The sequence below is a fragment of the Bombina bombina genome, chromosome 7 (assembly GCF_027579735.1).
Source record: "Bombina bombina isolate aBomBom1 chromosome 7, aBomBom1.pri, whole genome shotgun sequence".
Taxonomy (NCBI): Eukaryota; Metazoa; Chordata; class Amphibia; order Anura; family Bombinatoridae; genus Bombina; species Bombina bombina.
The window spans coordinates 350,675,001-350,747,089 of record NC_069505.1 but is presented as its reverse complement, the minus strand read 5'-3'; the positions used below and the strand labels follow the sequence as shown (position 1 = coordinate 350,747,089).

General features: G+C 39.1%; 1 protein-coding gene across 2 annotated transcripts; it reads left to right on the top strand.

Moving 5' to 3' along the window:
• The first annotated feature begins 30,729 nt into the window (after window positions 1-30,729).
• On the top strand, window positions 30,730-56,955 carry LOC128635893 (small integral membrane protein 4-like). 2 transcript variants are annotated; one of them, XM_053688993.1, is made up of 3 exons: window positions 30,730-30,782; window positions 44,014-44,212; window positions 56,826-56,955. In XM_053688993.1, the coding sequence occupies exons 2-3, from the start codon at window positions 44,062-44,064 to the stop codon at window positions 56,915-56,917; spliced, it is 243 nt and encodes an 80-aa protein (XP_053544968.1). In that variant the 5' UTR covers window positions 30,730-30,782; window positions 44,014-44,061; the 3' UTR covers window positions 56,918-56,955. The 2 variants fall into 2 exon arrangements, with proteins under 2 accessions (XP_053544968.1, XP_053544967.1); XM_053688992.1 differs by lacking the exon at window positions 30,730-30,782 and adding an exon at window positions 31,364-31,395.
• The last annotated feature ends 15,134 nt before the right edge of the window (window positions 56,956-72,089 follow it).

Here is a 72,089-nt window from a genome sequence, read left to right as displayed (position 1 = left end):
GTGAGAAGGGAAGTGTATCTAAATCTGGTTTGTTTGGATTGTAGGGCTTTCTGTTTGATTAGTTCACCCCTAAGGACGCACTTGTGTGCCTCCCACACAACAGGATCCAGTACCTCCCCATTGTCATTATTTTGGAAGTATTCTGAGAGTGTTTTCTCTATTTGAGTTTTAATTACTTGGTTATTAATCATAAAGTCATCAAATCTCCAAATGAAAGGATGATCTGGTATGCTAGACCATTTCATTTTACAGATGACTGGGGCGTGATCAGACCACGTCATAGGAAGTATCTGAGTACTCGTAATCCCTGCCAGAGTGGACTGGTCCATAAAGATGTAGTCGATTCTTGAGAATGTCATGTGGTTGTGAGAAAAATGTGTAATGCCGTCTGGTGGGGTACAATATACGCCATGTGTCATGAATGGCTAATTCTTCAAGTCTAGTGTTGCATTGTCTGATAACTTTTTTGGGGATGGAGGCTGTTGCTCTAGACGTGTCTAGTACAGGATTAAGGGGGAGGTAAAAGTCCCCTCCTAGAATCAGTGCTCCCTTGCGTAATTCCAAAATGTTGTTGGTGAGGATGGACATACATTTATTCTGTTGTTTATTTGGGAAGTAAGCGTTCACCAAAGTGACCATTCTGTTGTATAGAGTGCCCACAATGATTAAATACCATCCGTCAGGGTCCCTTTCTATGTGCATGAGAGAGAAAGGAGAAGAATTTTTAATCATGATACCCACTCCATTTTTCTTTGTGGACCCTGATGCAAAGTAAGAGGTCAGAAATTTGGGGTTAGGCCAGACAGGTTCTCTACCCCTTTGGAAATGGGTCTCTTGCATGAATATTATGTCGCAATGTGTTCTAACGGCGCCCCTAATCAGGTGTGTTCTTTTTTCAGGAATATTAAGGCCTTTCGTATTTATAGTCATCAGTGACAGATTGTGTACCCCGTGTATGGACATGATAGTATGTTAAGGGGAAAAAAAGGGGGGGAAGGGGGAGGGGAAGAAAAGGGGGAGGTTTAAGAAGAGAAAAGGAGAAAAGATGAGTAAGAAATTAAATAAAATCTAAACACCAAGTCCAGAGGACAGTAGTCCCCTATTGAAGTATGATGCGTGCTATATCTCCTAGATGTAACTACAGTGTCTAGTTTATGTGTAAGTTAGTGAAGTCACAACAAAGTGCAACCCACCAAGTTACCGTCAGAGAAAAAGAAGTAGGAAAGATATAAAAGTGTGGGATCAGTATCCTCACACCTGATGCAGTTAGTATAAAGAAAAATATTATTAGGAAGGGGCAATTTATGCCCAAGCAAGACAGGTATTTTGAGGGAACCTTGGGTACCTCATAATTGAGAAAATCATAGTTAGTCAGTATCGTCTTATTCCTATGTAATAACATACTTAACATCTATACAGTAATCTTAACAAAGATAAAAGCAGTAATATATGATCTAGGATAAAGGAAATGCAAATATGTTCTGGGTTATCATTAAGTCTAAGTATGGACCCAACTATTTCTTATATCAATCATTTCTTAATTAATGGTAAGTGCTATGGATACATATTGAGTGTTATAATTTGACACTGTAAGCAAAGTCAATTATTCACACATGATATCAATGTATAAACCTATTCCAAATTTTTAGTGTTAGCAGGAGCCATAAAGTTTGAACTTAACTAATAGGAAATACAAGTTTGTAATGATGTCTTGACAAGTCTAGTTGTATGCTCTCGTGTGTCTATATCACTAAACTTCTTAACTAGGAGCGGGCGCCAGGTATGTGGTCAGATTAGAAACATAGAATTTGACGGTAGATAAGAACCAAAAAGGCCTATCAAGTCTACCCATATTACATGTTACTTTTTCCTTAGGATAGCCTTATGCATGTCCCAGGCATTTTTAAATGCCTTTACAGTCTTTGTGTTTACCACCTCAAATGGAAGTTTATTCCATGAATCCACCACCCTTTCTGTAAAAAAAATGCTTCTTCAAATTTCTCCTGAATCTACTACCCTCTAACTTTAGATTGTGACCCCTTGTTTTGGCATTTATTTTTTTTGTGAAAAATGCTTTCAGCTTCTATTTTATTAAGTCCCTTAATATATTTGAAGGTTTCTATCATGTCACCTCTTTCCCTTCTATCCTCTAAACTATACATATTTAGATCATAGAGTCTTTCTTTGTACGTTTTATATTTTAGACCATGTACCATTTTAGTAGCCCTCCTTTGGACAGCTTCTAGTTTATTTATATCTTTCTGAAGATATGGTCTCCAGAACTGTACACAGTATTCCATATTTGGTCTAACTAATGATCTGTAAAGTGGCATAAGAACCTTGCTATTTCTGCTATTAAAACCTCTTCCAATGCAGCCAAGCATTTGACTGGCCTTGCTGGCTGCACTGCGGCATTGTGTACCGAATTTTAAATCATCTGAAATAATAATTCCCAAATCCCTTTCTTCTTTAATTACAGTCAGTAATGTACCATTGATACTATAATTGGCCTTTGGGTTTTTGGATCCTATATGCATAATTTTGCTCTTGGTAATATTAAATTTCAGATCCCATTTATTTGACCAGTCCTCTAGTTTATTAATATCCCAGTTCATTTGATCAACTCCTCCTGGAACATCTACCCTGTTACAAATTTTTGTATCATCAGCAAACAAGCAAACCTTCCCCTTAAGCCCACTTCCAATATCACTTATGAACATGTTAAACAGAACAGGCCCAAGAACTGACCCTTGGGGAACACCACTAGTACCTGATGCCTCATTTGAATGTACTCCATTAATTGAAACCCTCTGTCGTCTATCTTTAAGCCAGCATTCTACCCACTTAACAATCTTAGCATCTATTCCAAGGCAATACATATTGTGAATAAGTTTGTTGTGTGGGACGGTGTCAAATGCTTTGCTAAAGTCTAGATATGCAACATCTACGGCTCCTCCCTGGTCTATTATTTTAGTTACATGGTCAAATAAATCAATTAGATTAGTCAGGCATGATCTTCCAGCAGTGAAACCATGCTGTCCTTTGTCTTCTAAGTTCTTTGTCTGAATGAAAGATACAAGTCTTTCCTTTAAAAGAGTTTCCATTAATTTCCCTGCAATTGAGGTCAAACTGACTGGCCTATAGTTAGCAGAATCTTCCCTACTACACTTTTTATGAAGAGGGACTACATTGGCAATTTTCCAGTCTTTTGGAACAACTCCATTTAGAAGTGACTGATTAAATAAATCAGCTAATGGAGTAGCTATTACGGATCGAAGTTCTCTTAGAACTCTTGGATGAATATTATCTGGACCCACAGACTTATTAACTTTTATTTTTGATAAAGCCCTTGAAACTTCTTCCTCTGTAAAAAGAAAAGTACTACTCACATTATTATTTACAGTAACATCCCTTAATAGAATCTCACTATCTTTACCATCTGTTGTAAAGACTGAAAAAAAGGAATCATTTAAACAGTTTGCTATTTATTTATCTTCTTCCAATACTCTATCCTCATTCTTGAGTCTAACTATCCCTCTGTTAGTTTTTCTCTTTTCACTGATATATCTAAAGAAGGTTTTGTCACCATTTTTTACAGATTGTGCTATTTTCTCTTCTGCATCAGCTTTAGCCTTTCTGATTAACTGCTTTGTCATCTTTTGATGGGTTCTCCATTTTTCTTTATCCTCTTCTGAGCCAGTGAGTTTGAATTTTTTATAGACTGTCTTTTTTGTCCTAACTGCATGTGCTTCTTCTCTTGAAAACCATATTGGTTTTCTTTTTCTTTTACTTTTACAAACAAGCCTAATACAGTGTTTAGTTGCATCTAGAATAGCATTTTTAAAATATTCCCACTGTTCTTGTACTCCTGTAATCTGTGCCATCCCTTTTAGGGATTCATCTAGGTATCTGCCCATGTAAGAAAAATCAGTTGATCTAAAGTCTAAGGCCTAGATTTAGAGTTTGGCGTTAGCCGTGAAAACCAGCGTTAGAGGCTCCTAACGCTGGTTTTAGGCTACCGCCGGTATTTGGAGTCACTCAAAATAGGGTCTAACGCTCACTTTTCAGCCGCGACTTTTCCATACCGCAGATCCCCTTACGTCAATTGCGTATCCTATCTTTTCAATGGGATCTTTCTAACTCCGGTATTTAGAGTCATGTCTGAAGTGAGTGTTAGACATCTAACGACAAAACTCCAGCCGCAGGAAAAAAGTCAGTAGTTAAGAGCTTTCTGGGCTAACGCCGGTTTATAAAGCTCTTAACTACTGTACTCTAAAGTACACTAACACCCATAAACTACCTATGTACCCCTAAACCGAGGTCCCCCCACATCGCCGACACTCGAATAATTTTTTTTAACCCCTAATCTGCCGACCGCCACCTACGTTATCCTTATGTACCCCTAATCTGCTGCCCCTAACACCGCCGACCCCTATATTATATTTATTAACCCCTAATCTGCCCCCCACAACGTCGCCTCCACCTAACTACACTTATTAACCCCTAATCTGCCGACCGCAAAGCGCCGCCACCTACGTTATCCTTATGTACCCCTAATCTGCTGCCCCTAACACCGCCGACCCCTATATTATATTTATTAACCCCTAATCTGCCCCCCACAACGTCGCCTCCACCTGCCTACACTTATTAACCCCTAATCTGCCGAGCGGACCTGAGCGCTACTATAATAAAGTTATTAACCCCTAATCAGCCTCACTAACCCTATAATAAATAGTATTAACCCCTAATCTGCCCTCCCTAACATCGCCGACACCTAACTTCAATTATTAACCCCTAATCTGCCGACCGGAGCTCACCGCTATTCTAATAAATGGATTAGCCCCTAAAGCTAAGTCTAGCCCTAACACTAACACCCCCCTAAATTAAATATAATTTAAATCTAACGAAATAAATTAACTCTTATTAAATAAATTATTCCTATTTAAAGCTAAATACTTACCTGTAAAATAAATCCTAATATAGCTACAATATAAATTATAATTATATTGTAGCTATTTTAGGATTAATATTTATTTTACAGGTAACTTTGTATTTATTTTAACCAGGTACAATAGCTATTAAATAGTTAAGAACTATTTAATAGCTAAAATAGTTAAAATAATTACAAATTTACCTGTAAAAGAAATCCTAACCTAAGTTACAATTAAAACTAACACTATACTATCAATAAATTAATTAAATAAAATACCTACAATTACCTACAATTAACCTAACACTACACTATCAATAAATTAATTAAATAAACTACCTACAATTAACCTAACACTACACTATCAATAAATTAATTAAATACAATTCCTACAAATAAATACAAATAAATAAACTTGCTAAAGTACAAAAAATAAAAAAGAACTAAGTTACAAAAAATAAAAAAATATCTACAAACATAAGAAAAATATTACAACAATTTTAAACTAATTACACCTACTCTAAGCCCCCTAATAAAACAACAAAGCACCCCAAAATAAAAAATGCCCTACCCTATTCTAAATTACTAAAGTTAAAAGCTCTTTTACCTTACCAGCCCTGAACAGGGCCCTTTGCGGGGCATGCCCTAAGAAGTTCAGCTCTTTTGCCTGTAAAAAAAAACATACAATACCCCCCCCAACATTACAACCCACCACCCACATACCCCTAATCTAACCCAAACCCCCCTTAAATAAACCTAACACTAAGCCCCTGAAGATCATCCTACCTTGTCTTCACCTCACCAGGTATCACCGATCCGTCCTGGCTCCAAAATCTTCATCCAACCCAAGCGGGGGTTGGCGATCCATCATCCGGTGCCTGAAGAGGTCCAGAAGAGGCTCCAAAGTCTTCATCCTATCCGGGAAGAAGAGGCGATCCGGACCGGCAACCATCTTGATCCAAGCGGCATCTTCTATCTTCATCCGATGACGACCGGCTCCATCCTGAAGACCTCCACCGCGGACCCATCTTCTTCCGGCGACGTCCAACTGCAGAATGACGGTTCCTTTAAGGGACGTCATCCAAGATGGCGTCCCTCGACTTCCGATTGGCTGATAGGATTCTATCAGCCAATCGGAATTAAGGTAGGAATATTCTGATTGGCTGATGGAATCAGCCAATCAGAATCAAGTTCAATCCTATCAGCCAATAGAATGCAAGCTCAATCCTATCAGCCAATCGGAATTCGAGAGACGCCATCTTGGATGACGTCCCTTAAAGGAACCGTCATTCTGCAGTTGGACGTCGCCGGAAGAAGATGGGTCCACGGTGGAGGTCTTCAGGATGGAGCCGGTCGTCATCGGATGAAGATAGAAGATGCTGCTTGGATCAAGATGGTTGCCGGTCCGGATCGCCTCTTCTTCCCGGATAGGATGAAGACTTTGGAGCCTCTTCTGGACCTCTTCAGGCACCGGATGATGGATCGCCAACCCCCGCTTGGATTGGATGAAGATTTTGGAGCCAGGACGGATCGGTGATACCTGGTGAGGTGAAGACAAGGTAGGATGATCTTCAGGGGCTTAGTGTTAGGTTTATTTAAGGGGGGTTTGGGTTAGATTAGGGGTATGTGGGTGGTGGGTTGTAATGTTGGGGGGGGTATTGTATGTTTTCATTTTACAGGCAAAAGAGCTGAACTTCTTGGGGCATGCCCCGCAAGGGGCCCTGTTCAGGGCTGGTAAGGTAAAAGAGCTTTTAACTTTAGTAATTTAGAATAGGGTAGGGCATTTTTTTATTTTGGGGGGCTTTGTTGTTTTATTAGGGGGCTTAGAGTAGGTGTAATTAGTTTAAAATTGTTGTAATATTTTTCTTATGTTTGTAGATATTTTTTTATTTTTTGTAACTTAGTTCTTTTTTATTTTTTGTACTTTAGCAAGTTTATTTATTTGTATTTATTTGTAGGAATTGTATTTAATTAATTTATTGATAGTGTAGTGTTAGGTTAATTGTAGGTAGTTTATTTAATTAATTTATTGATAGTGTAGTGTTAGGTTAATTGTAGGTAATTGTAGGTATTTTATTTAATTAATTTATTGATAGTATAGTGTTAGTTTTAATTGTAACTTAGGTTAGGATTTCTTTTACAGGTAAATTTGTAATTATTTTAACTATTTTAGCTATTAAATAGTTCTTAACTATTTAATAGCTATTGTACCTGGTTAAAATAAATACAAAGTTACCTGTAAAATAAATATTAATCCTAAAATAGCTACAATATAATTATAATTTATATTGTAGCTATATTAGGATTTATTTTACAGGTAAGTATTTAGCTTTAAATAGGAATAATTTATTTAATAAGAGTTAATTTATTTCGTTAGATTTAAATTATATTTAACTTAGGGGGGTGTTAGTGTTAGGGTTAGATTTAGCTTTAGGGGTTAATCCATTTATTAGAATAGCGGTGAGCTCCGGTCGGCAGATTAGGGGTTAATAATTGAAGTTAGGTGTCGGTGATGTTAGGGAGGGCAGATTAGGGGTTAATACTATTTAATATAGGGTTAGTGAGGCGGATTAGGGGTTAATAACTTTATTATAGTAGCGCTCAGGTCCGGTCGGCAGATTAGGGGTTAATTATTGTAGGTAGCTGGCTGCGACATTGTGGGGGGCATATTAGGGGTTAATAAATATAATATAGGGGTCGGCGGTGTTAGGGGCAGCAGATTAGGGGTACATAGGGATAATGTAAGTAGCGGCGGTTTACGGAGCGGCAGATTAGGGGTTAAAAATAATATGCAGGGGTCAGCGATAGCGGGGGCGGCAGATTAGGGGTTAATAAGTGTAAGGTTAGCGGTGTTTAGACTCGGGGTACATGTTAGAGTGTTAAGTGCAGATGTAGGAAGGGTTACCGCATAGCAAACAATGGGGCTGCGTTAGGAGCTGAACGCGGCTTTTTTGCAGGTGTTAGGTTTTTTTTCAGCTCAAACAGCCCCATTGTTTCCTATGGGAGAATCGTGCACGAGCACGTTTTTGAGGCTGGCCGCATCCGTAAGCAACTCTGGTATCGAGAGTTGAAGCCGAGTTAAAAATGCTCTACGCTCCTTTTTTGGAGCCTAACGCAGCCTTTATGTGGACTCTCGATACCAGAGTTATTTTTATGGTGCGGCCAGAAAAAAGCCGGCGTTAGTTTTTCGGGTCGTTACCGACAAAACTCCAAATCTAGGCCTAAGACTTTTGTTTTACTATGGTTGCTTAGTACCTTTGCCTGAATATTAAACCATACAGACTGATGATCACTAGAGCCTAAGTTCTCACCCACAGACACCTCAGATACTATATAATTGTTTGTAAGTACTAAATCTAATATAGTTCCTTTTCGTGTTGGTTCTTTTACCAGTTGCTCAAGAGATTCCCCTTGTAAAGATTCCAGGATATATTTGCTTCTAGTTGATTTGGCAACAGGTACTTCCCAGTCTACATCAGGCATATTAAAGTCCCCCACTACAATAACATTGCCCTTCATTGTAATTTTGGCTATTTCATCAATTAATAAATTGTCTGATGCTTCATCCTGTAATGGTGGTCTATATACTACTCCTATTCTAAACACCTGTTTCCCTTCAGTTTCTATAGTTACCCAAACACTTTCTACATTGTCATTTTTTTCTACAATTTCAGTTACTTTAATATTGTCTTTCACGTACAGAGCAACTCCGCCCCCTTTTTTACCTACTCTATTTTTTTTTAAACAAGATGAAACCAGGTATGACTGTTTTCCAGTCGTGAGAGTCATTGTACCATGTCTCTGTTATAGCTACTATATCTAATTTATCTTGAATCATTATTGCAGTAAGTGTAGGTAATTTACTTACTAAACTGTGAGCATTTGTGCACATTGCAAGTAGAATATTTCTAGAATTCTCAAATCCTTTTGCATGGTCAATACAACCCCTGCCTACATTATTCAAAGTCTTATTCCTTAAAGTAAAGTAATGTTTTTTTTCTTAAATAAGCAAGAATCTAAAATTTGGTTGACTGTCTTGGCATGTTCTGGGGGACAGATGGGTACAGTGGCGTAGCGTGGGGGGGGCCACAGGGGCGGTTGCCCCGGGCTCATAATTCTGAGGGGCGCTTCCAGCCTCAACTTAGCAAAGGGAAGAAGGGAGGCTAAAAATTCTGACAGGCGCCGCCGCCCAGATTCTGACAGGCGCCCAGCTCTGTTCTGCGACCCGTCAGGAATGTGGTGATGTCACGGTCGTACATTCCGTCGGGTCGCAGATTTTGATGTCTCGAGAGACTGAGGAACTTGAAGTGACTGTGAAGTGTGAACTGAAGTGTTATCTGGACCGTTACCTGCTACGTAACTTCGTCCATCCCATTCCCAGTGCACAGGTCAGGAGGGAAGAAGATGAAGAAGAGCAGCAGAGTCAGATTGTCTAGCGTGCCGCGACTAAGGTAAGGTGTCAGGACCAGACTTACTTATAGCCCTGTTTTTGCCTGATACTAGCAACGCGCAAAATGCAGCTTAATTATGGTTCTATTATTACCCAACAAGTAAGTTCCCTTCCAACAAAGGACCCAGAGCCAGAATTCCATGCATTGCCTGGGGCACTTTTTAAGGTTCTCTAAGCAGAGGTGGGGGGGGGGGGGAATCCTTAAAAAGTGCAATAAATCTCTTTCAAACCCGTGGCACTGGTGGCAGCATGGCTGGGCTCTGCCTTTCTGTTAACCCCAGTTACCTAGTTAGTGGGATGGTGCGGTGATCAGAGACCATACTTTCAGGTTTGACCGGATTCTGATTACAACTTACGCCATCTTGTCCTTGCACAAAAAAAGTATATTTGTGACAGTTGACAAAAATGAGACCTTGTTTCCTGTATTTGATTTTTCCCCTCCATGATCTTCCTAGGGCAGAAGTAGATTTAGGGATTTGTGTGCTGTCTGGCACCAGGATTGTGCTTCTTACCAGGCATTTCACTGTGTTTGTCTCCTATCATAGAAGTCCTATGAATTCACCATCTTGAATCTATTTCTTGCTGGACTTCTGAGGTGTGGACTTTTACCAATTTTTAGGGTGTGGGTGCTCATTGCCTTTTTTATATACATTAAACCCAACCTTACTGCATTTAAAGTAAAAAAATAACTATAATTTGTGTTAACAGCACCCCCCTAAATACCATACACCCTCCCCCCATATATGTATGTAATGCTGGATTGTCTGTCCCATGCCCCTTTTATATTGATTACTTACAATTGTTATATTTATTAAGGTAGAATATATACCCCACTTTTATATGTCACTGGCACCCAAAAGACAGTCTGCCCAGCAGGGACAACCTTATGTAACAGCTGCCAACCTGTGTGTCCCCTTTTCCTCTTTTTATCGACTTACCAAAAACCTATTGCACCCTGTGGTCTGCAGTATTTGTACCATGAAGTTTTACAGATCAGGACATGTCACCACCAGATGGGGGTTAAGGGGGGCTTTCCCCCATGTGTAAAACTAGAATAAATCTTAAAATGTAATATTGTATTTATTTGCCTAGCTCTGAAGAGCTGCAGACAGGGTTTGATCACAGGGGGATAGCACATAATGCTTGCAGGCTTCACCCACTCCCTCTTGTATTGCCAATATATTATTTTCTTGGCTTTGTTTGTAAGGTGCTACTGATTAGCAGCTGCTTATGACTAGGGACATATTTTGGGGATATGGGTAGCATCAGCAATAACTGTTAGTTATCCAGTAAAGATGGTTAAGGGAGCATTTTGTGGGAGAGGAGACAGTGTCCCTTGCTTTATGTGATCTACCAGGCTTGGGTCTTTGCTTGGTTTGTCCCAAATGTAAGAAGAAGCAGCATATCTAAAATGGGGTTGAGAGGGCGCAATACTTGCCTTGCCCTGGGCGCTGACAACCCACGCTACGCCACTGGATGGGTATATTAACTCTGTCCCCCTTCATTAGTTTAAATTGCTACTAATAAAGTTTTTAAATTCTTTACTCAATACTCCTGTCCCTTTAATATCCAGATGCAAACCATCCTTCTTATACAAGCTGCTATCAAGCCAAACAGGGCTTTGATGGCTAACAAAACCATATCTTCTCTCCCTACACCACCTCTCTAACCAAGAGTTAAATTCTATAATACCCTGCATTCTTCCTTCTTCCTGTCCATACACAGGTAAAACAGCAGAAAAGGACACAGATGCAGCCACATGATCTAAACAACTTCCTAGTTTAAAAAACTCATTTTGCACAGCAACAACATCATTTCTAGGCAGATCATTTGTACCTAGGTAAACAATAACATCTAACTCACTGTCTTTTCTAGCTGCTTTAACAATTCTTGAAATACGATCTAAATCTCTGTTGTCGGCTAGATTTAGAGTTTTGTCTATGGGGAAACACTTCCTACGTCTGCACCTAACACCCTAACATGTACCCCGAGTCTAAACACCCCTAACCTTACACTTATTAACCCCTATTCTGCCGCCCCCGCTATCGCTGACACCTGCATATTATTTTTAACCCCTAATCTGCCGCTCCGTAAACCGCCGCTACTTACATTATCCCTATGTAATATTTATTAACCCCTAATCTGCCCCCCACAACGTCGCCTCCACCTGCCTACACTTATTAACCCCTAATCTGCCGAGCGGACCGCACCGCTATTATAATAAAGTTATTAACCCCTAATCCGCCTCACTAACCCTATAATAAATAGTATTAACCCCTAATCTGCCCTCCCTAACATCGCCGACACCTAACTTCAAACATTAACCCCTAATCTGCCAACTGGAGCTCACCGCTATTCTAATAAATGTATTAACCCCTAAAGCTAAGTCTAACCCTAACACTAACACCCCCCTAAGTTAAATATAATTTAAATCTAACTAAATAAATTAACTCTTATTAAATAAATTATTCCTATTTAAAGCTAAATACTTACCTGTAAAATAAATCCTAATATAGCTACAATATAAATTATATTTATATTATAGCTATTTTAGGATTTATATTTATTTTACATGTAACTTTGTATTTATTTTAACCAGGTACAATAGCTAAAATAGTTAAAAAATTACAAAATTACCTGTAAAATAAATCCTAACCTAAGTTACAATTAAACCTAACACTACACTATCAATAAATTAATTAAATAAAATACCTACAATTATCTACAATTAAACCTAACACTACACTATCAATAAATTAATTAAATACAATATCTACAAATAAATACAATGAAATAAACTAACTAAAGTAGAAAAAATAAAAAAGAACTAAGTTACAAAAAATAAAAAAATATTTACAAACATCAGAAAAATATTACAATTTTAAACTAATTACATCTACTCTAAGCCCCCTAATAAAATAACAAAGACCCCCAAAATAAAAAAATGCCCTACCCTATTCTAAATTACTAAAGTTCAAAGCTCTTTTACCTTACCATACCCCCCCCAACATTACAACCCACCACACACATACCCCTAATCTAACCCAAACCCCCCTTAAATAAACCTAACACTAAGCCCCTGAAGATCTTCCTACCTTATCTTCACCATACCAGGTTCACCGATCGATCCAGAAGAGCTCCTCCGATGTCCGATCCAAGCCCAAGCGGGGGGCTGAAGATGTCCATGATCCGGCTGAAGTCATCATCCAAGCGGGAGCTGAAGAGGTCCATAATCCGGCTGAAGTCATCATCCAAGCGGGAGCTGAAGAGGTCCATGATCCGGCTGAAGTCTTCTATCAAAGGCATCTTCAATCTTCTTTCTTCCGGATCCATCTTGCAGACCTCCGATGCGGAACATCCTGCTGGCCCGACGGACTACCGACGAACGAAGGCTCCTTTAAAGGACGTCATCCAAGATGGAGTCCCTCGAATTCCGATTGGCTTATAGGATTCTATCAGCCAATTGGAATTAAGGTAGGAAAATTCTGATTGGCTGATGGAATCAGCCAATCAGAATCAAGTTCAATCCGATTGGCTGATCCGATCAGCCAATCAGATTGAGCTCGCATTCTATTGGCTGTTCCGATCAGCCAATAGAATGCGAGCTCAATCTGATTGGCTGATCGGATCGGCCAATCGAATTGAACTTGATTCTGATTGGCTGATTACATCAGCCAATCAGAATTTTCCTACCTTAATTCCGATTGGCTGATAGAATCCTATCAGCCAATCGGAATTCGAGGGACGCCATCTTGGATGACGTCCCTTAAAGGAGCCTTCATTCGTCGGTAGTCGGTCGGGCCAGCAGGATGTTCCATATTGGAGGTCTGCAAGCTAGATCCGGAAGAAAGAAGATTGATGATGCCGTTGATAGAAGACTTCAGCCGGATCATGGACCTCTTCAGCTCCCACTTGGATGATGACTTCAGCCGGATCATGGACATCTTCAGCCCCCCGCTTGGGCTTGGATCAGGACATCAGAGGAGCTCTTCTGGATCGATCGGTGAACCTGGTATGGTGAAGATAAGGTAGGAAGATCTTCAGGGGCTTAGTGTTAGGTTTATTTAAGGGGGGTTTGGGTTAGATTAGGGGTATGTGGGTGGTGGGTTGTAATGTTGGAGGGGGGGGTATTGTATGTGTTTTTTTTACAGGCAAAAGAGCTGAATTCTTTGGGGCATGCCCCGCAAAGGGCCCTGTTCAGGGCTGGTAAGGTAAAAGAGCTTTGAACTTTAGTAATTTAGAATAGGGTAGGGCATTTTTTTATTTTGGGGGTCTTTGTTATTTTATTAGGGGGCTTAGAGTAGGTGTTATTAGTTTAAAATTGTTGTAATATTTTTCTGATGTTTGTAAATATTTTTTTATTTTTTGTAACTTAGTTCTTTTTTATTTTTTATACTTTAGTTAGTTTATTTCATTGTATTTATTTGTAGATATTGTATTTAATTAATTTATTGATAGTGTAGTGTTAGGTTTAATTGTAGGTAATTGTAGGTATTTTATTTAATTAATTTATTGATAGTGTAGTGTTAGGTTTAATTGTAACTTAGGTTAGGATTTATTTTACAGGTAATTTTGTAATTATTTTAACTATTTTAGCTATTGTACCTGGTTAAAATAAATACAAAGTTACCTGTAAAATAAATATAAATCCTAAAATAGCTATAATATAAATATAATTTATATTGTAGCTATATTAGGATTTATTTTACAGGTAAGTATTTAGCTTTAAATAGGAATAATTTATTTAATAAGAGATAATTTATTTAGTTAGATTTAAATTATATTTAACTTAGGTGGGTGTTAGTGTTAGGGTTAGACTTAGCTTTAGGGGTTAATACATTTATTAGAATAGCGGTGAGCTCCAGTCGGCAGATTAGGGGTTAATGTTTGAAGTTAGGTGTCGGCGATGTTAGGGAGGGCAGATTAGGGGTTAATACTATTTATTATAGGGTTAGTGAGGCGGATTAGGGGTTAATAACTTTATTATAAAAGCGGTGCGGTCCGCTCGGCATATTAGGGGTTAATAAGTGTAGGCAGGTGGAGGCGACGTTGTGGGGGGCAGATTTGGGGTTAATAAATATAATATAGGGGTCGGCGGTGTTAGGGGCAGCAGATTAGGGGTACATAAGGGTAACGTAAGTAGCGGCGCTTTGCGGTCGGCAGATTAGGGGTTAATTATTGTAGGTAGCTGGCGGCGGCGACATTGTGGGGGGTGCATGTTAGGGGTTAATAAATATAATACAGGGGTCGGCGGTGTTAGGGGCAGCAGATTAGGGGTACATAAGGATAACGTAGGTGGCGGTCGGCAGATTAGGGGTTAAAAAAATTTAATCGAGTGGCGGCGATGTGGGGGGACCTCGGTTTAGGGGTACATAGGTAGTTTATGGGTGTTAGTGTACTTTAGAGCACAGTAGTTAAGAGCTTTATGAACCGGCGTTAGCCCAAAAAGCTCTTACCTACTGACTTTTTTCTGCGGCTGGAGTTTGGTCGTTAGATTTCTAACGCTCACTTCAGCCACGACTCTAAATACCTGAGTTAGAAAGATCCCATTGAAAAGATAGGATACGCAATTGACGTAAGGGGATCTGCGGTATGGAAAAGTTGCGGCTGAAAAGTGAGCGTTAGACCCTTTCCTGACTGACTCCAAATACCGGCGGTAGCCTAAACCAGCGTTAGGAGCCTCTAACGCTGGTTTTCACGGCTATCGCCAAACTCTAAATCTAGGCCTGTGAGCGGTAGAACCTGGAAGACATCTAACCTCTCTCAAATCACCATTATCATTATCTATCTGTACATTTCTTAAAATGGAGTCACCTATTAACAAAGTCTTACAGAAATTTACCTTTGCAGATCTTACCTTGGATTTCTTGTTTGCAGATTCAGACACCAGAAACTCAGACCTCCCTGTTACACTGTCAGAAGTACTAGCAGTTGTGCTCTCTTCTTCACAGATGCCAGCAGTAATAGCAGCATAAGAGTTTTTCAAAGGCAGAGGATGAGGAGTATGCCTTTGTTCTACTGTTCTTACCCTTCCTGTGCCAACAGTTGTCCATCTCTTTTTTCTTAGTCTCTGGGGTAGAGGTGCAGCTTCCTTGGGAGGCTGTTTTGAGCAAACAGACATGTTATTTATTGTATCTTTAAGATAAGCTATTTCTTTCAATAAGAAAGAAATCTGCTTACACACTGGGCAGCCTCTGAATCTCCAGAATACTGCACAATCAAACAGGGCAAGGCATCCATTGCACTGAATCTGAGACATGTTTAAATAAATATGTAGATACTCTATCAAATTACTACAATATTTAACCTCCTCACTGACTAACTCTGAATAACTCCTAAAATAACTCTTGCACTTAATGCAATCCTTATATAAATGAGATCCTTATTTCAGTAAGATCCACAGAGCTACATTAGCAGAGCTAATAGAGAACCCTTTAAATAGATCCTAGAAACTGAGGCCTAGATTTGGAGTTCGGCGGTAAAAGGGCTGTTAACGCTCCGCGGGCTTTTTTCTGGCCGCACCATAAAATTAACTCTGGTATCGAGAGTTCAAACAAATGCTGCGTTAGGCTCCAAAAAAGGAGCGTAGAGCATTTTTACCGCAAATGCAACTCTCGATACCAGAGTTGCTTACGGACGCGGCCGGCCTCAAAAACGTGCTCGTGCACGATTCTCCCATAGGAAACAATGGGGCTGTTTGAGCTGAAAAAAAACCTAACACCTGCAAAAAAGCAGCGTTCAGCTCCTAACGCAGCCCCATTGTTTCCTATGGGGAAACACTTCCTACGTCTGCACCTGTACCCCGAGTCTAAACACCCCTACCCTTACACTTATTAACCCCTAATCTGCCGCCCCCGCTATCGCTGACCCCTGCATATTTTGTTTAACCCCTAATCTGCCGCTCCGTAAACCGCCGCAACCTACGTTCTCCCTATGTACCCCTAATCTGCTACCCCTAACACCGCCGACCCCTATATTATATTTATTAACCCCTAATCTGCCCCCCACAACGTCGCCGACACCTGCCTACACTTATTAACCCCTAATCTGCCGAGCGGACCTAAGCGCTACTATAATAAATGTATTAACCCCTAATCCGCCTCACTAACCCTATCATAAATAGTATTAACCCCTAATCTGCCCTCCCTAACATCGCCGACACCTACCTTCAATTATTAACCCCTAATCTGCCGACCGGAGCTCACCGCTATTCTAATAAATGTATTAACCCCTAAAGCTAAGTCTAACCCTAACACTAACACCCCCCTAAGTTAAATATAATTTACATCTAACGAAATAAATTAACTCTTATTAAATAACTTATTCCTATTTAAAGCTAAATACTTACCTGTAAAATAAATCCTAATATAGCTACAATATAAATTATAATTATATTATAGCTATTTTAGGATTAATATTTATTTTACAGGCAACTTTGTAATTATTTTAACCAGGTACAATAGCTATTAAATAGTTAAGAACTATTTAATAGTTACCTAGTTAAAATAATAACAAATTTACCTGTAAAATAAATCCTAACCTAAGATATAATTAAACATAACACTACCCTATCAATAAAATAATTAAATAAACTACCTACAATTACCTACAATTAACCTAACACTACACTATCAATAAATTAATTAAACACAATTCCTACAAATAACTACAATTAAATAAACTAGCTAAAGTACAAAAAATAAAAAAGAACTAAGTTACAGAAAATAAAAAAATATTTACAAACATAAGAAAAATATTACAACAATTTTAAACTAATTACACCTACTCTAAGCCCCCTAATAAAATAACAAAGCCCCCCAAAATAAAAAATTCCCTACCCTATTCTAAATTAAAAAAGTTACAAGCTCTTTTACCTTACCAGCCCTGAACAGGGCCCTTTGCGGGGCATGCCCCAAGAATTTCAGCTCTTTTGCCTGTAAAAAAAAAACATACAATACCCCCCCCCCAACATTACAACCCACCACCCACATACCCCTAATCTAACCCAAACCCCCCTTAAATAAACCTAACACTAAGCCCCTGAAGATCTTCCTACCTTGTCTTCACCATCCAGGTATCACCGATCCGTCCTGGCTCCAAGATCTTCATCCAACCCAAGCGGGGGTTGGCGATCCATAATCCGGTCCAGAAGAGGCTCCAAAGTCTTCCTCCTATCCGGCAAGAAGAGGACATCCGGACCGGCAAACATCTTCTCCAAGCGGCATCTTCGATCTTCTTCCATCCGGAGCGAAGCGGCAGGATCCTGAAGACATCCAGCGCGGAACATCCATCCGGACCGACGACTGAACGACGAATGACTGTTCCTTTAAGGGACGTCATCCAAGATGGCGTCCCTCGAATTCCGATTGGCTGATAGGATTCTATCAGCCAATCGGAATTAAGGTAGGAATTTTCTGATTGGCTGATGGAATCAGCCAATCAGAATCAAGTTCAATCCGATTGGCTGATCCAATCAGCCAATCAGATTGAGCTCGCATTCTATTGGCTGTTCCGATCAGCCAATAGAATGCGAGCTCAATCTGATTGGCTGATTGGATCGGCCAATCGGATTGAACTAGATTCTGATTGGCTGATTCCATCATCCAATCAGAAAATTCCTACCTTAATTCCGATTGGCTGATAGAATCCTATCAGCCAATCGGAATTCGAGGGACGCCATCTTGGATGACGTCCCTTAAAGGAACAGTCATTCGTCATTCAGTCGTCGGTCCGGATGGATGTTCCGCGCTGGATGTCTTCAGGATCCTGCCGCTTCGCTCCGGATGGAAGAAGATCGAAGATGCCGCTTGGAGAAGATGTTTGCCGGTCCGGATGTCCTCTTCTTGCCGGATAGGAGGAAGACTTTGGAGCCTCTTCTGGACCGGATTATGGATCGCCAACCCCCGCTTGGGTTGGATGAAGATCTTGGAGCCAGGACGGATCGGTGATACCTGGATGGTGAAGACAAGGTAGGAAGATCTTCAGGGGCTTAGTGTTAGGTTTATTTAAGGGGGGTTTGGGTTAGATTAGGGGTATGTGGGTGGTGGGTTGTAATGTTGGGGGGGGGTATTGTATGTTTTTTTTTTACAGGCAAAAGAGCTGAAATTCTTGGGGCATGCCCCGCAAAGGGCCCTGTTCAGGGCTGGTAAGGTAAAAGAGCTTGTAACTTTTTTAATTTAGAATAGGGTAGGGAATTTTTTATTTTGGGGGGCTTTGTTATTTTATTAGGGGGCTTAGAGTAGGTGTAATTAGTTTAAAATTGTTGTAATATTTTTCTTATGTTTGTAAATATTTTTTTATTTTCTGTAACTTAGTTCTTTTTTATTTTTTGTACTTTAGCTAGTTTATTTAATTGTAGTTATTTGTAGGAATTGTGTTTAATTAATTTATTGATAGTGTAGTGTTAGGTTAATTGTAGGTAATTGTAGGTAGTTTATTTAATTATTTTATTGATAGGGTAGTGTTATGTTTAATTATATCTTAGGTTAGGATTTATTTTACAGGTAAATTTGTTATTATTTTAACTAGGTAACTATTAAATAGTTCTTAACTATTTAATAGCTATTGTACCTGGTTAAAATAATTACAAAGTTGCCTGTAAAATAAATATTAATCCTAAAATAGCTATAATATAATTATAATTTATATTGTAGCTATATTAGGATTTATTTTACAGGTAAGTATTTAGCTTTAAATAGGAATAAGTTATTTAATAAGAGTTAATTTATTTCGTTAGATGTAAATTATATTTAACTTAGGGGGGTGTTAGTGTTAGGGTTAGACTTAGCTTTAGGGGTTAATACATTTATTAGAATAGCGGTGAGCTCCGGTCGGCAGATTAGGGGTTAATAATTGAAGTTAGGTGTCGGCGATGTTAGGGAGGGCAGATTAGGGGTTAATACTATTTATGATAGGGTTAGTGAGGCGGATTAGGGGTTAATACATTTATTATAGTAGCGCTCAGGTCCGCTCGGCAGATTAGGGGTTAATTATTTTAAGTAGCTGGCGGCGACGTTGTGGGGGGCAGGTTAGGGGTTAATAAATATAATAGAGGGGTCGGCGGTGTTAGGGGCAGCAGATTAGGGGTACATAAGTATAACGTAGGTGGCGGTCGGCAGATTAGGGGTTAAAAATTTTAATTGAGTGGCGGCGATGTGGGGGGAGCTCGGTTTAGGGGTACATAGGTAGTTTATGGGTGTTAGTGTACTTTAGGGTACAGTAGTTAAGAGCTTTATGAACCGGCGTTAGCCAGAAAGCTCTTAACTCCTGCTATTTTCAGGCGGCTGGAATTTTGTCGTTAGAGCTCTAACGCTCACTTCAGAAACGACTCTAAATACCAGCGTTAGAAAGATCCCATTGAAAAGATAGGCTACGCAAATGGCGTAGGGGGATCTGCGGTATGGAAAAGTCGCGGCTGAAAAGTGAGCGTTAGACCCTTTAATCACTGACTCCAAATACCAGCGTGCGGCCAAAACCAGCGTTAGGGGCCTCTAACGCTGGTTTTGACGGCTACCGCCGAACTCCAAATCTAGGCCTAAGGGTGAGGTTCTCTCCTAATTGCCTACCAATTGAAAACACACAATGTTGTCCAAATACAAAAGCCTCTATTGTAGAAAATGCTACGTGACTTTACCTTATAACTATACAGTTGCAGAATTCAAATCTAATTCACAAGATGAATGCTTGTGAATATTCTGCTCCCTAATGAAATAACTCTTGCACTTAATGCAATCCTTATATAAATGAGATCCTTATTTCAGTAAGATCCACAGAGCTACATTAGCAGAGCTAATAGAGCACCCTTTAAATAGATCCTAGAAACTAAGGGTGGGGTTTTCTCCTAATTGCCTAACAATTGAAAACACACAATTGTTGTCCAAATACAAAAGCCTCTATTGTAGAAAATGCTAAGTGACTTTACCTTATAACTATACAGTTGCAGAATTCAAATCTAATTCACAAGATGAATGATTGTTAATATTCTGCTCCCTAATGAAATAACTCTTGCACTTAATGCAATCCTTATATAAATGAGATCCTTATTTCAGTAAGATCCACAGAGCTACATTAGCAGAGCTAATAGAGAACTCTTTAAATAGATCCTAGAAACTAAGGGTGGGGTTCTCTCCTAATTGCCTACCAATTGAAAACACACAATTGTTGTCCAAATACAAAAGCCTCTATTGTAGAAAATGCTAAGTGACTTTACCTTATAACTATACAGTTGCAGAATTCAAATCTAATTCACAAGATGAATGCTTGAGAATATTCTGCTCCCTTATAACTATACAGTTGCAGAATTCAAATCTAATTCACAAGATGAATGCTTGTGAATATTCTGCTCCCTAATGAAATAACTCTTGCACTTAATGCTTTCCTTATATAAATGAGATCCTTATTTCAGTAAGATCCACAGAGCTACATTAGCAGAGCTAATAGAGAACCCTTTAAATAGATCCTAGAAACTAAGGGTGGGGTTCTCTCCTAATTGCCTACCAATTGAAAACACACAATTGTTGTCCAAATACAAAAGCCTCTATTGTAGAAAATGCTACGTGACTTTACCTTATAACTATACAGTTGCAGAATTCAAATCTAATTCACAAGATGAATGCTTGTGAATATTCTGCTCCCTAATGAAATAACTATTGCACTTAATGCAATCCTTATATAAATGAGATCCTTATTTCAGTAAGATCCACAGAGCTACATTAGCAGAGCTAATAGAGAACCCTTTAAATAGATCCTAGAAACTAAGGGTGGGGTTCTCTCCTAATTGCCTACCAATTGAAAACACACAATTGTTGTCCAAATACAAAACCCTCTATTGTAGAAAATGCTAAGTGACTTTTCCTTATAACTATACAGTTGCAGAATTCAAATCTAATTCACAAGATGAATGCTTGTGAATATTCTGCTTCCTTATAACTATACAGTTGCAGAATTCAAATCTAATTCACAAGATGAATGCTTGTGAATATTCTGCTCCCTAATGAAATAACTCTTGCACTTAATGCAATCCTTATATAAATGAGATCCTTATTTCAGTGAGATCCACAGTGTTGTTTGGTGTACTACTTAATATCTTTTTCAGTGTACCCATCCATTGTATTAGTGTGTGTCAGTGATATTTTTTTACTGTTGTCCCGACATTGTCTACGATAGAAAAGAACTCAGCCTCCACCTGGGTAGGAGGCCATGTGTCCCTAGTTGTATGTCCTGGAAAAGTTCTATGTTTTCCCTATAGTTGGACCACCAACGGGTAGTGTCCCCTAAAGACTAACCTAGTCTAATGTGGTGTTCCTCGGTCTACCAGCTTGCGTCCAAGTTGGACCCTATCTAAGCCTACAAACATTAAGTTTTAAACGTAACATTAAAAAAAGTACAACATCAAATATTCAATACTTATCTGGTTCCTCCATAGGGACCGGTGGTATTGCACAATAGTCACCAGAAGTATATTCAGCAATCATCAGTTATTTGGCAAGAGCATCGTCCTGTATATTTTGATCCCGCAGGGGGGTAACCCCTTCAGCAGGTGATGGGATATCTATCTCCAATATCTTACAAAAATTCTGTAGGTCCGGCTGTGTTCTGTATATTGCTTGTTTTCCATTTCGGGTGGCTATTATACACACCGGGAAACCCCACTTATATTGAATCTTGTGTTGGAGTTCGCTGGTGATAAACCGGAGATCTCTCCTCTTCTGCAAGGTAAGTTGACTCAGGTCCGAAAAAACCTGTATTGGTATTCCCGCATGTGTGAGGTCCTTGATGGCGCGTGCCTTCTATGATATTGTGTCCTTATCCTTATAGCTTAAGAATTTTATTATAATGTCCCTCAGGGGTGCCTTAGGGGAGGGCTTTGGTTGGAGTGCGCAGTGGGCTCTTTCCATCGGAACATCAGATGAATTTGGTGTGCCCTTTATTGCACGGAACATATCTTGTAGGTAGCCCTCCATAGCAGTATTGCTGACTGTGACGAACCAAGGTTATCCAACCCTGCGCCAGTCACTTATTTGGTACAGAAAGGGTTATCAGCCCCCTTTTTCTGTCACCAATAGGTCTCAATCTAGCCACACCAGGCAAGCTTGTGATTCAGTTTAGTGGGTGCAAGGGTTAACCACACTCCCTAGTCTGTACTAGATGTAAGAGAAATGCCCTAAACTCCCTTTTAATGCCACCCACACTAAACCAACAATCCTATAGCTCCAATACTGCCACCACTTAAAATTTATTAAAGGGAAAATCCTAAGAAAAAACCCAGACTTTACACATTAACCCTCTAAAAACAATTTAGCAGAAAATAACCTAAATTATACAGTTCTAATATTCCAGTCTCTTTCAGTAACGTGGTTCAATTATTAGACAAAGGCCAAACTTAATAAAAGAAATATTTATTATGCCAAAAATATTATGCACAATGCATTATTAATAAAAGTTGGTACAAATAAGATGACACATTAGTAAACAGTGTTTTAAAATAAAATAGGAGAAAAATAACAGACCTAATACTTCACTAGCGTATGAGTCTGCCCCCAGGGAGATGGGCAAGAAGAAAAGTGTTCACTCACGCTGTAGCAAGCAGCCTCCCATGTAGAATGAACACCTTATTGTTAAAAACATAAGATTCTTATACCATTTTCCAGAGATTAGGTTGCCTGACCACACCCTCCTGGGCAGGCTAAGAAACCCTCCTGTCTTTAAACACATATAGGCATTAGACCAATGTCCTTTTATTGGCCTCATCAGGATGTGGGGGAGAAGCACTGTGGTATCTCTGGAGCTGACAGATTGACTCAATGCATACACAATAACATTTGGAGGAAGGGTTTTTTAGAAACTATTTATGATGGGTTCTGGCACTTCAAAGAAAACACAAACAAACCCAGTGCACAGCTATTTCTAAAAAACAAACAACGGTTCTTAGTTCAAGCTACACAGAATTAACCCCTTCTTAGCTAAATCCTGAGGTTTTCGTGACACTGACCGTTTCTGGAACTCCCCTAATCCTCAAATTGTTCCATCTTCCTCTGTTGTCCAGGTCCTCTACTCTGGACAACAGAAACTGTATATCTCCCTCTTGTTCATAAGCACGTTGTGAGTTAGATGTTACTTGGGTGTGTAAAGTTTCCTGTTTTTTTTCAAGTGTATGTACTTGTTGGCTAATCTGGTGAAAGTCTTTTTTCAAGTCTCCAAATAAAGATCTCATCTCAGTTAATACAGCGTTAATATCAGCTTTTGAGGAGATGACATTAAGGTCCTCTCTAGTGAGAGGTTCTTGTGGCTGTAGATCAGATAGCGAGCTTGTTATGGCTGGCAAAGGGATATGGGGTGTAACTTCGTTGCTCATTGAGTCAGACCCTGAATTAACTATTTTAAAGTAGTTGGTAAGATTAGCACCTTTAGGGCCTCTTTCTCCCTCAGTATTCTTCCTGTTAGACATATTCAAAATGAGGGTATATCTATTGTTGATTGCTCAATGCAGGTTTCCATGTGCCTGTATCTGGTGCCAGGTAACGTCTCTGCCCTAATTGAGGCCACAATGCTAGCTGTCGCACCGCCTTTTAGTATGCACTGAGAATATTAAAGTCCCAGACTTGTTATCTGATGTCACCAGTGTGTTTGTTGCTTATAATGGTGCTGAGTATAAATCAGTGAGTCCCAGCTGAGCTAATCCCTTTACAGTTGCAAACACAGTATGTCTTATGGTGCAGCCTCAGGGCCCCTTTTTTACGGTATAATTTGTTGGTAAGAGTATTAATAAGGGTGAAAAATGTTTGTGACCCCCCCCCCCCCCCCACGAGGCAGAGACCTCAGCTATGTTCTAGTTACCTGTTGTGGTCCACAAGGGTATATCGATTACGTGGTTATACCACCTCTCGGTTCTCTTGTTTACACATAATTGCACTGTCTCTTGCAGGTCGTGTTCCAGGGACGCTACTTTTGTTAAGGGCTAATGGCGGCGGAGAGCCGCAGGATCAGTATATTTGCGGTAAGTAGCAGTTGTCAGGGTCTCTGCTAGCCGTTCTCAGCTGAAGTGCAATCCGCTAGATGGTAGTCCTCTGTTATGTCCGGGAGGTCTGGGTAAGGATCCCGAAAGCTGCAGCTGCAATAGTTGTAAGTCAGGGGAGCTTGGTGTTGCGAGGCGTCAGCTAGGCTGTGGGGGCGTATAGGCCGCAATCTCAAACAGCGCTATAGCTTCTCCAAAGTTTCCTTTCGGCTCCCAAATAATGAGCAGGGTATGTCTCCAAGGTAGTACCCAAGGTTTTAGACAATATTTAAAGGTAGCTTCCCTATTATTAAATTAGCATCAGGTGTAGGGCTTAGGAGCCAGGATTTAAGCAGCCATGTCCCTGCGTGGCCAGGCTTCGCCTCCAATATTTGTTAGTTTTTATCCGATTATGTTTCGTATCATATAGGGATTGTAGGCATAATAAATATAACCAATAGTAGTTAACAGTAAGCTATCAGTAGCATCAATAATTTAAATATATGCGCGATCACCACTCCAAAGGTGGATTATATGCTGCACAATGTTTCGCTTATTTATAGAGCACCAACAGATTCCGCAGCGCTATAAACAAAGGCGGATTACAACAAAACAATTAAAGGAATCAAATGGGTAGAGGGCCCTGCCAAGAGTTGCACTGTTGTAGTCAGCTCTTAAGAAGGTGATCTACAAACAGCTGGACTCTTAGGCTTATATGCTAAGGGGGTTCAGGGGATAGCAATGGAGGAGAGTAACTGGTATAAAGTAAGGTTAGCGTAGGTTGTATGCATCCCTGAACAGTAGAGTCTTTAGGGAGCGCTTGAAGCTTTCAAAACTAGGGGAGAGTCTTGTGGAGCGAGGCAGAGAGTTCCACAAGATGGGAGCCAGTCTGGAGAAGTCCTGTAAACGGGAGTGTGATGAGGTAACAAGAGAGGAGGAAAATAAGTGGTCATGAGCAGAGCGAAGGGCACGGGAGGGGGAGTATCTGGAGACATGGTTTGAGATATAGGGGGGAGCAGTGCAGTTGAGGGCTTTGTATGTCAGAGTGAGAATTTTGTGTCTAGAGGCAAGAGGAAGCCAGTGAAGGGATTAGCAGGTGCCAGGAAGATGAGTCTGGCAGGGGCATTCATTATGGATTGTAAAGGAGCTAGGCGGCAGGTGAGGAGACCAGAGAGGACAGAGTTGCAGTAATTGAAGTGGGAAAGAATGAGAGAGTGGATTAAAATCTTAGTTGTGTCTTGTGTAAGAAAGTGTCTAATTTTAGAGATGTTTTTAAGGTGGAAGCGGCAGGCTTTAGCCAAGGACTGAATGTGAGGAGTGAAAGAAAGATCTGAGTCAAATGTGACCCAGAAACATCTGGCATGCAGGGTAGGGGTAATGATGGAGTTGTCGACAGTTATAGAGAGATTGGGGGTGGAGATTTTGGAAGAAGGGGGGAAAATGAGGAGCTCAATTTTGGAGAGATTTAGCTTGAGGTAGTGAGAGGACATCCAGGAAGAGATGTGAGAAAGACAGTTAGTGACATGGGTTAGCAAGGAAGGAGATAGGTCTGGTGCAGAGAAGTTAGCTATAATAATAGTGGGTAGTAGTTTAGAGCAAAATAACAAAAGCCAGTGTCTGGCGAGTTAAAAATTTAGAGCGCCCAAACGCTCACTGTAGGCCCCTGACACATTTCCCCCTCCGGGCTTTATCAAAATCTTTCTTACCGGAAGTCCCGTATAATGTTTCTGATTTAGTCCTCCAGTAAATCATGCTTATAGAACTGATTTACTGATCAAGTAGATCAGACCTTATATGACACGATATATATGGAACTATAGATACCCAGCAAACAACCAGTCAGACTAAACCCAGAAGATATTAATATATGTAGGCTACTATAGAAATCTAGCAAACAGCTAGACTCCCACATCTTGTACGTGAAATGAAAAAATGTTTTATTAAATTCCACAAAATACTAGATTGCAACCAGACTAAGTGTGCATTGAATTATAGAATGCTAATTAGAAGTGATAGCCCATTATACATCTCTAAGTGTTTGACAACCGAACAATTTCCTTGAACAAAGACTGTCAATCAGCTTGCTACAGTATCAATTCTTAACCAATCAGCAACGTTATAGGACGGGACTTCCGGTAAGAAAGGGTTTATATCCCCAAAGAACCGGCGGCTCGCCGCCTTTGATAAAGCCCAGAGGGGCGAAACGCATCAGGGGACTACAGTGAGCGTTTGGGCGCTCTACATTTTTAACTCGCCAGACACTGGCTTTTGTTATTTTGCTCTAAACTACTACCCGCTATTATTATAGCTAACTTGTTGCATAGTCTGGGTTGTGCCAGACTTAGTTAGTACAATTGATTGCTACTCTTGTAAATTTCTATTGTACAAATCAGAAATTTGTATTTAACAATAATTGTACATCTTAGTGAACTGGCTCTTTGACACATACGGCTCATACCAAAGGAGGTGGGCAGCATAGTAGAAATCCGACAATCCATGCAATAACAGTACACTAGCTACGGCTGGGGAAACATTGTGCAGCATATAATCCACCTTTGGAGTGGTTAATGCTGATAGCGCATATATTTAAATTATTGACGCTACTGATAGCTTACTGTTAACTACTATTGGTTATATTTATTATGCCTACAATCCCTATATGATACGAAACATAATCGGATAAAAACTAACAAATATTAGCCAAATATGTGATTTAATTTTTATATTGTATCAAACGGGCTGGGAAATATAGGTTGATTTAACTACACACGTGTCTAAGCACTACACACACGACTGAGAGAGTTACAATAATTTCACTAATAGATACTTAGTCCAAGTTGGATGTGTGAACACTAGGGTTGCCACCTTCAATACAAAAAAATAAGGGACGTCTGCTGCAGCGGGGGCCACACCCCTCTGGACCACGATGATGATCACAGGCCCGATGACATGCCAGTGGTAAATCACAACTTAAAGGGACACTCTAATCAAAATTAAACTTTCATTATTCAGATAGAGCATGCAATTTTAAACAACTTCCCAATTTACTTCCATTAACAAAATGTGAACACAAAACAATGTTTAAACTTTTTGAGTCACCAGCTCCTACTGAGCATGTGCAATAATTCACAGAATAAGCGTGCATGCATTTGTGATTGGCTGATGGCTGTCACATGGAATGTGTATGCATTTGTGATTGGCTGATGGCTGTCACATGGTACAGGGGGAGTGGAAATAGACATAACTTTTAAAATTGTCAGAAAAAAAATCTACTACTCATTTGAAGTTCAGACTAAGTGCTATAGCATTGTCTTACTATCTTGCATTTGTTGATTATGCAAATCTACTGTGTTGACTGGTCCTTTAAAACATGTTTTCATAAAAATATTAAGGTTGATACATGGGCATTATAAAAAGATATCTGCTACTGAAATCAGTGTGAATAGATGTACTCAGTCTCGCTGAATACACAGCTATGACGATAATAAACATAGGCCAACAAAGTTTGACAGTGAGACGACCACAAAAAATAGTCTTTTAGAGGAACTTGTGAGATGTGTAACTTATTAAATTAACAGATTAATAACTTTAACTTTAAATTAAACAAATGCAGGGGCGGAGCCAACTGCTATAGTGAGCGGTCATGTTTTGGAGGAGCTCCGGCTTCAATATCTAACTATCTTCATAAAAATACCTTTGCTCTCCTTATATTTAATAACCCTTCAAACCTCACTAAAGCTAGAAGATTTATACATGAAGGTATCTGAATATCACGGCGCTCCCACACTACAAATGACTGATAACTGATGGTTAATGCTATGGAATACAGCAATACCCCATTTAGGCATTGTGCTTCGCAGCAGGTCTGAGGAGACATCAGCTGAATTTCAAATTTGAAACTACAGAATGCAGTTCATGTGCCATCTTCCTGCTTAGCACGGGACACCTCTCTAGATTATTCGGAGGGCGCTTCCAGCAAAAAACAAAAGCCACTATTTCCGCAGGGCTGGAGTTAAAGATGGTGTCTGCCGCGTGGGGAGAGAAACTTTTGGCATTAATTGATGCCCATTTCCTAAGTCTGGAGGGGATGCTTGTGACAGCCTTTGAGAGAGCTGCCTGCTCTCCTGACCCATCTAGTGAAATACACAGCACGAACCGTGAAAGTGGCTCTGGGATGCCTCCGATACACACTAAAAGCTCTGCGGACTCTGATCAGTTGGAACACTGGAGAGAGGATATTGAATCACAGCTTACACAGAGAGCTGATAAGCTGATAACCACTAAAACGGGTGAGATTCGACTCACTATACCGTCAGCACAGGAAGTTTGGGAGATTGAATTCCTTCCCTCTGAGGCCGATATAAATATGGGTAGCTCTAAGATTTTGACAACAGGCAGAGGGGTTCGGAATCTTAAATTCTTATTTAAAATCAAGCCAAGTATCGCTAGTAGCGACGAGATGCTCTTTGGCCTACCTACACAGTCAGTCCTGCCACTTGAACTCACTATGGTGGGTGAACATGTTTCTAGCGAGCTGATAATTACCCTGCAGATATGGGGTGAAGACAAACACTTACTATACCATGGTTTGACACGCTTACACAGAGTAACACGGATGACAGTGTCTCGAAAGCTATGGGACCCTGGCAGTTATTATATTATATGCAAGAGCGATGACCTGATCTCTATCTGCCACAGGATGAACTATTGCCGACTGACAGAACTCATTCAACTGCTCTCTGAGATGTTTGTACTTTTTTTTACACTAGCCGAGTTAGTATAGTATAGTATAATTATAGTTAGTTTTTGAGTAACATGCTAGCTCCCATTATATGCGGCAAACTTGGATATATAATTTATGAGCCAGTCAAATAATTATATATAGGAAGCTTAGGAGGACTCAGAGCCAATATGCAAGTGCTGTGCAGTGCAAGTTACTGTGCTATGCAACTGTCTGACAACTCTGGCTCTGGACTGTCTGCAAGCCAACTAGTGACACTGTGTGTGAGTGTCATGATTACTTTAAAAACTCTCAGAAACAAGTCAGAGACTCTAACAGACTGACAACAGGTGACACACCGTGACAGGTCAGTCAGCCAAGAACACAGAGCAATTGATCTGGAGCCGTGCAACATAGCAGTGCCAGCAAACCAATCGCAGCCTCCAGTCCACAGCTTCCTTGGTAACAGCTTCCCTGGTAACCCGACGTCAGACCACTGAGTCAGTCAGGACTCATTTTAGCAGTCAGAGTCGATGCAGGTCACAGGCGCAGCGCAGGAAGAAACATAATCCACTCCAGTAACCTCAATAAGGGACAAACCCCGTCCCGTATTGATTCAAAACGGGACGCAGCATTTTAATCTGAAATACGGAACAATTCCGTATTTCAAATGACGGGTGGCAACCCTAAGCTGTGGTGAAAATTTAGTGGCACAATGGGAGATTTTGTTTTTATCCCCAAGTGAAATTGTTTGAATGTGCCTATTTTTGCAATTTGAGGGACATTTGGGGCCCAATATTTTAAAATTCCACAGTAAAAGGTCTCCAAACTTTGTGATATCGTAGAGGGGTCATTGTGTGAGATAGCTGTGGTGAAAATTTAGTGGCACAATGGGAGATTTTGTTTTTATTCCTAAGTGAAATTGCTGGAAAGTGCCAATTTTTGCAATTTAAGAGACATTTGGGACCCAATATTTTTAAAATTCCACAGTAAAAAGTCTCCATAATTTGTGATATCGTAGAGGGGTAATTGTGTGAGATAACTGCAGTGAACATTTAGAGGCACAATGGGGAATTTTGTTTTTAACGCTTAGAGAAATGCTGGTAAATGACTATTTTTTTAAATTTGAGTGACATTTGTAACAAAAATGCTTGTTGTATTCATTAAAACATTTCTTATTAGCATATATGTATGGTACAGTCTTTAATAGTCTTAAGAAAGTGCTAACAAATAAGTGTCTGATAGCTTGACTACTGTTTTATAACTGTCTGATAGCTCCAAAACAGTGTCTGATAGCTTGACTTGGATTTGTCAACTGTCTGATAGCTTGACTCCAGTTCAAACTCATACCTAAAGAATGTTACTAATACAAGCTATGTATTTATTGTATGATTTCCTTCCCACATTCAAGTGTTAGGTAAAACCAGAGCACTAATGCTGCTCCTACTATCTCCCATTCTTGTGCATGATTTACATAAGCACTGAGAGCTCAGCAGGGAAATATGACACAATCTCTGTTGGTTTGAACCTGCTGCTTCCCGTAGCTATGTATACCATGTGACTAGTCATGTGACTTTAATAACATTGCATGTCTAATAGAGTAGAAAGCCTGTTGCAGCCTAGGAGGGCACCTTGGGTTGGGTTCATTACTGCTCAAACATGAAGAGTACAGTGAAGAATAATAATATATGTATGTAGGTGGCTTGTTTGTGTTTAAAGGGTCAGTAAACCTTAAAAATAATGTTATATAATTCTGCACATAGTGCAGAATTATATAACATTATATTAGCCAAACTTTGCATATCATAATATTCCATTTTTATTTTGTAAAAATACCGCTGTTTTACAGACCTGCTCTCTGGGCTCTGCTGAGCGGGTCTGTTGTTTTTACTGAGCGCATCGGGCCAGCTGTATAGCCACGCCATTAGACACAGTGCAGCTCGCTCCTGCTCTGACTGACAGCGGGAGCGAGCTGCACTGTGTCTAATGGCGCGGTCGGGCCGGGCTGTGACTATACAGCTGGCCCGATGCGCTCAGTAAAAACAACAGACCCGCTCAGCAGAGCCCAGAGAGCGGGTCTGTAAAACAGCGGTATTTTTACAAAATAAAAATGGAATATTATGATATGCAAAGTTTGGCTAATATAATGTTATATAATTCTGCACTATGTGCAGAATTATATAACATTATTTTTAAGGTTTACTGTCCCTTTAAATGCAAATTATAAAGAAGTTGTTGTGAAGCAGTAAAACAATTCTGGAAAGACCTAAGTAGAATGAATATGCTGTAAGACTGTAACTAAGGTATGTGCTTAACTGCCTATTAACTCATTGTTTACCAGAGCAGGCTGTAACAGGTGTAGCAGTCCTCTTCTGCACATGTAGGGGTTGCAGGAAATAATATGTAGGTTTCTGAAAGAATAAGCATTTCATACAAGTAAAGAAATTATTTGAAGGGATTTATTCTCCACCTAAGTAGAGTATATTAATGGAACTTATATTAATGCACTGTAGTGGATTTTATGTATGACTATAAACATATTTGTGTTTGTAGAATTGCTTTTGTTAAACATTATTATTATTAGAGTGTTACTTTTTTTCAATTAGGTGCTGTCTACTACCAACACATTCATAAGTTATATGCACTTGTATTTGTCACCCATACTTGTTGTTGACACCATCACCAGTGACACTTTGCAGATATAAGTCCCTTGGACCCTTTAATTATAAGTTCTCATACTCCAAGCTTATTTTACATGAATGTTTAATTATTGCTCTTTCAGGTTTTTGAATTTAATGTAATTTAAGTCTTGTTAAAGGGACATGAAACCCAAAATTTGTCTTTCATGAATTATAGAAAATGCAATTTTAAACAACATTCCAATTTACTTCTATTATTTAATTTGCTTCTTTCTTCAGATATCTTTTGTTGAAGAAATAGCAATGCACATGGGTGATTCACATGAAGCATCTATGTGCAGCCACCAATCAGCAGCTACTGGGCCTATTTAGATATGTTTTTAAACAAAGGATATCAAGAGAATAAAGCAAACTAGATAATAGAAGTAAATTGGAAAGTTGTTTAAAATTGCATGCTCTTTCTAAATCATGAAAGGAAAAATGTGGGTTTCATGCCCCTTAAAGGACAATTCTAATGCACTTGACAGATGTTTTTCCAGAACTTCGGAATTAGGTCAGAATTTGGAAGCAAGGTTTTTTTTTTTTTTTGTTCAGCCATATGATTTGATAAATAAAATGATGTACAGAACAGTGACCAACAACATTATCTTAAAGTGATGGTTTTCACCTTTCTATAAACAGAATGTTCTATAAATATTTTAGATGGATTTTAATTCATTCATTGTAATGAACATACACTTTAGCTTACTTTTTAATTTAGCACTGAAATAAAAATAAAAAACGCGCTCTTTGGCCATCCTCTTCAAAATATTTTTTTTGTGAGCTAACGGTTTGAACTGTTCTCCAATCGATGCTCAAATTACAAAAAAAATGTGTGAGTGCCGTATGGTTGGAGAGCCGATTGGAGAACAGTTCAATCCGTCAGCTCCGTAGCGCAAGTATTTGAATTTCAGTGCTACATTAAAAAGTAAGTTAAAGAGATAGGAAAGTTAAAATTAAACTTGCATGATTCAGATAGAGCATTTAATTTTATCACACTTTTAAATTCACTTATATTTTCAAATGTGCTTTGTTCTCTTGGTATCCATTGTTGAAAAATAATATGCACATATCCTACACTAGTGAGAACTAGCTGCTGATTGGTGCCTGCACACACTTGTCTCTTGTGATTGGCTAGCTATATGTGTTGAGCTAGCTGACAGTAGCGCAATGCTGTTCCTTCAACAAAGTATAACAAAAGAATCAAGCAAATCTAAACTATAATTGCGTTTGTAACGCGTCCATCGCCGTCTGTAGTTGCTCACGCATCCTCAAAGGAATGTTGGATGCGCGCACAGCCACCTCAGTGCAAGACAGCTTCAGGAGCTCCAACTCTCAGCTGTAAGATAACAAAGTTTCGATGTAAATAAATAAGTAAAAATTTAAATGATGGAATCGTGTCCGTGGGCAGTGCCTATGACGCTAGATATCCCCTCCAGCCCGTGATCCCTTTCAGGAAACATCTTTGGTTTCAGTACAGCTAAAAGGCTAGGGCGTTATATGCCATCCTAAGGGCGCTAAAGCCCAATGCAGTTAGGACGGCATAGAATGTCCTAAGGGTGGGAAGGGGTTAAATTGACTCTACACAGTGTTCTCCACAAACAAAGTGTGCTAGCCAGGTTGGCATTATGAAGTAGCTGGTTTGCTAGCAGTGTAATAGTTTGCAATTTTATAATATTTTCTGTTATTTATAAATGTTACTTAAGCTATCCAATGTTTTATTGCACAATTTAACATATACTGATTTAATCATAAATTGTGGAGCAAACATTGAAAACAGTTAATATTAGCTAATTTTAGGTTAATATTGGCTTGATGGACATGAAACACAATTTTTTTCTTTCATGATTTAGAAAGAACATGCAATTTTAAACAGCTTTCTAATTGAATTATATTTTCTAATTTGCTTCATTCTCTTGATATCATTTGCTGAAAAGCATATCTAGATAGGCTCAGTAGCTGCTGATTGGTGGCTGCACATAAATGCCTTGTGTGATTGGCTTACCCATGTGCATTGCTATTTCTTCAAAGGATACCTAAAGAATGAAGCACATAAGATAATAGAAGTAAATTGGAATGCTGTTTATAATTGTATTCTCTACCTGAATAATGAAAGAAAAAGTTTGGGTTTATAGCCGGGTGGTCAGTAAAATCAGCTGGGTGGTGTGCCCATTAAATAGGTTCTGTGAAGAACACTGCTTAAATCATGTTTAATAGTAAGGGAATCCTAGTTTTCAGCATGTTGCTGCCAATTACTTTATAAAATAAATGTTTTTCTATATTTAAGCAACTAATATAATAAAAAACACAACTGCATATTATTCCCTTGCTAATTTTTTTTTTTCTTTACTTTAATATTGTAACATTTTCTGTTACTTATAAATATTACCAACAACACTATCTTAAAGTGGTGGTAACATTTCCCCTTTGTGTAAACACATCCTGAACATTAGTGATATTTTAGATCAAGTTTAAAGTTGCAATGAAAATACGCTTTAGCTTAATTTTAAATGTATCACTGATATTCAAACACCGCGCGCAGTGCTTGTCACATGACCCAATGGATTTGTTCAGCTGCACTTTCTGCTCTGGACCAGCAGTTCTCTATAGCTCCTGAGTTGTACTTTAACTATGTGTTTAAATAATTTGCAAGAAATAAACACATAGAGTTGGCTTCCATTGAGCCGTAATTAGGTTTGCGTGCACTCGCAAACCGTTAAATATGCTGTCGGAAGCAATATCGTTTATCGACTGTTTCCAATGGTGCGTTATACCTCAATATCTGAAGCCAGACTCCGGCTTGCTGAAAAAATCTTCGCAGCCCATAGAAAGCAATAGAAGCCGTTAATCAATAAATGATACCGGGTTTCCAATGAAAGAGCAAACCGTTAATACATTGTCGGAGGCTGTCGATACATTGAGAAATATTACACCCAGCTCAACTAGGTGTAAAAGAGGAAAATTGTGCTTTTTGAGAGCTATTTTTTATTGAAATTATATAACTTGGAAATGATGCAAGTGTTTTAATGTAGAAATAAATTGTTATAAGTAATATTTATTGTTGTCTCATGTATAGGAATAGTTGAACTTATATTCTAATAGAAATATCAGTATATATTTAAATATAATAATATATGCAAGAACATATCTACAGAATTCAAACTAGACCTATGCCTAGGGCAGCAATACATATTACTTATATTTATGAAGCGGTAAATATAATTATATTAAAAAATAGTATTTGATTATTGTTAAAAATATGTATTATAAATAAGTGTATCTTTATTGTTCTTGAGAGGTGATCACAGGTAAGGAGCACGGACATTAAACGTAAATTCTATAGCGTAAGATCGAGTTACCTTAGCAACAAATTGATTTTCAAGAAATCCAACGTCTGATGGAAGCTTTAACACAACGTTAACTTACAGCTACCCAAAAAGAGCAATTGCACACAATGCACTAAATATTTCAATGGAAACCTGGTACTAAAATGGAGCCGTAAAGTAGTTTTAGCTGTCGGCCACTTCGGTAGCTTACGGCTCCATTTTTAACGAATCAATGGAAGCGAGGCCTTTGAGTTGCTTGGTCTCTAATCTTAAAGTCTCCTTTTTTTACCCCCTCCTATTTCACATTCTTTGTACTCATTTTCTTTTTTATGGGGGAGGTTGTTATTCTGTATATTAAGTTATATTCATAACAGTAGGATTACATTTTTTATCAGGGCGCTGAAAATGTTGAAAAGTATTTTACCTCTTTATGTTTAGGTCTCTTTAATCAGTGCCTTCATGTTTTGCAAGTGTTTAATCCCTATGCGAATGTGAATCTCCCCAAGGCAGAATATCCTGTGATCTGAGATGTCATCGCAGAAAATGCAGCACGTCTGCAGAAAGAATAGGACACATGCAGGAACTGTTAACACACTTTGCAGCGCTACTCAACATTAGACACATGCAGGAACTGTTAACACACTTTGCAGTGCTACTCAACATTAGACTGTGCTTCTCTTCAAACAGTGCTGTGCTCTGGCTGCACTGTGTAAGTGTTCCTTATCACAGTGCATCCAGAGCAAAGTGCTGTTTGAAGAGAACAGTCAAATACGGAGTAGCGTTGCAAAGCAGCAGTGCATTTATTGTTTCCTGGCTCTCATCTTTCTGAATGTAAGATGTTCTTGTTAGCAATGCATCTTTTTTATTACTACATTTCTACCTTGTGATGTTAAACCAAGAGAAAAGGAAACATTTTTTCAGATGACTTTTTTTTTTTTTGCAACAATGCATTTTTTAACTGCAGCCCTAAATTATAAAACTTAAAAAAAAAATGCTTTACTCTCCAGATAATCAACACATTACAATTGAACTGATTATTTTGTGTAGCTACCTGATTTAAAATTTTATTTTATTTCAAAATGACCTGCAGAAAAGTTTTCACTAAAAAAATGTAATCGCAGAAAGTGAAGAAAAGTTCTTCCTCTGGGGTGAATCTACACTTACTGTGTATGTCTGGTTCAGTTGCTGCAACTGACTCCCTTCCCCAAGTATATAACATACGGGATTCTAAAAAAAAAAAAGAAAAGGGAAAAGAGGAGAGAGAAAAAAAAAGTTCTCTGTCCTGCATTCTGAGTTATATTCAGATCATAAGCATTATATGCCTAAAATGTGGTATTCTAACATGTGAAAAGTATCTGCAAAAGGAAGGCAATAGTTACAGTGTGATCACATAGTTATTAGAATTTGATATCTGTGCTTACTTGTTAGATAGGGCAAAAAATTTTTTGCATGAATATATCAGATTATGTATGTTTCGTAAGGTTTGCTGCAAAGTTGTTTTACAATATAAAGGCCTCTAAGACAGTTAAAGTGTCAGTAAACCTAAAAAATAATGTTATATAATTCTGCACATAGTGTTGAATTATATAACATTATTTTAGTGCTATCATTATAAAAGCTTATTTTCCCTTTTAATTTTTTTAAAATATGCCCGTTTTACAGACCCGCTCTCTGCTGAGCGGGTCTGTTTTTTTTACACAGCGCATCGGGCCAGCTGTATAGTCACAGCCCGGCCCGACCGCGCCATAACATTAAGTGCAGCTCGCTCCTGCTCTGTCTGACAGCAGGAGCGAGCTGCACTTAATGTTATGGCGCGGTTGGGCTGGGCTGTGACTATACAGCTGGCCCGATGCGCTGTGTAAAGAAAACAGACCCGCTGAGCAGAGAGCGGGTCTGTAAAACGGGCATATTTTTAAAAAATTAAAAGGGGAAAAAAAGCTTTTATAACGATAGCACTAAAATAATGTTATATAATTCTGCACTATGTGCAGAATTATATAACATTATTTTTTAGGTTTACTGTCCCTTTAAGGGACTTGAGAGAAATATTATAGACTGAGTGTAATATTTGGTCTGTCTGAGCTAGAAGGGCCCATATAGGTGTTTCATTAAAGACAGGAATAGTTGGTGTTCTGCTGGTTGAGATAGTTAACTGGTATAGCTGAGGACACTAGTGGAGCTGTTTGGTTTTTGTTTGTTTTCTTTGTTTGTTCTCGTGGTCACCGGATAACGTAATTGTAGTTCGTTTTTTTTGCACAATTCTCTATTTTCTTCTTTTTTTTTTTTTCTTTTTCTTCACAAGTTTGTCTCCAAGTGGGATAGGACACCGTATAACTTCACAGATATTGCCTCTTGGGCATACACACCTAATAGACTATAGCACTTCTTGGTAATATCCTTGTTTTCACATTATCTACAAACACAAGTTTAATGGAAAAGTTTGTCACTAACACTAGATTAAAATCACCAGCTATGCCAGCAAAGAAAGAGAGAAAAATTAAATCAGCGCAGGAGAATACAGAGATTCCATTAGATTCATCTAGCCTACAGGGCTCACAGCTAGAAGTACAGACAATGTTTAATCAGTTAGCTGAACTTATTTTACCTTAATTTGAACTAGTACAAAAGGAATTGGCAGACCTCACAGCAGAGATAAGACAGTTCTCTAACAGACTTTTGGAAGTCAAAACACGGGTATCTGATTTGGAGGACTTTTGTGGTTCTTAAGAGAAACAAACGAAAAAGAATAGTGAGACAATTAAAATGTTACAGTCTAAAATAGAAGACCTAGAGGACAGGTCCCGCCGAAATAATATAAGGGTGGTGGGTCTCCCAGAGAGCAGTGACTATAGAGACTTGATAGATTTTGCTTCTAAGACTCTCCCCAGGTTACTGGAAGTTCAGCCGGAGGGGGGGAGGATGTTAGTTGAGAGGGCCCACAGGGTAGGTCCCTATAGAGAACAAGCGGAAGGGCAAAAGCATCCAAGGATGATTATGATTAGGTATTTGAACTTTGCAGATAAGACTATATTAATGCAGTATTACAGAAAGAGGAAGACATTATTGGTAGATAACAAGCAGATTTTTTTGTTTCAAGACTTCTCAGTAGAGACCTCTGCGTAAAGGAAGGAAATGGCCCCCTATTGTACTAGCTGCATTAATGCAGGATTAAGAGCTTCTCTGAGATATCCAGCAAAAATAATAATTGAGGACAGGGAAGAGCGGATTGTCCTCACTTGAGGCGGATTGCTACACTTGAGGCTAAAGCATTCTGCATTAAAAATAACATCACGGTAGTAAAAATTGCACAAGGTAGAAGGGGGGCCTTTCCGTTAGAAGTAGGTGAGAGCAGAGGACAGGAACCCAGTTGAGGGTCTTATTCTGCCAGCCAAGTGGGTCTTGATTATAGTGAACATGGGTAGTTCTTTTAGTTTGTGCCTGCATGGGGGGGATTTGTTTTTTGTTTTGTTTTTTTGTATGCCGGCTACAATGGCTCTCCATGTGAGGTAACCGTATGGGGGAAGATCTAAAATTGGTATCATGGAATATAGGGGGGTTTACGTCGTCAATCAAACGAAAACATATTTTAAAAGTCCTTAAGAAACATAACCCAGATTTAATTGCTTTACAGGAATTACATTTAAAGGTATCTGAAATCCCCAAGTTGAAGGCAAATTGGGTTGAGGAGATCATTGCTACACCCTGTACAAAGAGAAAATGCGGGGTGGCTTTTCTCATCAATAAAAGAGTCACATATAAAGTAGTCAAACAAGAGCTTGACCCTGCAGGTCGCTACATAATTCTTCAGGTAGAGATTGGGGGAAGAATTTGGTTACTTTGTAATGTATACGGTCCAAACAGAATGGATTTAGATTTCTGGTTAAAATTAAAAGCACAATTAGTACTATATTTGGGCCAGAGCCTAATAATGATGGGGGATTTTAACAGGGTAATGTACATTGAAACTGATCGATTCAGACAGGAATGTTCATCTAGGCAGCTAAGAGAGGCAAATAATATGAGAGAATTTGGTAAGGCACTGAGGTTGAAAGATATTTGGAGGTTGCAGCATCCATCTGGATGCTGCAACCTCCAAATATCTTTCAACCTCAGTGCCTTACCAAATTCTCATGTGAATCAAGAGCCTACAAAAATTTCTCAAGGATAGACATGTTTCTAATAGAGGATACGCTCCTGAGTTTAGATATGGTCTCTCAAATAGAGGAGATTGTAGTGTCGGACCACGCAATAATTAGTCTAGAATTTAATTTTAATAGTAAAGGGGGGAACTTTTTAAATACCTTTAGCTTTCCAAAATTCATGGATAATAATTTACAGTTTTGCAGATGGCTGGTGGAGAGATGGCAAGGTTAAATGAGGATTATTTATATAAACCAGAGATTTTTTGGGAAGCTGGAAAGGCTGTTAGAGGGGAAATACAGGCTTATATGATCAGAGTCAATAAAAAGTCCAGAAGTCGGGAGACACAATTAGCAAATCAACTCAAAAATATGTTTAGAAGGTATTTAAATAACCCAGTTCCACTAACTTGGGAAAGATATACCCACGCCAAAAGAGAATGGAAATTATTCTTACAAACAAAGTGATCATGGGAAGAGTTGAAAGCAAGAGTGCATTTTCAGGGACAACAAGGTATCTCAGCCAAATATTTAGCAAAACTTATAAAATTTAGAAAGAAAAAAAATCTGATATCTTTAATTAAGGATGACAAGATGGTATATTCGCAGGCGTCAGAAATTAGGGAAGCCTTCCTGAGATATTATCAGCAGCTATTTACAGAAAGGCCTGTGGATGGGATGGAAAAAGATAAATTCTGGCAACATATAAAGCTGCCAGTAATATCTAGGGGAGAATTAGATCAAGTTAATAGAGAAATTTCCATAGATGAAATAGCTGCAGCTATAGATAAAATGAAACTAGGGAAGGCCCCTGGTCCAGACGCACTACCAGCAGAATTTTATAAAATACTGAAAGACAATGTTTTGGAGGTTCTGGGCAAACTGTTTAATCAGTAATTTATGCAGGGTGAATTGAATTCACCTTATTTTGCTGATTCACTAGTGTCTCTGGTGCATAAGAAAGGGAAAGACCCGCAGAATATGGGATCATATAGGCCGATCTCCCTGCTAAATTTAGACTATAAAATTCTGATGGCTATTCTAGCGGAGAGGTTTAAAAATGTATTGGGGGGTCTTATAAGTGAAGATCAAGCTGGTTTTATGGCGGGGAGAAACCCGGTCCGCAATATGCACAGGGTCTTAATAACATTAGACTACTATTATAATGAGCGGGAGAGGTTGGGTAAGAATAGCAAGGACGATTTGGTAATGGTAACTATTGATGCAGAAAAGGCGTTTGATTCCATTTTATGGGATCATTTGTTTATGGCGTTAGCGAAATTCGGGTTTGTAGGTAACATACTAAATATAATAAAGATGATATATAATAAACCAAGATCCCAATTATTAGTAAACAATGAATTATCACAATATATTACATTGCAGAGGGGCACCCGACAGGGGTGTCCCCTCTCGCCTTTGTTATTTAACATCGCGCTGAAACTGCTGGCGATTTATTTAAGGTAAGAAAAAAGGGGCTTTGATTTAGGAGACAGGAACTTAGTGGTTTCATTGTATGCAGATGATATTCTGCTCTTCATTAAAGATTCGGAGCATAACATCCCCAAATGTTTAGATATCATAAGAAACTTTAGTCAATTTACAGGCTATAAAATAAACTCTAGTAAGTCTGAGATATTGTGCATCCATAGGACCCCGGAAAGGTATAATAGACATCCATTTAAAGAATCAAGCTATATTAATTACTTAGGGATTAAATTAGGAAATAATCCGAATGAGTGGTACCATTTGAATTTTACTGAGGCTTTCAATAAGTTAGACAGTGAATTTAATAAATTGAATACGTTTTTTTATCTCTATCTGCAAAGGTCATGATTATCAAAGCAATAGTTTTTCCACGTATTTTGTTTCTGCTACAGAATTTACCTATATTTATTACCGTCAAGGACATCATTCGATACAATAAGGCATGTGCGGGATTCATTTGGGGTAAAAAAAAAAAACCTCGATTGGCAATGTGTAGACTCATGGAATTAAAAGAGTTTGGGGGATTCTCTTTACCCAACTTAAGATACTATAACTGGGTAACGGTGGTGAAATATGCAGTGGATTGGCTCTCAGAGGCAGAATACACCACGTATGGTGATTTAGAGTCAGTTAGTTGCGCCATTCAATCTGAAGGCATTACTTCACCAGCCTTTTAGTAAACTTCCCAGTAATGTGTGCCAGATGCCAACTTTTGCGAACATAGTTGGCGCATGGCAGAAAGTACTTAAGATATTGGCTATTGATTACTGTACATCACGTTATTTACCAATAATAGGTGTGCCTGACTTCTCACCGGGCTACTACAATTCTGTTTTTAAAGAGTGGCTTGAGAAAGGCTTAGTGAATTTTGTTCAGATACTAAACAAAGATAAAACATGTATAGAGACGTATACAGAGATAGAGAAGAATTTTCATCTTCCCTCTAAAAACTTTTTTGCCTATTTACAGGTTAGAAGTTATATGAATCAGTTAGGTAGGGTCTGGGATTGGAAGGAGATGGAGGCAGGGATTAATTTGTACAAAGCAGGAGCTTGTTCAATTAAGTATTGGTATCAGAGGTTGCTGATAAAGGGGGGGCAAGAATATTTAGGGCGGCTAAAGGATGGATATGTGAAATATTTCCCAGAATTATCGACTCAAGAAATAGAAAAAAGTATAAGTTTAGTAGATGCCGCCACATCTAATTATAGCCTGAGGGAATCGCAACTGAAATTATTGAATAAATACTATTTAACCCCGGACAGGATCAACAAGTGGGCACAAAACGAAGAGAGACGTAAATGTCCGAAGTGTGGGTCAGAAGGGGCTGATTTGGTTCACTGTTTCTTGGTATGCACAAAGATTAGGCAGTACTGGGGTAAGATCAACTACTGGTTAAATAGAAACCTTTAAAAATATGTTACAATCACTAGCTATTCTATCTTTTATTTTTATAAAGCTTCTGATTCAGAGGGGAGACCAAGAGTTAATCAATATCTCGATATTAGTTGTGTGCAATTTAATCCTTAGGAAATGGAATTCTGGAAGGCCCCAGAGTATTGCTGAATTTGTCAGCGCTTTAAAACTGCAGATGAACATAGAACTATATGATTATAAGTTACTCCGGGAAATTCACTTCAGAAATTATTTCAGAAAGTGGCTTAAAGTGATCCTGTCATGGCCCTTGGCAGATCAAAGGCATTTTATCTCCCGATTAAAGAAAGTACAGTAGTATATTTTCAGCTATTGGTTGCTGAAGGAGTTCTTCCCACAATCTGGATAGAGGCATAAGAGTTAGGGAAAGGGTCATACTCGGGTCTTCTGGGGAGCCAGGGTAGCAGCATGCTGATTTTGTTTGTAGGTAGAGGTAGTTTTTTTTTTTTTTTCTTGTTTTGTTTTTTGTTTTTTCTTTGCGAGTGCATTTAAAAAATGGTATCCACTCAAGGTTAAAAAAAATAACATGAGAATCATGTTGAGAAAAGTAGTATGAACATTGTCGTTTATGACTCTATGATTCACTTTTTGCTTTTTTAAGGGGGCAACGACTGACGATTGATTTTTTTTGTTTTTATGTATTTTCAAGTTTAGTTAATCTAGGATCGATACTCGTTTTATTGCTTTTTAAAAATTTGAATTGTATCTTATCCCCTATTATGTAAACATGATGTCAGTATTGTTTTTTTTCCTCTTTTTTGTTCTGTACATTGAGTTGGATCTTAAATAAAAGTAATGCCGTCGGACATTTATAATAAAAAAATATATATATATTTTAATGGAAAAATGGTAGTAAAATGGAGCCGTAAAGTACTTTTAGCTGTTGGCCACTTCGGTAGCTTACGGCTCCATTTTTAACAAACCAATGGAAGCGAGCCCATTGAGTTGCTTGGTCTCTAATCTTAAAGTCTCCTTTTTTACCCCCTCCTATTTCACATTCTTTGTACTCATTTTCTTTTTTATGGTGGATTATAAATTTTGCAGAAACAATCTTTATAGGAACACTTATTTGCAGCAGCATACAAGGTAGTTTAGATGTTAAAATGATTGTGTATATATAAATGTATATTTAGCTATTAGATCAAGATTAGAAAAGAATATATGTCTGTTTATTTAAATAAATATTATTTAAATAAAATAAATGTTTGATTTTTTAACTAATTAACTAAGCTGAACCACCATCTTATGGGAAAAGAAGAGAGAAGGCTACCCCAGTTTCTTTCCTTACTGCACATGTGCAAGCAAAGTTCATGCTATGTCTGCATATTAGTTTGTGATTGGTTAGCGAGGGTTCTTTTGTTTTGGGGGACAGGGAAACCAATGAAAAGAGAGAAAATATAATGCTCATTTGACAAAATAAAGCTGCATTATTCATTGCAAAATTATTCTCAGATATAAAAGGTCATTGTTATGCAGTTTACAATTTGTGTTTAACGTCCCTTTAAAATTACATGTTTAAATTAGAGCATATACTTTTATCACTAGACTTTAAAACTGAGCTATAACAAGCATTATGTGAACGATTATGTAAAAGGGTGGATCGTATAAATTGTGGCTCCTTGGCTTTGGGGATTAACTCAAGCATTAATGAGTCTAGCAGTTGGAGAGCTTTTTGCACTGTAAATAAAATAACTTTTTAAATTAGGTTTAAAACCTAAAATAAAAAGTGTTTTGTAGCTTTCAGTACTTGCATTTTCCAGTACTCAATTTGCATAAATAATTGCATTTTATATGAAGCACGATAGCTAAACATGTTCAATTTAATGTTATTTTTTTTTATTTTTTTTATTTTGCAGGTTGATAATTTAATTCCTCCTACATATTTTTCCACATCTTTCTCAAGTATGTCAGGCAGAAGTAAAATAGGTTCCATCCTTACCCTCATCCCAGGGAAGCAGAGATTTGGCATCTACAGGTTCCTCCCATTCTTTGTTATTCTGGGAGGTGCCATGGAATGGTTCATGATCAATGTGCGGATTGGCAAGGAAACATTTTGTAAGTTTCTCTTTAAACATTTTTCCTTAAAGGGGCAGTAAATGTTTGTATTTAGAATGTAATTTTTCCTTAATCTCTTGTATTGAGCCTCCTAAATATTACCCCTGGTCTTCAATCATTATCTTTATTTATGCACCAGTAGATGCATATTTTCAAGTTTCCGTGGCCGCCCATCCAACTACTTTTTCCTTCTTCTTACGTTTATAACGTTCTATATTGCCAACTTACTTATACCTGCTACCCCTCGTGGGGTAAAGACTGTCAACCAGGACTCTACAGTCATCTATGTCTTGGGCTTTTCTTTCAATCTAACTCCAGGTGTAGCCCATCTCCTTGCAGTCAGCATCGCGGTCTCAGCACCAGAAGTTTTTAGGTTTCCCTCTTTTCTTTTTTTCCTTGACGTCTCAGGTCAGGGCTTGCCTGGTAACGTTTGACACAGGATTGCAGAGAGTGTGACCTATACAGACCCAGCGTCTTTTCATGATTTCTTCATGGGCAGGGAGTTGGAAAGTCTGCTGTCATAGGTCGTTGTTGCTAATGGTGTTTGAACAGTGGATTTGGAGGATTTTTTTTTGACAGGTGTTGATACATTTCTGCACTTTGGTGGTGGTGGTGGTCACTGTTGTCCTCCAAGTTTCTGCTCTATACAGAATGCCGATTTTACTTGGTGTTAAAAAGCCTTATCTTGGAGCTCCAGATTTTCTTTAGCTGAATGAAGGAAGTGCTTGCTTTGCTGATTCTTGCCTTGAATATAGCATAGGTGCTACCCTGTTTGTCTATGACACTCCTCACGTAGGTGAAGGCCTTAACCTCTTCCTTTGCATTGCCTGCAAGAGTTACTGCAGCTGTGCAGGCCAAGTTATCCTTCAGGGTCTTGGCTATTTTGCTGCCCCACTGATAACATGCAAAGAGTACTTTGTTTCTTTGTTCCAGCTGCCTTATTTTAGCCCAGACAGAATGCATATAAAACAGCATTTTCATTTTGTAATACACCTGAAATAGCAACATTGCTTCTAATACAATCTGTCTCCATTTAAAGGGATGTTAAAGGGACAGTGTACCTGAAAATTTGTATTATTTAAAAAGATAGATATTCCCTTTATTGTCCATTCCCTAGTTTTGCTGTCATTACCTTGTATCTATGCCTCTACAGACTGCTATTTACAAACTTGCATTGTATCCAATTAGTGCTGCTTCATAAATAACTCCATGGGATTGAGCACATTATATGGCGCACATAAACTAGCACTGGCTGTGAAAAGCTGGTAAAATCCCCTGACATAAGAGGCGGCTTGCAGAGGCTTAGAAACAGGAAGAAATTTAGAGGTTTAAAGGTTATAAAGTACTATAACAATGTTGGTTATGCAATCTGGGGTATGGGTGCTAAAGGTGTGATCTATCTTTTTAAACAATAAAAAAAAATAAGTAGACAAATTCTGTAACCAGCTATATCATCTGCAACATTTTGAAAAATTAGGTTATAGAATTTGCTTTTTGGTCTCTCTAGGAAGTGTTGGACAATCACATTCTTTTATATAAAAGCAATATATGTCCCTTTTAAGTTTTACTGTGCATTGGGGCATATGTGTATATCTGCTGATAGAGGGGGGGCATGGATGTTAATACATCTCAAGTGGTCCAACATAGGTTGCTTGACTATTTTTTTTTCTTCTCAGTTGCATCTCCTGTGGATTTCTTTATTGTTATATAATACACTGATAGTTTTTTTTAAAGCAATTATTAATAGACGTGTTCTATGGTATAGGGAGCTATATTAGGATCTCAACTCTAATTTCTAGATAATAGTGTACAACGTAATCCTCTGGATTTAAGTACTATTTGGTTAGATGAACTAGGCTTAAGTATTATACATTATTCAATCCCTTCTGTAATTAGTCTTCATTTATAATGGTAATTGGGGGATATAGGTCTAAGGATATATATATTTTTAAGTTTACTCAAGTAAACGATTACGGGGGGGAAGCGGATCTAGTGACAAAAAAATTGGATTCTTGGAAGTATAGGAATAATTTAATTAATAAAGTTACCAAGTTGCGAATGTCTGACTTCTAAAAGATCATTGAATGTCTACATATAGCTCGGTGGGGTCTCAACTACGGTTGTACATCTTTACCTTGACATATAGTGTGTAGCGTAGGAGAGTATGTCGGTATTAAATCTGGATCTATAGGCTTCAGTCATGGTGTACTGGGTAGGAGGGACCTAAATTAAGTTTTAAGAAAAGGTTCTATAAATCAGTGTCACTTTAGGTAATCTGAAATTAAATGAGAGTAGGGGGGAGGGGGCTGAGTATACTATAAGCAGGAGGTCAATATATTAAGGCAAATAGCCAAAAATTGTGTAATCTAAATATAACAACTTTGACTCCCTGCCACAGATTATGAGTAATAGAACAGAGCACAACTAACAAAATAATTGTAAAAGATTTACAAGTATGGATAGAAAACTCACATCTGTGTCTTAAATTTATAACTGAGCCCAATATACAATCACACAAATGAAACTGAAATTATGAAATCATTCACACACTAAAGTTTATTAATAAATTAAATTAAACCACACATACAATAGCTTGAGCTGAAAAATTAAAAACACATCAACCCAGGTTGAACTATTGATCTGCTTTATCAATAAAAATTATTGTATGAGTAATAGTCTAGCCAGCAGCATATATAACAAAAATAATGGCTAAGCCCTTACAATCCGAGGGCTAATTTATAATTAGTTTTACAATAGTAAATATGCTGCTGGACGTATTTCGAATGAATATGGCTCTTAGGACAATGAAGGTGAGCAATTAAATAAAGGGAAAGACTGAGCTTATCCCAGAGGAAACCTGACGCGTGTTTAGCAAAAAACGCTTCCTCAGAGGGGTTGCGAGCCGCTGCTATAGCAAGATATTTATGAGTCTATAAGACCCTCCTCACAATGTGATTGGACAAGCCTGTTATATGAATTCAACATTATGATTGGCTTTGAAACACGTCTATAAGAAAGACAGTAGCTGATAGGATATAAAATATGGTTGTTGTTCCTGACGTAGGTGTCAATGTCACGAAGGGGCGTGTATTTGGTGATGTCATCTGCTTTATAATCATTGGCTGATCATGTTTACCATAAGTTATATATTATCCAACCTCCGATGGACACAATGTATTATCCGACGTCTATATTGTGAAATATGTGATCAACTCCATCACTAAAATAAGTGCCGATATTACCTGAATGCAAATAAATATAGAGCAGCATTATAAAGTTTCTCTATATATACTAGTACTGTTTACTGTCTATCATTCAATAGGAGTCCGTGTCATGAAGAGGCGTGTATCTGTATTTGTAACGTCATCTGCTTTACCATCATTGGTTGATCATATTTACCATATGTTATACAATACCAGACCTCCGACAGACAAAAAGTGTTTTCAAACGTGTGTGTTGTCATCCTGATCAGTACAGTAAATCAATACAGCAAATAAATATAGAGCAGCATTATTAAGTTTCGCTGTATATAATAGTAATGTTCACTATCTGTCATTCAATACAAATCCGTGTCATGAAGAGGTGTGTATCTGTATTTGTAACGTCATCTGCTTTACCATCATTGGCTGATCATGTTTACCATTTATTATACAGTACCGGACCTCCAACAGACAAAATGTGTTATCAGACGTATATGTTGTCATCCTGATCAGTACAGTAAATTTTTGTCAAGGACTCAGGTACAGAATATACCTATTACTGAACGTTAGAATAACGAAACTTAACATAAAATGGCCAAGGAAACATATATGATCAATCCCGTATCCAAAATAAATGCCAATTTTACCAAGATGCAAATGAATCTAGAGCAACATTACTAAGTTTGGATATATATGGTAATAGTGTTTACGATCTCTCATTCAGTATTCCAGAGAGGCCTTCACTGATGGAATGTGTGGTATGGATATTATACCTATCATATATTCCCATGTCGTAAAGGGGCGTGTAAGTATACAATCACGTCATCTGGATTCATTTCATTGGATGATGACATTTACCATGTATTATTCATTACCTAGCTCCCAGTTGACAGATTGTGTCAAAAAAAGAGTACAATAGGCAAAGTTAATTGTTATCCTCGATACGGTAATAAAATATGTTAAGTGATAGAGTATCATAACAAGGAAAAAGCCATTATAAAAAATATATGTTGAGTATGGGTTTCGATGATATCAAAGGGCATGTGAATATAGGATGACATTGCCGAGTTCACATTTAATTGGGTAGACACCTTGACCATATGTTGACCATATGTTGTTTTATGTTAAACTCTCAATCCATATATATATTTTACATTGACAGGTTATATATCTTTTGATTTACAATAAATGTAATACACAGTTATTGCGAATAATAGTTAACATATATCATTCATTGCTCAGCCCCTGATCAGAAAGATATTAGATGTATTTCCTCAACGGGCATATACATGTCATTTAATATTACTGAGATTGACTTCACTGAATATTGTTATTCACTATATATGTATCTGAATAAATTCTGAACAAAAAGTCTGTTAACAGGTTAACCAATTATGCATACTCGCAATTACAGTAAAGGTATCAACTTCATCTTGCAAAGGGTTAATTTCATTATACCTATGATAAGAAAGAATTAATTATATAAGAAACTATATAGTTTCAAATGTGGTTAAAATGAGTTGAATTCATTAAGTGATTATCTCATATGCATTGAAATTTATGAGAATAAAAGTGAAAAAATAATTAAGTTATAAAAGTGCGAATTACATAAGGGATCAGAAACATTATCGCATATTGTATATTTAATAAAGTGATGAAGTGCAAAAATATTGAGTATTAATAAATATGCTTAAATTAAATAAGAGATATCAACACGATATTATCATGTTAATATCAAAATGTGACGTAAATAAGTGATAAACCTATGTGAGCTAGTAAACAGAAACAAAGAAAAAGAGAAACAGTGAAAACATAAGTATACAAAAAAGTTGTTAAAATCATTCATACCATTAGGTTTTACTGAATTTAAACGATAAATCCATTTGCATTCTAATTTTAGTAATACTTTCTCCAAATTTCCTCCTCTTATTCCCAAAGAGGCTTTCTGGATGACTGTATATTGTAAGTTTGCAGATGTACTATTGTGGTAATGTTGAAAATGTTTTGCAACAGATGTCACCTTTTTACATAGTAACATAGTAACATAGTAGATAAGGTTGAAAAAAGACTGAAGTCCATCGAGTTCAACCTATACAAATCTAAAATACTTACAAAAAGCTCCAGTTAAGCTTAAATAACCCCATTAAAATGTGACCCATTTAATACTAGCAATCATATCCATGAATTTTGTTTATATACAGAAAATTATCCAGACTATTTTTAAATGTATCTATGGTATTGGCATTCACTACCTCCTTTGCTAATGAGTTCCACAATTTTATTGCTCTTACAGTGAAAAAACGTTTCCGTTGCTGGAGATTAAATCTCCTTTCCTCCAACCTTAAATTATGACCTCTTGTCAGAACCAATTTTCTTGGAATAAAAAGAGCTTCTGCCATCTCTGTATATGGGCCTTGAATATATTTATATAAAGTAATCATGTCACCTCTCAAGCGCCTTTTTTCTAAAGAGAACAGACCCAGTTTGGCTAGCCTCTCCTCATAGGTTAATTTCTCCAATCCCCTTATTAGCTTTGTGGCCCTTCTCTGAACTTTTTCTAGTTCTGCAATATCTTTTTTAGCAATCGGTCCCCAGAACTGCACTCCAAACTCAAGGTGAGGTCTTACCAGGGCTTTATATAATGACAGAATTATGCTTTCCTCCCTTGAATCAATGCCTCTTTTAATACATGCTAGTATCTTATTAGCCTTTGAAGCCGCTGCTCTGCATTGTGCACTCATCTTTAGCTTGTTATCTATTACTACTCCCAAATCCCTTTCCTCCTGTGTTTGGCTAAGTCTTGTCCCATTTAAAAAATACATAGCCTGCTTATTTTTACTTCCAAAATGTAGAACCTTACATTTTTCCGTATTAAATCTCATTTTCCATTCACTTGCCCATAGTTCTAATTTTAGCAAATCCCTTTGCAAAGAGAGTTCATCCTGCTCTGACCTAATGACCTTACTTAACTTAGTATCATCTGCAAAAATAGAGATGTCGCTATTTAATCCTTGCTCCAAGTCATTTATAAAAATATTAAAAAGAACAGGGCCCAGTACTGATCCCTGGGGGACGCCACTGATTACCTTTGTCCAATCTGAGTATGATCCATTTACTGCTACTCGTTGCTCCCTATCTTTTATCCAGTTATTTATCCATGAGCTAACATTTTCAGCTATTCCCAGTCCCTTAATTTTGTGCATTAATCTCTCATGAGGCACTGTATCAAATGCCTTTGCAAAATCTAAGTATATCACATCAACTGATTCCCCTTTATCTATATTTTTACTTACTTCCTCGTAGAATCTAATTAGATTAGTTTGACATGATCTATTTCTCCTAAAGCCATGCTGATTAGAACTCATAATCTTGTTTACACGAATATGCTCATCAATATAATCCCTTATAATCCCTTCAAATATCTTCCCCACTATTGATGTCAGACTAACTGGTCTATAGCTTCCTGGATCATCCCTGCTTCCCTTTTTGAAGAGTGGCACCACATCAGCTTTACGCCAATCCTGGGGTACCATGCCTGAGGATAATGAGTCTTGAAAAATTAAGAGTAAAGGTTTGTCTATAACAGTGCTAAGTTCACTTAACACCCTTGGGTGTATTCCATCTGGGCCTGGAGTTTTATTTACCTTAATATTTTTTAGTTTTTTCCTGATATCCTCTAAACAAAACCCAGTTAGTGGTATGGACTGGCATGTTCTATTCTGTTCCAAAGTATCATTCAATGGTTCCTCTCTTGTGTATACTGAAGAAAAAAACTGGTTTAGTACCTCAGCCTTGCCTCGTACTTCATCTTTGTTGGCATTTTTAATATTGTTGGCATGCTCGAGAATACGTACCCTAACCTTGCGTGTCGTCATACCTACATAGGTCATTTTACACGGACACCAAAGGGCATACACGACTCCTATATTTTTGCATGAAAAATGCGCAGGTAATATGTATGTATTACCAGTTTTGTCATCAATTGTTTTAGTCTTTAAAACATACTTACATGCAGAGCATGTACCACACGGGTACATCCCTGGATCTGTATCCTTTTTCTTGACCGATCTTACAAAATGGCTACATACCAATCTATCCCTTAGGCTAATAGGTCTCCTATAGTCTATAGAGATCCTGTCACCTATAGTTGATTTCAAAACAGAATCATTTTGTAATATCTTCCAATGTTCATTAATGATCTTAGTCACTTTCCGACATTTGTGGATTGTATGTAGTAATTAGTCTGGGATATGATTCATTTGAGTTTTTGACCTTAGGGACAAGCAGATTTTCTCTATTGGTATTCAAAGCCTTATATTTAGCTCTCTTGACAGATTTCCTGCTGTATCCCCGTGCAATTAGTCTGTTCATTAAAGCTTTACTTTCTGTTAAATATATCTCAACACTAGAGCAATTGCGTCGGAGATGCAGGAATTCTCCAAATGGGATGGCCTTAAGGGTACAGGGTGGGTGGGCACTGGACCTGTGTAATAAAGTATTAGTTGCAGTATCTTTGCGATAGATGGTAGTGTTAATAAATCCATCATCTTTCTTAATTATTGTCAGATCTAGAAAGGATATTTTATGCTGGTCAACTGAATAGATTAATTTAATGTTTTTATTAATCTCATTTACCTTTGTCATAAACTGGTCTAGTTCATGAGACGTTCCTTCCCTTATGAATAAGACGTCGTCAATATATCTTAACCACAATGGAATGTGGTCAGTATATTGTTTCAGTTTATCCGAAAATACATCAAAGAACTCCCAATGTCCCAAAAATAAATTGGCGTACGTTGGTGCGCAGGCCGTACCCATTGCAGTACCCTGAGTTTGTAAATAATATCTGTCATTGAAAGTGAAAAAGTTGTGTGTCAGAATGAAATGTAGTAGTTGAATAACAAACGTATTATGATCTTCATTATCATTAGTATTTGATGACAAAAAATACTTGATGGCTTCAATACCATCATTGTGTCTTATGTTTGTGTATAGTGACTCAACGTCTGCAGTTACAAGCCACATCTCATCTGTCAACTGTATGTTTTGTAATATTTGTAATACCTCCATGGTGTCACGAACATATGAAGGTAATGTGGTCAGGTATTCTCTGAGCCTCTGGTCTACATATTTACTGGCATTTTCAGTTAAATTTTCATTCCCGGAGACAATAGGCCTCCCAGGAGGTACTTTGGAGTCTTTATGTACCTTCGGTAAGAAGTCCAGTCTAGCGATTTTAGGATTCTCAGTCAGTAAATATTTTTTCTCAGTATCAGTGATAATGTTATTTATCCTTGCTTGTTGGACTAAGTTATTATACTGTGTCAGGTAAGAACTTTTAGGGTTAAAAATTAATTGTTTATAACACTTAGAATTAGACAGCTGTCTGGTGGCTTCATCTATATACATTTTTGATGGCCATGACACTACATTGCCGCCCTTATCTGATGGTTTTATGACGACATTCTGCCAAGATTCAATCTCTTTCAAAGCTTTAGATTCTTGAAGTGTTAAATTATAACTCTTTTTGATAACAGGTAAATGTTCAATCTGGTGGCAAACCATTTTACAAATACTTGTATCTCAGGTGATGTAGACATAGAGGGAACATAGGTAGATTTAGGTCTAAGAGAGGTTTTCCAAGTGTTGGAATTTGGAGAGGTTACCTCTACTTGACTATTAATGTTATCATCACTCAATTCCTGTAATATTTCAACAGTACTCAGATCTACAGTATTTAAGACATTAGGATTGAAAGCATATATCTTTTTCAACATCAATTTTCTAGAGAAAAGATGGATATCTTTAATTAAATCAAATTTATTCAAAGAGTTGATAGGACAGAAAGATAGTCCTTTAGATAGGACAGCTATATGATCAGAATTGAGTGTATGGTCAGAAAGATTGATATCCCTCAATTCGTCATCCTTATTTTGGAGAAGGGACTCAATTCCCTTCTCCTGGTTGATTCTCACTTTAGGTCATATAGGAAATTTAATGAGGACTATTAGAGAAATAAAACTATAATTGGTTGCTGACTTCCATCTAGTGGTGGAGATTGGTATTTACCTTTTGTCTCAGGATATTGTGGTTTTAAAAACACCGTCTGCCAAAAGGCATGATAGTTAACTCCATTAAAGTGCATCTAGCAGAGCTCTTACAAGTCTGATATGATGTAATATGCTACAGTGCTGTATAGAAGTGGTCTAATGGAGGCTTAAAAGTGTCTGGTAAACTAATTTATAACCGCATACCATATAATAGACATATTAAATGGTATATACATCTGGTGAGTAAAGTTTACAAGTGCTAATTAACTTTCAATGTTTCTCAGAAGTAAGAAAAAGAACCGCAATAACTGAGTGATATAGTCTATGTGAAATAGAACTCGATGTCCTACCCTATGCCAGTCTTCCTGGCCATTCATTCCAAGAGGGTGAGATAAAAGTTCATCCATACTTGCTTAGCAGCTATTTTAACCTCCTGAAGATAGCTTTCTAGTGATTCAGCCGTTTTGTTGCGGCTCTCCGTTTCACGTAGATGCTTGGCAGTGCCTTTCTTTGTTGCTGACCAAGTTAGCATGGGACGGTCAAAGGACACATGACTGGGACCCTTCCACTTTGGCATAATATATATGTACGCTGGGTCCTGCAGTGTATTGCCGTGGATATCAGTCGAGTCTTCAGCCTTGCATGTGATAAGTATGGGAGTCTGGTCCCAGGGATCGGCCGCATCCCACGAGGTCAGACCACTCCATGCGACGGTCATATGTTCCATGCCTTGCGTCTGCCAATCACTATATCACAGCCCTTCTGGAGAGAGTGTCAGCGAGTTAACCTTCTGCGGCTTTTCACCTTGTCGTAGCAATATTAGGCTGTCAATACTTCTGAGCATTACCTTCTCAAAGTCCCAGAATAGAGTTTGTAGAGTTTGCAAGACATCCTCCATTGTGAGTAATCAAATAGTTATGGTAAAGTATCCTTAAGTGTAATATGGGTATACTACCCGGAAAATTGGGAAGGTTGGTGTGTAACAAACCGTTCTCAGTCTCCTCATGTCAAACCTCCCAGGCCGCACTTTTAGACAATTCTCTTGGGGACTTAAAAGGTCCTTTAGAGGACTTTGATCAGGTCAGAGTTTAAGAGAAGAAACTCCCTGAATCCTTCAGTAGTTTAAGCAGCACAAAACTGGAGTTAAATCGAGGAATTAGCAGTAAAATGGTAAATTTATTCAGGAGCTCTTTCAAAACATGTCTTGCTTCCCTGGTTAACTCCCCCCCCCCCCCTTGCTTGACCATTTTTAATTTTACAAAAAACATTTTTGTTTAGTTGTTTACCTCTATGTGTTGGTATTGCAAACCCACCATTTTTATTTCTATTTTATTTGGTTTAACCAAAAAGAACGAAGGGCAACTGCCTTCCGTATTCGTAACAAAGGGGAAGGAATTAAGAGCCGCAGTTTTTGCATCATAAAGGCTCATCTAGAACACAACATGGTTGCAGTTCACACATTCCAAAAGTAGCTCTTGGAATTACATCACAGAAACAGAAAAGATTATCTTTGCAAGCCAATATAAAAACAATTTTGCTAATTTGTGCAACCATGAGAAGCACTTTACTATAAAAGCCGAATTGAATTTTTCCACCTACCTGGACAAAAAGCGTGGGTTCCCATGAACAATGTTCTCAGAAAACTGACACCTGCTGAGTTGACTACTGCCAACATACGATTCAACAACATTTCCAAGAGACTTCTAATTAAACATGTAGCTTGTGTCAATCATAAACATAATTACTGTCAAATACTGTTAATTGTTATGCTTATATTACATCTGTTCATTTATCAAAATGCATGAATAAAGTAAGCTTTTTCACAGATTTATACTATCCCTACCTCTATAAACAGTTGAATCTCAAACTCAATTTTTTTACGGTAGAATGCTACCATAGATGACACAATATATTTCTGAAACTTTACCATTATTTCACCACTTGAGATGGACTGACCCAGACCTGTAATGTAATTGCTAAATCCACAATCACCATTTTGTGTGTCACCAATCCTGCACATTTAGTTTTTGGATTACAAGATTGAGTGATTGTTTTAAGCAGTTATTTTAAGGAGCTAATGATATTGTGCTTCAGAGGTATTAACGTAAGAAGTATTTTACGTTTTTTGATAACTGGGAAAACACATTGACAATAGTGGCTAAAGTTCAGAAATCATTGTCTACCTGCTGTAATTAATCAGTCCATGTAGCTTTTTGCATTAGTGTCCCTTGGTTATTATGTCTGTTACACATAGATGAAGTCCTGCACCTCACAACTCATTGCAGCTCCTGAGAACCTTTAAAAGCACATCATGGGGGGTGGGACCCATGGTTAGGTTCCCAGAGGTGGTTGCGGCACCCAAGGCTGTGATTAGAACAGAACTCTCTGGAGCTTATCTGTCCTCGGCGGTTATTGCATGATCTGATTGGTCCGTGTCTCTGTGAGGTCACTGGATGCACAACCAATCGGATAATGGATCCAATTTGTCACTAGCGCCTAGTATCTAAGTCCCCTAGACTCAGCATGTTGTGTTATTATTAAAATACACTGTGAGAAAAATGCATCAAGATTGCAGATGGACACATTCTCATGTAGACAGACTGTCAGTCTGCAATCAGCATTTTCTATACAGTATTGTATGGTAAAATGTACCACTTGTGTAGTCAATTGCATGAGAGCAGGGCATGTCAATCACTCTGAACAAACGAGTGTAGGTGTGATTTATCTTGCCACCCCTGTAGTGCCAGTGAAGATAAAGAAGCAGTTTCTGCTTCTTAAAGGGACACTCAAGTCAAAATTAAACTTCATGATTCAGATAGAGCATGCAATTTTAAACAACTTTCCAATTTACTTCCATTAGCAAAATGTGCACAGTCTTTTTATATTTACACTTTTTGAGTCACCAACTCCTACTGAGCATGTGCAAGAATTCACAGCATATAGGTATATGCATTTGTGATTGGCTGATGGCTGTCACATGATAGACATAACTTTGCAATTTAACAAAAATCTACTACTCATTTGAAGTTCAGACTAAGTACTATTGCATTGTCTTCTTATCATGCATTTGTTGATTATGAAAATGTACAGTGTTGACTGGTCCTTTAAATTTATGGTTGCAGACTAGCTTATATATAGGTGGTGGTTTCAACAGGCAAAATTAAGATAAATAAGCTATATATTTAATATTTACAAATATTTAATGCACTCTAACTTGTAAAATGGGAACATTAAAGGGGATACAGTACAATGTCACTTTGTTTTTCTCTTTTTTATATATATAAAATTATAGACCTCATTTGTAAGGCATTTTTTATTTTAGACTTGTGAAAACTTTTTTTTTTTTTTTTTTTTTTAAATCAGATGATGTGTACAGAAGGCGGCAATCAGAAAGACAATATGAACAAAAACTGGAAGAGAAAATTATCAAAACGACCCAACAAGGAGGAAATTAATTAATTAAAAAAAAACAACAACAAATTTAGTGGCTTTTTGGTTTTGCAGCTTCCAATGAAAAGAAATATATTACTTTTTGGTAAACGGACTTGCTGTTTTAAGCCTGCAGTGCTGCACAATATCTTTGATCTTTAATATGAAAATCAACTGACAAAATGATTTTTTTTTCATGAAAAACAATATTTTATGTACATTACTAATAACAATGATGCATTTAAACATCTAATATTTATTTACAGTGTTTAGAACGTGAGATATAAAGCTGAATTATTTCAAAATTCCATGCATACATTTTGACAGATGATGAATGTATAAAGTGCATAACAATGTGGAAGTTGCCTTGCTAACAGCTACCAATACCAATGATGCAATCTAAGCTACAACATTATGTTATCTACCACTAGAGGACACTGCACCTCCAACTTTTAAAAAAAAAATCTACAGACCAGGATTGTAGATAACTGTAATTGTGTTTTCAGGCAGTTTTAAGCTGATTTAAAGGGTTCAACTATAAGTAATTTATTTACAAAGAATACATTGTTCAAAAGTATACAACAGAAATCCTCCTTAAAAGGGACTTGATACTCAAAAATGTTTGTTCCATCTAAAAGAGGATGTTTCAAAATGTAATCTGGTGCTTTGATTATGTGATTTATGTTTTTGCGCTGAATAAAACCACCTTTTTTGCGAGAGATCAGTCAGTAACCGATTTCTATACAATTTTATTACAAGACCAGAGGCTTCATATTGTTCCTTCACCTTTCTTTTACTACTCAATGCATTACTTTGAAACCATTAAACTTAGTGAGAATATTCTCTTTCTTTTGCTACTCAGTGAAGAGATAAATGCTCTCTACATTTACACACATAAATTGCTAATTATTACATTTATTGCTTGTTCTTTTTCAAATTGTTATTTCTCTATATTATTCATTTTACTCATTTTCATTTCCCAAATTTTATATCTATTTCTTTTTCAGAAATTAAAAAACAAACAAACAACTTTCTTTTAACCCCCTTTTTTCCTTTCCGATTCTTCCAGTTTCTATATTTAAAATTCCCCTTTCTCCTTCACACCTTACTCGCTACCTTCTTCCTTTGCTGCAAACTTGTTTTGTAGCATAAATAATTCCTCCATCTTCTCGGCTGCAATGCGGTAATGTGAAGCCGAAGCCATCTTAGGGGCGGTTTTCAGCTGCGTCACTGCTGTCTTCCTTCCTTCCATCTTACATCACAGGAACCTCCTCTTCACTAACGGCTCCTGTTAAATATAACAAAGTTTCAATTAGGATTAGTATTTTAATACACTTAGGGCTAGATTACAAGTGGAGCGCTAATTTATCGTGCATCGCAAACGGGCACGTTTGCCCCTTTTGCAGGCATACAATAAATAACCAGCCATTACAAGTGGCTGGTTATTGCTACCACAGATCTATGGATAGTTTTATTAATGTGCCCCAAATGCCCCCAAAATACAGTATAGTGTATTTTATTAAAAAAAAAATGGTAGCATTTTTATATATTTAATAAAATAACTGCACTAGGCAGTATTTTGAAAAGTTTACATTGTGGTCTATGGGAACTGTGTGAAAGAGATATTAAGCTCTCCACTTGGTATTCTGGATCTCTTCATGTTAATGAATTATTTAGCCTCTATTGCCCACCGGTGGTACAATATCCACATTACATATAACTTTGTAAATAGTTTTCTCAGAAAAGTTACACTACGTTATAATTATATATATATATATATATATATATATATATATATATATATATATATTTATATATAAATATAAACTAGAACTTAACTGTTTTTGTTTCAATACCATAATATTTATTTGATCAATTTTGAGTATTTTCAGCCTTTATTTTAGACATGTCTCAAACTTCAGAAAATAAATTAACAATAGAAAACGTTCAAAATATTATAGACTATTCCCTTACGGCTAGATTTAAAGTTTTGTCGGTAAGGACCCGCGTAGCTAACGCTGGCTTTTTTCTGGCCGCACCTTTAAAATAACTCTGGTATTGAGAGTCCATATAATGTCAGCGTTGGGCTCCAAAAAAGGAGCGTAGAGCATATTTAACGCAACTGCAACTCTCGATACCAGAGTTGCTTACGGACGCGGCCAGCCTAAAAAACGTGCTCGTGCACGATTCCCCCATAGGAAACAATGGGGCTGTTTGAGCTGAAAAAAAACCTAACACCTGCAAAAAAGCCGCGTTCAGCTCCTAACGCAGCCCCATTGTTTGCTATGGGGAAAGACTTCCTACGTCTGCACCTAACACTCTAACATGTACCCCGAGTCTAAACACCCCTAACCTTACACTTATTAACCCCTATTCTGCCACCCCCGCTATCGCTGACCCCTGTATATTATTTTTAACCCCTAATCTGCCGCTCCGTAAACCGCCGCTACTTACATTATCCCTATGTACCCCTAATCTGCTGCCCCTAACACCGCCGACCCCTATATTATATTTATTAACCCCTAATCTGCCCCCCACAACGTCGCCGCCACCTACCTACACTTATTAACCCCTAATCTGCCGACCGCAAAGAGCCGCCACCTACATTATAGCTATGTACCCCTAATCTGCTGCCCCTAACACCGCCGACCCCATATTATATTTATTAACCCCTAATCTGCCCCCCTCAACGTTGCCTCCACCTGCCTACACTTATTAACCCCTAATCTGCCGAGCAGACCTGAGCGCTACTATAATAAAGTTATTAACCCGTAATCCGCCTCACTAACCCTATAATAAATAGTATTAACCCCTAATCTGCCCTCCCTAACATCGCCGACACCTAACTTCAATTATTAACCCCTAATCTGCCGACTGGAGCTCACCGCTATTCTAATAAATGTATTAACCCCTAAAGCTAAGTCTAACCCTAACACTAACACCCCCCTAAGTTAAATATAATTTTTATCTAACGAAATTAATTAACTCTTATTAAATAAATTATTCCTATTTAAAGCTAAATACTTACCTGTAAAATAAACCCTAATATAGCTACAATATAAATTATAATTATATTATAGCTATTTTAGGATTAATATTTATTTTACAGGTAACTTTGTAATTATTTTAACCAGGTACAATAGCTATTAAATAGTTAAGAACTATTTAATAGCTAAAATAGTTAAAATAATTACAAATATACCTGTAAAATAAATCCTAACCTAAGTTACAATTAAACCTAACACTACACTATCAATAAATTAATTAAATAAAATACCTATAATTATCTACAATTAAACCTAACACTACACTATCAATAAATAAATTAAATACAATTCCTACAAATAAATACAATGAAATAAACTAACTAAAGTACAAAAAATAAAAAAGAACTAAGTTACAAAAAATAAAAAAATATTTACAAACATTAGAAATATATTACAACAATTTTAAACTAATTACACCTACTCTAAGCCCCCTAATAAAATAACAAAGCCCCCCAAAATAAAAAAAAATGCCCTACCCTATTCTAAAGTTCAAAGCTCTTTTACCTTACCAGCCCTGAACAGGGCCCTTTGCGGGGCATGCCCCAAGAAGTTCAGCTCTTTTGCCTGTAAAAAAAAAAACATACAATACCCCCCCCCAACATTACAACCCACCACCCACATACCCCTAATCTAACCCAAACCCCCCTTAAATAAACCTAACACTAAGCCCCTGAAGATCTCCCTACCTTGAGTCGTCTTCACCCAGCCGAGCCAAATTCTTCATCCAAGCGGAGCAAGAAGAGGTTCTCCAACCGGTAGAAGTCTTCATCCAAGCGGGGCAGAAGAGGTCTTCCATCCGATTGAAGTCTTCATCCAAGAGGCATCTTCTATCGTCATCCATCCGGAGTGGAGCGGCAGCATCCTGAAGACCTCCGACGCGGAACATCCATCCTGGCCGACGACTGAACGACGAATGACGGTTCCTTTAAATGACGTCATCCAAGATGGTGTCCCTCGAATTCCGATTGGCTGATAGGATTCTATCAGCCAATCGGAATTAAGGTAGGAAAAATCTGATTGGCTGATTGAATCAGCCAATCAGATTGAGCTTGCATTCTATTGGCTGATCGGAACAGCCAATAGAATGCGAGCTCAATCTGATTGGCTGATTGGATCAGCCAATCGGATTGAACTTGATTCTGATTGGCTGATTCCATCAGCCAATCAGAATATTCCTACCTTAATTCCGATTGGCTGATAGAATCCTATCAGCCAATCGGAATTCGAGGGACGCCATCTTGGATGACGTCATTTAAAGGAACCGTCATTCGTCGTTCAGTCTTCGGCCAGGATGGATGTTCCGCGTCGGAGGTCTTCAGGATGCTGCCGCTCCACTCCGGATGGATGACGATAGAAGATGCCTCTTGGATGAAGACTTCAATAGGATGGAAGACCTCTTCTGCCCCGCTTGGATGAAGACTTCTACCGGATGGAGGACCTCTTCTTGCTCCGCTTGGATGAAGAATTTGGCTCGGCTGGGTGAAGACGACTCAAGGTAGGGAGATCTTCAGGGGCTTAGTGTTAGGTTTATTTAAGGGGGGTTTGGGTTAGATTAGGGGTATGTGGGTGGTGGGTTGTAATGTTGGGGGGGGGGGTATTGTATGTTTTTTTTTTTACAGGCAAAAGAGCTGAACTTCTTGGGGCATGCCCCGCAAAGGGCCCTGTTCAGGGCTGGTAAGGTAAAAGAGCTTTGAACTTTAGAATAGGGTAGGGCATTTTTTTTTATTTTGGGGGGCTTTGTTATTTTATTAGGGGGCTTAGAGTAGGTGTAATTAGTTTAAAATTGTTGTAATATATTTCTAATGTTTGTAAATATTTTTTTATTTTTTGTAACTTAGTTCTTTTTTATTTTTTGTACTTTAGTTAGTTTATTTCATTGTATTTATTTGTAGGAATTGTATTTAATTTATGTATTGATAGTGTAGTGTTAGGTTTAATTGTAGATAATTATAGGTATTTTATTTAATTAATTTATTGATAGTGTAGTGTTAGGTTTAATTGTAACTTAGGTTAGGATTTATTTTACAGGTATATTTGTAATTATTTTAACTATTTTAGCTATTAAATAGTTCTTAACTATTTAATAGCTATTGTACCTGGTTAAAATAATTACAAAGTTACTTGTAAAATAAATATTAATCCTAAAATAGCTATAATAAAATTATAATTTATATTGTAGCTATATTAGGGTTTATTTTACAGGTAAGTATTTAGCTTTAAATAGGAATAATTTATTTAATAAGAGTTAATTAATTTCGTTAGATAAAAATTATATTTAACTTAGGGGGGTGTTAGTGTTAGGGTTAGACTTAGCTTTAGGGGTTAATACATTTATTAGAATAGCGGTGAGCTCCAGTCGGCAGATTAGGGGTTAATAATTGAAGTTAGGTGTCGGCGATGTTAGGGAGGGCAGATTAGGGGTTAATACTATTTATTATAGGGTTAGTGATGCGGATTAGGGGTTAATAACTTTATTATAGTAGCGCTCAGGTCTGCTTGGCAGATTAGGGGTTAATAAGTGTAGGCAGGTGAAGGCGACGTTGAGGGGGGCAGATTAGGGGTCAATAAATATAATATAGGGGTCGCCGGTGTTAGGGGCAGCAGATTAGGGGTACATAGCTATAATGTAGGTGGCGGCTCTTTGCGGTCGGCAGATTAGGGGTTAATAAGTGTAGGTAGGTGGCGGCGACGTTGTGGGGGGCAGGTTAGGGGTTAATAAATATAATATAGGGGTCGGCGGTGTTAGGGGCAGCAGATTAGGGGTACATAAGGATAACGTAGGTGGCGGTCGGCAGATTAGGGGTTAAAAAAATGTAATTGAGTGGCGGCGATGTGGGGGGACCTCAGTTTAGGGGTACATAGGTAGTTTATGGGTGTTAGTGTACTTTAGAGTACAGTAGTTAAGAGCTTTATGAACCGGCGTTAGCCCAGAAAGCTCTTAACTACTGACTTTTTTCTGCGGCTGGAGTTTTGTCGTTAGAATTCTAACGCTCACTTCAGACACGACTCTAAATACCGGAGTTAGAAAAATCCCATTGAAAAGATAGGATACGCAATTGACGTAAGGGGATCACATTCCTCTAAGCACACTGGGCAAGGAGTCCACGTCTGGTTTCCCCCATCACCCATAGGGAGACTTCCCCAGGGTCATAATAATTTGCATACAAAGAGAGAAGCGCTCTACCAGGAACGAACAACAGCTCAGTGGCTTGTTCTATGGCGATTTACCACCCGGAAGCAGCCTCTTTTAGACCAGTGTGCTTTTCACAGAAGAAAACTTTCCTGAAGTATATCAGTCTGATCCCGCCAAGTAAGGTCAGTCCAGCCCCGAAATACCAGGCAATTCTCCTCTGAACAAGGAACATGACAACCCCAGACGATCGTTTCGGCCTCCTATGGGCCTCGTCAGTGAGGTGCAGCCACATTCCTCTAAGCACACTGGGCAAGGAGTCCACGTCTGGTTTCCCCCATCACCCATAGGGAGACTTCCCCAGGGTCATAATAATTTGCATACAAAGAGAGAAGCGCTCTACCAGGAACGAACAACAGCTCAGTGGCTTGTTCTATGGCGATTTACCACCCGGAAGCAGCCTCTTTTAGACCAGTGTGCTTTTCACAGAAGAAAACTTTCCTGAAGTATATCAGTCTGATCCCGCCAAGTAAGGTCAGTCCAGCCCCGAAATACCAGGCAATTCTCCTCTGAACAAGGAACATGACAACCCCAGACGATCGTTTCGGCCTCCTATGGGCCTCGTCAGTGAGGTGCAGCCACATTCCTCTAAGCACACTGGGCAAGGAGTCCACGTCTGGTTTCCCCCATCACCCATAGGGAGACTTCCCCAGGGTCATAATAATTTGCATACAAAGAGAGAAGCGCTCTACCAGGAACGAACAACAGCTCAGTGGCTTGTTCTATGGCGATTTACCACCCGGAAGCAGCCTCTTTTAGACCAGTGTGCTTTTCACAGAAGAAAACTTTCCTGAAGTATATCAGTCTGATCCCGCCAAGTAAGGTCAGTCCAGCCCCGAAATACCAGGCAATTCTCCTCTGAACAAGGAACATGACAACCCCAGACGATCGTTTCGGCCTCCTATGGGCCTCGTCAGTGAGGTGCAGCCACATTCCTCTAAGCACACTGGGCAAGGAGTCCACGTCTGGTTTCCCCCATCACCCATAGGGAGACTTCCCCAGGGTCATAATAATTTGCATACAAAGAGAGAAGCGCTCTACCAGGAACGAACAACAGCTCAGTGGCTTGTTCTATGGCGATTTACCACCCGGAAGCAGCCTCTTTTAGACCAGTGTGCTTTTCACAGAAGAAAACTTTCCTGAAGTATATCAGTCTGATCCCGCCAAGTAAGGTCAGTCCAGCCCCGAAATACCAGGCAATTCTCCTCTGAACAAGGAACATGACAACCCCAGACGATCGTTTCGGCCTCCTATGGGCCTCGTCAGTGAGGTGCAGCCACATTCCTCTAAGCACACTGGGCAAGGAGTCCACGTCTGGTTTCCCCCATCACCCATAGGGAGACTTCCCCAGGGTCATAATAATTTGCATACAAAGAGAGAAGCGCTCTACCAGGAACGAACAACAGCTCAGTGGCTTGTTCTATGGCGATTTACCACCCGGAAGCAGCCTCTTTTAGACCAGTGTGCTTTTCACAGAAGAAAACTTTCCTGAAGTATATCAGTCTGATCCCGCCAAGTAAGGTCAGTCCAGCCCCGAAATACCAGGCAATTCTCCTCTGAACAAGGAACATGACAACCCCAGACAATCATTTCGGCCTCCTATGGGCCTCGTCAGTGAGGTGCAGCCACATTCCTCTAAGCACACTGGGCAAGGAGTCCACGTCTGGTTTCCCCCATCACCCATAGGGAGACTTCCCCAGGGTCATAATAATTTGCATACAAAGAGAGAAGCGCTCTACCAGGAACGAACAACAGCTCAGTGGCTTGTTCTATGGCGATTTACCACCCGGAAGCAGCCTCTTTTAGACCAGTGTGCTTTTCACAGAAGAAAACTTTCCTGAAGTATATCAGTCTGATCCCGCCAAGTAAGGTCAGTCCAGCCCCGAAATACCAGGCAATTCTCCTCTGAACAAGGAACATGACAACCCCAGACGATCGTTTCGGCCTCCTATGGGCCTCGTCAGTGAGGTGCAGCCACATTCCTCTAAGCACACTGGGCAAGGAGTCCACGTCTGGTTTCCCCCATCACCCATAGGGAGACTTCCCCAGGGTCATAATAATTTGCATACAAAGAGAGAAGCGCTCTACCAGGAACGAACAACAGCTCAGTGGCTTTTTCTATGGCGATTTACCACCCGGAAGCAGCCTCTTTTAGACCAGTGTGCTTTTCACAGAAGAAAACTTTCCTGAAGTATATCAGTCTGATCCCGCCAAGTAAGGTCAGTCCAGCCCCGAAATACCAGGCAATTCTCCTCTGAACAAGGAACATGACAACCCCAGACGATCGTTTCGGCCTCCTATGGGCCTCGTCAGTGAGGTGCAGCCACATTCCTCTAAGCACACTGGGCAAGGAGTCCACGTCTGGTTTCCCCCATCACCCATAGGGAGACTCCCCCAGGGTCATAATAATTTGCATACAAAGAGAGAAGCGCTCTACCAGGAACGAACAACAGCTCAGTGGCTTGTTCTATGGCGATTTACCACCCGGAAGCAGCCTCTTTTAGACCAGTGTGCTTTTCACAGAAGAAAACTTTCCTGAAGTATATCAGCCTGATCCTGCCAAGTAAGGTCAGTCCAGCCCCGAAATACCAGGCAATTCTCCTCTGAACAAGGAACATGACAACCCCAGACGATCGATTCGGCCTCCTATGGGCCTCGTCAGTGAGGTGCAGCCACATTCCTCTAAGCACACTGGGCAAGGAGTGGTAAATCGCCATAGAACAAGCCACTGAGCTGTTGTTCGTTCCTGGTAGAGCGCTTCTCTCTTTGTATGCAAATTATTATGACCCTGGGGAAGTCTCCCTATGGGTGATGGGGGAAACCAGACGTGGACTCCTTGCCCAGTGTGCTTAGAGGAATGTGGCTGCACCTCACTGGCGAGGCCCATAGGAGGCCGAAACGATCGTCTGGGGTTGTCATGTTCCTTGTTCAGAGGAGAATTGCCTGGTATTTCGGGGCTGGACTGACCTTACTTGGCGGGATCAGACTGATATACTTCAGGAAAGTTTTCTTCTGTGAAATGCACACTGGTCTAAAAGAGGCTGCCTCCAGGTGGTAAATCGCCATAGAACAAGCCACTGAGCTGTTGTTCGTTCCTGGTAGAGCGCTTCTCTCTTTGTATGCAAATTATTATGACCCTGGGGAAGTCTCCCTATGGGTGATGGGGGAAACCAGACGTGGACTCCTTGCCCAGTGTGCTTAGAGGAATGTGGCTGCACCTCACTGACGAGGCCCATAGGAGGCCGAAACGATCGTCTGGGGTTGTCATGTTCCTTGTTCAGAGGAGAATTGCCTGGTATTTCGGGGCTGGACTGACCTTACTTGGCGGGATCAGACTGATATACTTCAGGAAAGTTTTCTTCTGTGAAAAGCACACTGGTCTAAAAGAGGCTGCCTCCAGGTGGTAAATCGCCATAGAACAAGCCACTGAGCTGTTGTTCGTTCCTGGTAGAGCGCTTCTCTCTTTGTATGCAAATTATTATGACCCTGGGGAAGTCTCCCTATGGGTGATGGGGGAAACCAGACGTGGACTCCTTGCCCAGTGTGCTTAGAGGAATGTGGCTGCACCTCACTGACGAGGCCCATAGGAGGCCGAAACGATCGTCTGGGGTTGTCATGTTCCTTGTTCAGAGGAGAATTGCCTGGTATTTCGGGGCTGGACTGACCTTACTTGGCGGGATCAGACTGATATACTTCAGGAAAGTTTTCTTCTGTGAAAAGCACACTGGTCTAAAAGAGGCTGCCTCCAGGTGGTAAATCGCCATAGAACAAGCCACTGAGCTGTTGTTCGTTCCTGGTAGAGCGCTTCTCTCTTTGTATGCAAATTATTATGACCCTGGGGAAGTCTCCCTATGGGTGACGGGGGAAACCAGACGTGGACTCCTTGCCCAGTGTGCTTAGAGGAATGTGGCTGCACCTCACTGACGAGGCCCATAGGAGGCCGAAACGATCGTCTGGGGTTGTCATGTTCCTTGTTCAGAGGAGAATTGCCTGGTATTTCGGGGCTGGACTGACCTTACTTGGCGGGATTAGACTGATATACTTCAGGAAAGTTTTCTTCTGTGAAAAGCACACTGGTCTAAAAGAGGCTGCCTCCAGGTGGTAAATCGCCATAGAACAAGCCACTGAGCTGTTGTTCGTTCCTGGTAGAGCGCTTCTCTCTTTGTATGCAAATTATTATGACCCTGGGGAAGTCTCCCTATGGGTGATGGGGGAAACCAGACGTGGACTCCTTGCCCAGTGTGCTTAGAGGAATGTGGCTGCACCTCACTGACGAGGCCCATAGGAGGCCGAAACGATCGTCTGGGGTTGTCATGTTCCTTGTTCAGAGGAGAATTGCCTGGTATTTCGGGGCTGGACTGACCTTACTTGGCGGGATCAGACTGATATACTTCAGGAAAGTTTTCTTCTGTGAAAGCACACTGGTCTAAAAGAGGCTGCCTCCAGGTGGTAAATCGCCATAGAACAAGCCACTGAGCTGTTGTTCGTTCCTGGTAGAGCGCTTCTCTCTTTGTATGCAAATTATTATGACCCTGGGGAAGTCTCCCTATGGGTGACGGCGGAAACCAGACGTGGACTCCTTGCCCAGTGTGCTTAGAGGAATGTGGCTGCACCTCACTGACGAGGCCCATAGGAGGCCGAAACGATCGTCTGGGGTTGTCATGTTCCTTGTTCAGAGGAGAATTGCCTGGTATTTCGGGGCTGGACTGACCTTACTTGGCGGGATCAGACTGATATACTTCAGGAAAGTTTTCTTCTGTGAAAAGCACACTGGTCTAAAAGAGGCTTCGTCCAGGTGGTAAATCGCCATAGAACAAGCCACTGAGCTGTTGTTCGTTCCTGGTAGAGCGCTTCTCTCTTTGTATGCAAATTATTATGACCCTGGGGAAGTCTCCCTATGGGTGATGGGGGAAACCAGACGTGGACTCCTTGCCCAGTGTGCTTAGAGGAATGTGGCTGCACCTCACTGACGAGGCCCATAGGAGGCCGAAACGATCGTCTGGGGTTGTCATGTTCCTTGTTCAGAGGAGAATTGCCTGGTATTTCGGGGCTGGACTGACCTTACTTGGCGGGATCAGACTGATATACTTCAGGAAAGTTTTCTTCTGTGAAAAGCACACTGGTCTAAAAGAGGCTGCCTCCAGGTGGTATATCGCCATAGAACAAGCCACTGAGCTGTTGTTCATTCCTGGTAGAGCGCTTCTCTCTTTGTATGCAAATTATTATGACCCTGGGGAAGTCTCCCTATGGGTGATGGGGGAAACCAGACGTGGACTCCTTGCCCAGTGTGCTTAGAGGAATGTGGCTGCACCTCACTGACGAGGCCCATAGGAGGCCGAAACGATCGTCTGGGGTTGTCATGTTCCTTGTTCAGGGGAGAATTGCCTGGTATTTCGGGGCTGGACTGACCTTACTTGGCGGGATCAGACTGATATACTTCAGGAAAGTTTTCTTCTGTGAAAAGCACACTGGTCTAAAAGAGGCTGCCTCCAGGTGGTAAATCGCCATAGAACAAGCCACTGAGCTGTTGTTCGTTCCTGGTAGAGCGCTTCTTTCTTTGTATGCAAATTATTATGACCCTGGGGAAGTCTCCCTATGGGTGATGGGGGAAACCAGACGTGGACTCCTTGCCCAGTGTGCTTAGAGGAATGTGGCTGCACCTCACTGACGAGGCCCATAGGAGGCCGAAACGATCGTCTGGGGTTGTCATGTTCCTTGTTCAGAGGAGAATTGCCTGGTATTTCGGGGCTGGACTGACCTTACTTGGCGGGATCAGACTGATATACTTCAGGAAAGTTTTCTTCTGTGAAAAGCACACTGGTCTAAAAGAGGCTGCCTCCAGGTGGTAAATCGCCATAGAACAAGCCACTGAGCTGTTGTTCGTTCCTGGTAGAGCGCTTCTCTCTTTGTATGCAAATTATTATGACCCTGGGGAAGTCTCCCTATGGGTGATGGGGGAAACCAGACGTGGACTCCTTGCCCAGTGTGCTTAGAGGAATGTGGCTGCACCTCACTGACGAGGCCCATAGGAGGCCGAAACGATCGTCTGGGGTTGTCATGTTCCTTGTTCAGAGGAGAATTGCCTGGTATTTCGGGGCTGGACTGACCTTACTTGGCGGGATCAGACTGATATACTTCAGGAAAGTTTTCTTCTGTGAAAAGCACACTGGTCTAAAAGAGGCTGCCTCCAGGTGGTAAATCGCCATAGAACAAGCCACTGAGCTGTTGTTCGTTCCTGGTAGAGCGCTTCTCTCTTTGTATGCAAATTATTATGACCCTGGGGAAGTCTCCCTATGGGTGATGGGGGAAACCAGACGTGGACTCCTTGCCCAGTGTGCTTAGAGGAATGTGGCTGCACCTCACTGACGAGGCCCATAGGAGGCCGAAACGATCGTCTGGGGTTGTCATATTCCTTGTTCAGAGGAGAATTGCCTGGTATTTCGGGGCTGGACTGACCTTACTTGGCGGGATCAGACTGATATACTTCAGGAAAGTTTTCTTCTGTGAAAAGCACACTGGTCTAAAAGAGGCTGCCTCCAGGTGGTAAATCGCCATAGAACAAGCCACTGAGCTGTTGTTCGTTCCTGGTAGAGCGCTTCTCTCTTTGTATGCTTATTTACCGAACTCAGCAGGCTTCTAACCCACCATCACGCCAAGCTTGCTGCTGCCCTAGACAGAGCTGTGGAACCAATGGAAAATGGCGAGTTTTGGACAGCGCTGTCTCCGGATCCCAGGGAGGAGTATACCATGGGCGGGGATGTTTTGGGGCCCCGGCATTCCCCGCTTGTTTCAGGTCGTGTATTGGCTGAGCCCGAGACTTACCTTGAAAATGTGGAGAGCCATACTTAGCTCTTAAGAAAATCTTACCTACGCAATTGCTTCAGATGACACAGCAAGACAGAGACAGAGATCTCGAGGGATCTTAAAATGTTTTGACACTTCCAGCATTGACCTTTCTCTCGCAACCTACAGCGTTTCTCCAGTAGTCATAAAAATAAAAGTGGTATTGTTACCTCTATCTCTTGTTCGGACGCAGCGCAACCTATCTAATTTTCCCTGGGTCATAACCCTTGAGGCAAATAGACACTATTTTTACTTTTGTTCCAGGAAAGTTGGAGTGGGCTAATACAATTTCTTATTATGGTCCTCACTCCTAGTATAGGACTCCAGTGATTTCGTCCGACGAGATGACTTTCTTTCATTTCCCTGCTTGACAAAGTTTGAACTTACAGCACATAGTACAGCATAATGTTCAAGATGGATGGCAGCAAAAATAACAGTGTTAATGGCTTTCATAGCGGACCTGGAGACAAAGTAAAACATTTTTTTTTTGGTGGGCTAAAGGGTGTTTTTAAGTTGGAAGATGGACACCTGGACTTGCTATGTACTTTTAACCAGTACCTATTTAAATGTTGCTCAATTTGTTTTATGTAATGCTGTTGTTATCGATCAGTTGTGAAACTACATGTTTAATTCTGTACTGAAAACTTCAAGGGTCTATATTGCTCATTATAAGTAAGACTAGATTTAGTTCATGTTGGGATGATGATCATATTATGTGTTGAAATAATGTTTGTCCTGTAAAACCAAACCAGTACCCAGAAAACCTGGGAAAGCTCAATCTCTCCTATCGAATATGCCATGGATCAGATAAGCTGAAAGCTAGAGTAAGATAGTAAAGACCATGCTGCCTAAAACCACTCTATTGATTATTAATGGGACCACTCGGTTAAGAAAAAGATTGGGTTAATTTTTTTGTGTTTAGACTAGACGTTAATAAGCCCTTTAGTAACCCATATGTGTATGAGTGTAGTGTTGTAGCTCGCTTTGCTCTGCGTCATGATGTACTTCATCTCCTTGCCTACCTACCATATGTGAATAATCCCCCCCCCCCATGTAATGTGCCTTCCAGTTGTGGAGGACTACCCAAGCGGTTTATCTCTCTTATACCGCAACCTTAACAATAGCATTTCCATTTCTAATGCCCAGAACCAGGTGGCTTAGGTCCCTTCTAAACTAATACATTTTTTTTTAAAATATCTAAATTGTAAGTCACATATCACTGCTTGTTTATTGTGTTTTCTGGGCTTCAGTAAGACATCACTTCTTATATTCATTTTGTTAACAACCTAATAAGTTATTCAGAAACTGTGATATCCTTGTGACGTTTCTATATCTCCAAATTAACAGGTTGTTTGTGTTCAATTTACATTTGTTGTCTACCTTGATACCATATTTCCCTATGTAACTCCTATATAAATAATTAGGCCCAAGAGGTCTTCAAATGCTCTTTAAGGGAAATATTTCTAAGAAGAATGAGAAAACTTGAGGTTCATCTTTTGAACATTTAGACGTGTGTGTACAGCACTAGATTGGATTGTTAATATTTATGTTTATCTTGGATACACACTGCAAATTGTTGTTGTGTTATGTTTTGTAACTTGCTGATGATAATTGTTTGCTTCTATGTGAACCTCAATAAAGATTATTTAAAAAAAAAAAAAAATGAACCAGAAATTAAAAAAAATATATATATTTAGAGGAGGAAGAAATTACCTTTTTTTGATCCTCTAGAGAAACCGTAGCTTTAAACCTGATATTTTAAATAACCCTCACTCCTCTGAATGGTGCCCATCTTTAGATGTGGCAAAGTTGATTAATTTCCAATTTAAAAAAACATTAAAGAAAAAAAACTCGCAATATAATGAATGCTGAATGTCCCAGGCCCTTTCTACCTCATGGTAGTTCTATCACCCTAGAGATTGAACCTAAAGTGATTAGATTTATTGACAGAGCTTGGATAAACTGTTAAAGGGACATGAAACCCACATTTTTTCTTTCATGATTTAGAAAGAGAATGCAATTTTAAACATATTTCTAATTTACTTCTATTATCTAATTTGTTTTATTCTCTTGATATTCTTTGCTGAAAAGCATATCTAGATATGCTCAGTAGCTGTT

What these genes read in the sequence shown, in the direction of transcription:
- LOC128635893 (XM_053688993.1), top strand. Translation starts at nt 44,062, where the DNA reads ATGTCAGGCAGAAGTAAAATAGGTTCCATCCTTACCCTCATCCCAGGG. An exon ending in GATTGGCAAGGAAACATTTT is followed by an intron (nt 44,213 to 56,825) that starts GTAAGTTTCTCT and finishes TTTTTAAATCAG; the next exon opens with ATGATGTGTACAGAAGGCGG.